The sequence below is a fragment of the Panthera leo genome, chromosome A3 (genome assembly GCF_018350215.1).
Source record: "Panthera leo isolate Ple1 chromosome A3, P.leo_Ple1_pat1.1, whole genome shotgun sequence".
Classification (NCBI taxonomy): Eukaryota; Metazoa; Chordata; class Mammalia; order Carnivora; family Felidae; genus Panthera; species Panthera leo.
Window position 1 is genome coordinate 1,416,268 of NC_056681.1, and position 68,301 is coordinate 1,484,568.

A 68,301-nucleotide genomic window follows, 5' to 3' on the forward strand; every position below is an offset into this window, starting at 1 on the left:
GTCACCGTCTCCGACTGACTTGCCTACACAGCCCGGTCACTCGAGAAAAACACGCTTCTGAGAAAATACAGTTGGAGGCTCCCAGTGCTATGTCCTCCCCAGTTCACCAGCAGCCCTGCCCTCGGCGTCCACCTGAGCCCCCGAGCAGCCCGGTCCCGGTCTCTCCGCGGGGCCCTGTCCTCCCTGGGCCTGCGGGGCGCCGTCCTCCCGGGGCCCGTCCTCTGCGACCTGGTGGCACCGGGCGGTCAGCCCCCCCCACCCCCCGCGGTCTCCCCTCAGTAAGCTAAGGGGAGTCACCCCGAGGCCAACAGTCCACCCCCTTCCTGACCCGCCCGCACACTGACAAGGAGTGTCTGACTTTGTCAGAAAACGCTAATAAGGGAATTTGGGGGAAGAGGCCAAGCCAGGGCACGAAGCGCGTTGCAGGTCAGGGAGGCCGGCGAGGGGCACCGTCCTCGCGTTTCTACACACTTAGCAGAACCACGTCTGGGGTCGAATAAAACTGTCTATTGAAGGGCAGTCCTCTCTGCCCGCTGTTGAGTCGCCGAGCCGGGAGCCGGGCGGGCGCCTCCTTTCCGCTCAGGGGTCCACGGAGGCGTCTCCTGCCTGAACGAAGGCCGTGGAAGGAGAGGTGAGCCCCGAGTAATGACGCAGAGTCACAGGGGCAGGGAGGCAGCGCAGGGGCCTCTGGGCCGCGAGCCGGGGCGCGTTTGCAGCGGACCCGCTGCCCCTGCTCCCTTCTCGTCGGGGTTCCTGCTGCTCCTGCAAAGCCTTCCCCAGGCAGAGGAGGGGACAGAGGCAGGCGGCCTGGGGGCCATTCCTGCCTTGCCCGCAGGTCGCAGCCTCTCCTGGGCTCCGTGCCACCCTGTGGGAAACGTGGGGGGAACTGATGAGATCTGGGGGCGCCGGGGAGACGCCTGGGTCCCCCCCCGAGACAGACGTGGGGCGGGAGCACACGCGGGGAGTATGGGGGCAGGACACCAGGAAGCAGGGCTGGGGGCAGACGGGGCAGGTGAGGCACACGTGACACCTGCTTTGCCCAGGGCGCCCGTGGAAACGTCCCCTGAGCCCCGCACCGGTGAGGCGTCGGCTCCACGGTCACCAGGCGGCCTTCCTTCAGCTCCACCCCTCCCTTGGCCACAGGGTCCCCCCGCCTGGCATGCACGGTGCCGTCACCTGAGCAGCGAGGGCCAGCGCGGTGGACACAGGTGTGGGGGCACCGATGTGCGGGCCACCTCTGTTTGGAACACAATAGGGGTTCCCGAGCCGGGCCAGCGTCCACTCCCCTTCATCAGCCTGAGACTTTCCAAGGTTTTCTAGGACTTTCTGGAAAGTCCTGGGGGTCTAAGACCAGCAGGAAGTCTTTGGAAAGGACTGGGCCCCATAGGAGGGGAAGGTGTGGGATGGAGACACTTCTCGAGAGTGACCGCTGAGCTCGGGTGGGGGCGGGGTCCCCTCTGCCACGTCCCCCCTCTGACCGTCTGCTGTCCACCTCAGGAGGCCCTGAGCGTCTGCCTGTCTGTCCGCGTGGCTGGTGTCCTCTGTGCCCGGGATGGCGTCTGCCCTGTTCTGGCTTCTCCACGAACCCTCCTGTGACGACGTGACAATGAAAGGAAAAGGAAGACGCCGTGTGTGCGTCCCGCCCGTCCCCACACGTCCCTTCGGGCCCCGGCTGCCCCCACACGTCCCTTCGGCAGGCGCGAGTCAAGGCCAGTCCACGGTTCCGGGAGGGAGAGGTGACGGTTGGTTCTTTGATGGCCAGGCTCTGTCCCTGCGGGAAGGGCGGGGGCCTCCAGCCTGCCCGGACTGGACCTCAAGGACTGTCTTGCAAGAGGGAAGGACAGCGGGGTCTTAATGGGAAACAAACTTCGGTGACTCTGATTTTCCAAACTCCTGGACAGGTGGGTTTCATGCTGAGATGTGTGCTCACGGGGCTTTCTCAGGAAACGATAACCCGCCTGCCCCGCCAGCCCGGCACCCGAGACGCCGGAGGCTTCTCCGCTCCGCTGGGCACTTTGGCTTGCAGGTCCTCGGGGGCATGTGGCTGAGGCCCGGCCCTGCCCCTGGGGCGTGGAGTCCGCCTAGAGAGGTTGCCCCTACCCGGGGTCCCGAGGGAGGGTCTGCCCGTGGGTCCGGGGCCGCCCCCCGCCCGCCCGCGCCCGGCTCACGGTGTGGGTGGTGGAGGGCCGCCGTCTCCAGCCGGCTGGGCCCTGGGCCGTCTCCACACACCCCCCTCCGCCCCCGCCTGCCGCCTCCTCCCCAGGTGTCGGCTCAAACTCACGTTCTGCACGGGCCCCCCGACGCCCACGGTGCCCCCCTCCGCAGCCCCCCCCTCGGTAGGCGTCAGCATGTACCCCGTGTGGCGGGGGCCTCGCTGCGTTGCCCGCGGCTCTGTGCTCAGCGGCGGCTCCGGGCCCGGGGGCGTCCGCTCACGGCACCGAGGCTCCCACGCGGCAGCCTGGCCCTCAGCCATCCTCAGGGACCTTCGGAGCACTGGGAGGCTGAGCCTGAGGCCGGGCCCAGTTAGGGGGGAGAATGAAGACTTTTGCCTTCAGAGGTTCCTAGCTCGCTTTGGGGGCTTTTCTTACAGCTGGCACCCTTTCCACCTGCCCCTCCTCTGTGGCCGCATGTACCCTGCCACCCTCTGCCCTCCCCCACGTCATCCAAATCTGCTGGTGAAATAGCCGGTACTAATTCAGACTGAAAGGTAAATGACTGCTAAGTCTTACAGTGGCCCTTTCCTTTATATCTTAGAACAGGATTTTCAGGTTTATTTATTTTTTATAATAACATTATTTTTTAATTTGAGGGGGAGGGGGAGGGGGAGAGAGAATCTTAAACAGGCTCAGCGTGCAGCCCAGCTTGGGGCTCAACCCCATGATCGTTGCCGGGATCGCGACCTGAGCCAAAATCAAGAGTCAGACGCTCAGGGGGCCTGGGGGGGCTCCGTCGGTGGAGCGTCCGGCTTCGGCTCAGGTCATGATGTTGCGGTTTACGGGTTCGAGCCCCGCGTCGGGCTCTGTGCTGACAGTTCGGGGCCTGGAGCCTGCTTCGGATTCTGCGTCTCCCTCTCTCTCTGCCCCTCCCCTGCTTATGCTCTTTCTCTGTCTGTCATAAATAAATAAAACGGTAAAAACAAAATTAAAAACGAGAAGAGCCAGACGCTCAACCGACTGAGCCACCCGTGGACTTTACGCCAAGAAATCCCGGGTCTGTGGCCGGTCCTGCCTGGGTGTTGGGAGGTGGGCCCGGGTCAGAGCTGCCTGGGGCTCAGCAGTGGGGGCCGCTCCCCAGCTGGTGGACACATCTTCCACCTCCCTCCCCACCTCCAGCCGAGATCCTCATTCTGAAGCCGTGGAACAGGACGTTCAGTCACAACTGGGGACATCAGAAGAGTGACAAACCGTGCGTCTCTCAGTCGACTGTTGTCCTTGGTAAACAGGGAGGCATCTGCCTCATTTCTCAGCTGCAAGGAGAGAAAGAGAAAAGGCTTGTTTAATCTGGTGCTTGGAGATAACGAGTGGAGAGCTATTTAGACGTCACCTGTCATCCTGAGCCCGGGAGGCTCCTCTTGGGGCTGGATTCACAGGGAGACACTCGGCATTTTCCAGAAGTAGCCCCTGTCCCCAAACACAAAGGTGGCTCTGCCAGATGCGTGTGGCCAAGATACCTGGGCATATGGCCCCGGGGGGCTCTCCGAAGCGAGGCGCCCACCCCACCCTGAAGGGCCCCGTCCCCTACGCAGCTCTGGTCTTAATTCAGTGGTTGTTGCTCACGGCGTGTGTGCTGTTGTCAGAGGTCAGAGGTGGCCAGGAAGGGGACAAGCCAGCTGCCCGCTTATGAGCCCGCAGCTGCAGCCTGGGGCAGAGGAAAGGAGCTGGGACAAAGTGGGGCAGGGGAAGGAGCGGGGGAAGAAGGGAGAAGAGGAGGAAGGGAGGGGGAGGGAGGAGGGGAGGAGGGAGGAGGAGGGAGAGGGGAAGGGGAGGGTGGGGGAGGGGTGGAGGAGAGGAAGGAGGAGGAGGAGGGGTGGAGGGGAGGGGCATCTTGGAGGAAGAAGCCCGGAGGACCCTCCTCGCCAAGATGTACCCTTCATGCGGTATTTCCTTGTGATCAGACAGGCGTCCCCCAAGCTTCATTATACAACCCTCATTTTATATACATATTTATTTAAATGTTGATTTGGGGAGAGAGAGAGAGAGACAGCGCAAGCAGGGGAGGGGCAGAGAGGGAGGGAGAGAATCCCCAGCGGGCCCCCCACCACCCGCGCAGAGCCCAACGCGGGGCTCAAATTCACAAACTGAGACCGAGACCTGAGCTGAGATCGGGAGTCAGACGTTTAACCCACTGAGCCCCCCCCCCAGCGCCCCTAACCTTCATTTTAAACGACGCCCCTGGTGTTTCTCAGGACAAGGACTCCGCCGTCCGCGGCCATGACCGGCTTTACCTGGCCCCTCCGGGCCCGGGGCGCTGCAAGAACGCGTTTATTTCCTGAGGGGCGGACCGTCCGGCCGGGCCGGGTGCTGGATGGTCAGCGAGCCGGCCGCTCGCCCTGGTGGGCCGGGTGCAGGCCCAGGCAGCGGGAACCCGCGGTCTGCCCTTGAACACGTCCTGGCCGGGGCGCCCGCCCGCCCGCCGCTCCAAGTGCGGCTTTGACACCCCCCCCCCCGCAACAGCCGCTGGCCTCCGCCGGCGGGAGCGTGTGCACAGCAGCAGCGACCCTGGACTCACGCTTGGTGTGCCGCGTGTGTTGTCGGACTCTCCCCACCAAGTGAGCTAGACGGAGGGATGCGCTAAGAAAAGAAAGAAGACAGTTCGCCCACAGGGCCGCCCTGTAAGGTCCCGCGTGCCGTGGACCCACGCGGTTCACACCCGTGTTGCTCGAGGGCGGACGGCGCCCGCAAGGTGCTCCCAGGCCCACGGCCCCTGAGTTCACGCTCTCTCCCCTTCAGACCAAACGAGAGACGCCCCACGGGTGAGGCCACCGCGGGCAGCGCAAAGGGACAGTGTGCGGAGGTGCCCCCACGAGCCGTCTCTGGGGAGCCAGGGTAGCTGAGGGGGGGGGTGGAGGGGCAGAGCGGCCGGGTCCTTCCCCCTTCCGGCCCCACCGGCTCCACCCGCCCCTCCCGTCCCTCCATCACCACCATCCGTGTTGCTAGGACAGAAGAGGGGTCCACCGGCCCGTGTGCCCTAGCTTGACCGCCCGCTGGCTCCGGACGGGGCTGCGGGGCCCGCAGTGGCTCACATGTGCTGCTCTGAGCCTCCCTGGGAAGGTGGCAAATACAGACACAGACCAGTCTTCATTACTGTGGGTGTTGTGACGATGCCAGGGCCCAGACGGGGCCAGCAGAGGACGGGACTGGGGACCTCCAGGCTCTGGATGAGTGACTTCTGGGGGCGGCGATGCCCCTCGCGTTGCTCCCGTGCACGTGAGTGACTCCTGGGGGCGAGGTCCTGGGGGGGTCCTGGGGACGGCCCCGCACGACGTGCAGTACCGATCACGCTGTGAATTAAACACAGAACGTAATTGCCGCGGGAGCAGCCCTTAGAGGACAGCGGATCATACACAGAACAGGCGTCACACGGTCATCAGATGCGCGTTTCTAACGTGCTGCCGATTAAAATAAATCTGAGCGTAAATGATCAGAGTAATTGCTCTCTACACCTCGTCTCTGTGCCCCAGGGAGCGGCCAGCACGGCCACTGGCCTCCGACCAGATCAGAAAGGGGCCACCTGGGGTCCTGGAGCCACCAGGGGTGACCGGGCATCTTTGGAGCTCCACCCAGACGGATCAGCTCTTCCTCTCCTCGCCCCGGGAGGCGGGTCCCCATCCGGGCCCCATTTGCGGATGGGAACACTGAGGCAGAGGGGCCAACATTCCTTGCTCAAGGTCAAACCACCTGTGAGTGCCAGAGCAGGGATCGGAACCCCGCCCCAGGGTCAGCACTCTAGAAGTGAACGTGTGTATGTGCGTGCAGGGGCACGGCCACGCGTGCACACGGACATGTGAGCACACGTATGCCCCAGAGTTGAGTCTACACCCTCAGGTTGCTTCCCGCCCTCCCCCAAGGGGTGGCTCTCCCCAGGCTGCACATCGGGAATTTGGGGAGGGCTGGGTGGGCGTGGTGCTCGGGACCCAGCAGCCCCCCCACTTCGGAGGGAGGTGTCCCGTGGGAGGTCCTCGCACCGGTGCTGTGGGCAGCCTGTCCCCGGCCCAGGCCTCTGGCCAATGAGGCTGACGGTGGGGCGTCCGCCGGGGATCCAGCCAGGAGGCGGCTCTCCCCGGCCACGGTGGCCCCGTTCCCCTGGGGCCTCTGTCCTGCCTTTTCTCCCTCATCCTGTGTCCACACACTTACCTCGTGTCCACACAGTTACCTCGTGTTAACCGTAGAGGTTTCCACGGGGACTCGGACGGCCCGCGTGGCAGGACACCAGGCGGCTTCCGCATTCCCAGTGCTGCGTGTGGCCGCTTCCTTCGGGGGCGTCTCGGAACCGAAACCTGATAATTGTGCCCGGCCCTCCCTGCACGGGGGCGGGGCCGTGCCCTGGACCAGGACCCCCCTCAGGGCCCAGGGCTGAAATCCTGCCAGAACGACAGACATCGCCCCCAGCTCTGGGGGCCGTGTGGCCGTCCCAGTAAGGACCCGCCTCGTTAGCAGACCTCCCTCTGGTCACGCCCTCACGTGCTGGGCAGGGTGGGGGCTCCGGGGTCCCCTCTCATGAGGACGTTAATCCCATGACGAGCCCCCCACCGCTCCACGGGGGCCAGGCCCTCAGCATGAGAACATTCGATTCATGACACTCGTCCCTGCCAGCGTGCCGCCGTGGGGCCGGTCGGATCCTCAGTCTTCCCATCTGTAAAACGGGCAGTTCCACCCCCCTGCGGATGGGGACACGCGGCTCTGGGCACAGGGGCCACCCTCCCCACCGTCCCCCCATCTTCCCTCGCCCCGTTCTTCCTCCTGCCCTTCCAGGCCTGGGTCCCAGGACTCATCTCTGCCGCACAGGACGTGCCCGCTGGGAGCTTTGAGGCCACACGGCTCCGGCAGGACGCAGTGGGGCCAGGGGACACCGTTCACGCTGTGGGGTGTGAGCGTGTGGACTCGACTGACCCCCTGACACACTCTGCCCCAACTCCTTCTTTGGGTTCTTGGTCCAGATGCCGAAGCCAGGCTGCCATCTTGGAACACTGGGGTGGGAAGGGGGTGTGAGGGGGCGGGAGGAGGTGTGAGGGGGTGGGAAGGGGTGGGAGGAGGTGGGAGGGGGTGGGAGGGGGTGGGAGGGGGTGGGAAGGGGTGGGAGAGGGTGAGAAGGGATGGGGAGGGGTGGGAGGGGGTGTGAGGGGGTGGGAGGAGGTGGGAAGGGGTGGGAGAGGGTGAGAAGGGATGGGGAGGGGTGGGAGGGGGTGTGAGGGGGTGGGAGGAGGTGGGAAGGGGTGAGAGGCGGTGGGAGGGGGTGGGAAGGGGTGGGAAGGGGTGAGAAGGGATGGGGAGGGGTGGGATGGGGTGAGTGGGGGTGGGAGGGGGTGGGAGGGGGTGAGAAGGGATGGAAGGGGTGAGAGGTGGTGGGAGGGGGTGGGAAGGGGTGGGAGGGGGTGGGAATGGATGTGGAGGGGGTGGGAGGGGGTGGGAGGGGGTGAGAAGGAATGGAAGGGGTGAGAGGTGGTGGGAGGGGGTGGGAAGGGGTGGGAGGGGGTGGGAGGGGGTGAGAAGGAATGGAAGGGGTGAGAGGTGGTGGGAGGGGGTGGGAAGGGGTGGGAGGGGGTGGGAGGGGGTGAGAAGGAATGGAAGGGGTGAGAGGTGGTGGGAGGGGGGTGGGAAGGGGTAGGAGGGGGGGGGAATGGATGTGGAGGGGGTGGGAGGGGGTGGGAGGGGGTGAGAAGGGATGGAAGGGGTGAGAGGTGGTGGGAGGGGGTGGGAAGGGGTGGGAGGGGGTGGTGGAGGGGGTGGGAGGGGGGGGGGGGGGGAGGGGGAAGGGGGGGGGGGTGGTGGGAGGGGTGGGAGGGGGTGGGAATGGATGTGGAGGGGGGGGAGGGGGTGGGAGGGGGTGGGGGGGGGGGGGAGGGAGGGGGGGGGGGTGGGAGGGGGTGGAAGGGGTGAGAGGGGGTGGGAGGGGGGGGAGGGGGTGGGAAGGGGTGGGAAGGGGTGGGAGGGGGTGGGAAGGGATGGGGGGGGTTGGAAGGGGTGAGGGGGGGGGGAGGGGGTGGGAGGGGGTGGGAAGGGGGGGGGGGAGAAGGGATGGGGAGGGGTGGGATGGGGGGTGGGGGTGGGATGGGGTGGGAGGCGGTGGGAGGGGTGGAAGGGGGTGAGAAGGGATGGGGAGGGGTCGGGGGGGGGGGGGTAAGGGGGGGGGGGAGGGGGTGAGGGGGGGGGGGTGGGAGGGGGTGGGAGGGGGTGGGAGGGGCGGGAGGGGTTGGGAGGGCTGGAAGGGGATGAGAAGGGATGGGGAGGGGTGGGAGGGGGTGGGAGGGGTGGTAGGGGGTGAGAAGGGATGGGGGGTGGGAGGGGGTGGGAAGGGGTGGGAGGGGTGAGAAGGGATGGGGAGGGGTTGGAGGAGGTGGGAAGGGGTGGGAGGGGGTGAGAAGGGATGGGAGGGGTGGGAGGCTGTGGGAAGGGGTGGGAGGGGGGGGGGATGGGAGGGGGGGGGGGGAGGGGGGGAGGGGGTGGGAAGGGGTGGGAGGGGTGACAGGGGGGGGGGGGAGGGGGGGGGGGGGGGGGGGGGGGGGACGGGAGGGGTGGGAGGGGGTGGGAAGGGGTGGGGGGGGGGGAGGGGTGGGAGGGGGGGGGGGGGGTGGGAGGGGTGGGGGTGGGAGGGGGTGGGAGGGGTGGGAGGGGGGGGGGGGTGGGGGGGGTGGGAGGGGGTGGGAGGGGTGGGAGGGGGTGGGAGAGGGGGGGGGGGGGGTGGGTGGGGGTGGGAGGGAGGATGGGAGGGGTTGGAAGGGGTGAGAGGGGGTGGGAGGAGTTGGGAGGGGGTGGGGGGGGGTGGGAGTGGGAAGGGGGGGGAGGGGGGGGGGGGGGGGGGGGGGGGGGGGGGGGTGGGAGGGGGGGTGGGGGGGTGAGAGGGGGTGGGAGGGCGTGGGAGGGGTGGGGGGGGGTGGGAGGGGGTGGGAAGGGGTGGGAGAGGGTGAGAAGGGATGGGGAGGGGTGGGAGGGGGTGTGAGGGAGTGGGAGGAGGTGGGAGGGGGTGGGAGGGGGTGGGAGGGGGTGGGAAGGGGTGAGAGGGGGTGGGAAGGGGTGAGAGGCGGTGGGAGGGGGTGGGAAGGGGTGGGAGAGGGTGAGAAGGGAGGGGTGGGGGTGGGGGGGGGTGGGGGGAGGGGGGGGGGGGGGGGGGGGGAGGGGGGGGTGGGGGGGGGGGGGGTGGGGGAGGGGTGGGAGGGGGTGGGAGGGGGGGGGGGGTGAGAGGGGGTGGGAAGGGGGGTGGGAGGGGTGGGAAGGGGTGGGGGGGGGGGGGGGGGGGGGTGGGAGGGGGGGAGGGGTGGGAGGGGTGGGTGGGGGGGGGGGGAGGGGTGGGAGGGGGTGGGGGGGGTGGGGGGGGGAGGGGGGGGAAGGGGTGGGAGGGGGTGGGAGGGGGTGAGGGGGTGGGAGGGGTGGGAGGGGTGGGAGGGGTGGAAGGGGGTGAGAAGGGATGGGGAGGGGTGGGAGGGGGTGGGAAGGGGTGGGAGGGGGTGGGAGGGGGTGAGAAGGGATGGGGAGGGGTGGGAGGGGGTGGGAGGAGGTGGGAGGGGCGGGAGGGGTTGGGAGGGCTGGAAGGGGATGAGAAGGGATGGGGAGGGGTGGGAGGGGGTGGGAGGGGTGGGAGGGGTGGAAGGGGGTGAGAAGGGATGGGGAGGGGTGGGAGGGGGTGGGAAGGGGTGGGAGGGGGTGGGAGGGGGTGAGAAGGGATGGGGAGGGGTGGGAGGGGTGGGAGTGGGGAGGGGCGGGAGGGGGTGGGGGGCGGGAGGGGTTGGGAGGGCTGGAAGGGGATGAGAAGGGATGGGGAGGGGTGGGAGGGGGTGGGAGGGGGTGGGAGGGGGTGGGAGGGGGGGTGGGAGGGGGTGGGAGGGGTGGGAGGGGTGGGAGGGGTGGGGGGGGGGGGGGGAGGGGTGGGAGGGGTGGGAGGGGGTGGGAGGGGGGGGGGGGGGGGGGGGGGGGTGGTGGGGGGGGGAGGGGGGGGTGAGAAGGGATTGGAGGGGGGGGAGGGGGGGGGGGGGGGTGAGGGGTGGGAGGGGGGGTGGGAGGGGTGGAAGGGGGTGAGAAGGGATGGGGAGGGGTGGGAGGGGGTGGGAAGGGGTGGGAGGGGGTTAGAAGGGATGGGGAGGGGTGGGATGGGGTGAGTGGGGGTGGGGGGGGGTGGGAGGCGGTGGGAGGGGTGGAAGGGGGTGAGAAGGGATGGGGAGGGGTTGGAGGGGGTGGGAAGGGGTGGGAGGGGGTGAGAAGGGATGGGAGGGGTGGGAGGCTGTGGGAAGGGGTGGGAGGGGATGAGAAGGGATGGGAGGGGTGGGAGGGGGTGTGAGGGGGTGGGAGGGTTGGGAGAGAGTGAGAAGGGATGGGGAGAGATGGGAGGGGGTGGGAAGGGGTGGGAGGGGTGACAGGGGACAGGATGGGTGGGAGGGGGTGGGAAGGGGTCAGAGGGGGTGACAGGGGATTGGAGGGGTGGGAGGGGGGTGGAAGCGGTGGGAGGGGTGGGAAGGGGTGGGAGGGGGTGAGAAGGGATGGGAGGGGTGGGAAGGGGTGAGAGGGGGTGGGAGGGGTTGGGAGGGGGTGGGAAGGGGTGGGAAGGGGTGGGGGGGGGTGGCAAGGGTTGAGAGGTGGTGGGAGGGTGTGAGAGGGGGTGAGAAAGAATAGAAAGGGTGGGAAGTGGTGAGAGGGGGTGGGAGGGCGTGGGAGGGGTGGGAGGGGGTGAGAAGGGATGGGAGGGGTTGGAAGGGGTGAGAGGGGGTGGGAGGGGTTGGGAGGGGGTGGGAAGGGGTGGGAAGGGGTGGGGGGGGTGGGCCACAAGGTCAGGCCCTGGCAGCCCCACGCCCAGGATCCCGCACATTGGAACCGTGCTCCTCTCTGATGGAAGCTGCTGTCCCTCGCGGGCGGTGAGACCTCTTCCTGGGGCTGACCCGGGACCTGCCCCTCCAGCCTCTCGTCCCCACCTCGCCACAGGCCGGACCACCGGGGGATCTCCAGTGTGACTCCGCCAGCCTCGCCTCCAGCCCGAAGGCCCATCTCCTGGTTGGTGGGAGGGGGCCTGCTCGGCCCCGGGCACTCTGCCCCCCAGACCTGCCCCTGCTAGTTGACTCCTTGACACTCCGTGTCCCCGGATGCCCTTCCCCGGCCGGCCTGGGCCAGAGGTCACCCGGGTGAGCCTGGCGGACCCCATCCTGGGGACCCCACGGGCCGGGGGCGCAGCAGGGCAGACCGGCATGGACGCGGCTGTCAGGACGTGCTTATGGGGTGCGCGTGTGCACGGAAGATGCTGTGTCCCCTCGACGGCCACAGCGCGGCTCGCGGTCAGAGCCCTGCTGGAGGACATTACCCCAATCCCAGCATTGAAGTGAGCAAAACTGTATTTCAGCCTGGAAAGGGCGGGGAGAAGCTGGGGACTTTGTTTCTTCTGTAAGGAATGTGACCGACGCAGCGGGGCCCGTCCACACGGCGGACTGTCATTCGACCTTAGACAGGATTCGGGAAACGGCCTGGACGGCACCTGGCGAGCACAGCAGGCGTGGAAGACGCCATCGGTGCGGTCCCGCCCACAGCAAATGCTCCGAGGAGGCAAACAGGGAGGAGAGTGGATTCGTGGCTGCAGGGGTGGGGAGGGGAGCTGGGGGGCGCAGGCCAAGGGGGGTCTCCGTGAGGAGAACGTTCCAGCCGGCCTTGGCGATGCTGGTCCAATCCTGTGAACAGACCAAGACCCACTGAGTTTTCCTTTATTTTTTTTACGTTTATTTATTTATTTTCAGAGAGAGGAAGAGAGGGAGGGTCAGAGACACAGAGAGAGAGAACCCCCAGCAGACTCCGTGCTCAGCGCAGAGCCCGACAAGGGGCTCGATCCCATGACCCTGGGATCGTGGCCTGAGCCGAAATCAAGAGTTGGACGCTTAACCGACTGAGCCACCCGGGCGCCCCTAGTTTACTTTAAGTGGGTGATTCGTATTTCAATAAAGCTGCTTAGAAAAAGACACGAGCTTAAGTGAGCACCACCCCAGCTTGGACCCTCTTCGAGGGCAAAGACAGGGTGGAGGGAATCCAGAGGTACCAGCGTCCGCCAGGATGAAGGGGGTTTGAGGGCCTCCTCCTCCGGGGAGAGGGCATTGGCGCACCTAAGAGGGTCCCAGCGCCCCTGCCAGGCTGTGTGTCCCCGGGCCCGCGGCCCTCCCGCCCGGCCTGGGTTTGCCGTGGGGACCTCTCAGGCAGTGTCTCCCCGTTCACCACCGCTCAGCATAGGGCCTGGCATACAGTAGGTGGCCCGTCAGTTCTCGAACGTGGTCCAGAAGGCCAGGGAGGCTGTTTCCTGCTCACCACGTAAACCTTGGCCAACGGAAGCGGCCGGGGTCAGGATTCAAGCGTGGGGAGTGGAAGGAAAGGCCCATCCGGGACGTGGGCCCACGTGGGCCGGCTGGTGAGACTGGTGTCCAGGACACCTGTGAGCTGCCCCCAGGGCCCCCCCCCCCCCCGCCGGGCCGTAGTTGTGGACTCTCTGGGCTCCACCTGGGAGGGACTGCGTCAGATCTGGATACCCAGGGAGAAAGCGCAGTGGGGGGGGGGGGGTGTCCCTTTATGTCCCCTCTCACACACACGCACACTCTTCCTGAGCTACCTGCTGAATCCGGCCGTCCCCATCTGAATCCTGGTGCTGCGGGTCACTCAGGAAAGTGGGACCCTGGGTTGAGGGCTCAGGCCCACCCAGCTGGCGCTGGGCCCCCGAGGGAGGGGACCCTTGGGGCACAACGGGGGTCACTGGCGAGGCGGGTGGCGAGAGGCCAACGGGGAGGGCGCAGGGCCGACAGGGCGCTCGTCCCGGGGCAGCCCGACACTGGCTTTGGGGCGCAAACTCACAAAAACCCACACGAAGGGGGTGTACAAACATCAAACTCTGCACCTTCGTAGAAAAGAAAACACATTGGCCAGAGAGGTTTGCTTTAAATATCAAAATATATTTATTTACACATAATTTTAACTGAGGACATCCGCAAACATCCCATGGGAGTCCCAGTTTCCTCCAGGCAGAGTTCACGAATGACCGCTGAGCCGGCCGCTATGCCCACCACACGAGCAGGTAAAAAACAAATTCTATAAATAAGGTTCTGCAAAATATTGGTCCATAAATATCTGCTTTTGCGACGCGTCCCGTCCCGCTGCAGCTCTGAGGATGGGAGGGGACAGCAGGGACCGTGCCTCTGGGGACGGCCGCCTGCCTAGCTGCCCCGCATCAGAAGAGACACAGGAAGTCAGGGCCAGGCCGGTCCCCAGATGCGCCGAATGAGGCCCGTTCAGGAGCACGGCGGTGACACGCCCCCGGCGGGGGTCAGTGCTCTGTAATTCCCACCCCGCGGTGTCGACGGTGTCACGATGAACGGGAGCAGCACGAGCCCCGTGTGCGCGCCACCGGCAGTGACGGACGCTTCTCCAGTCTCCAGGACAGAACAGTGACTTACGAACCCCCGGCGGCTGCAGCTTCACACGGCCGGCAGGTGGTTCTGGACTTTCTGTAACAGTGCAGCTCAGATCGCATAGAGAGACTGAAAATCATGGCTGTCGATGCGTCCGGGGTTTCTCGAGGGCCCCGGGCAAAATCCAGTGCCACGCGGCTCTGTCCGTTCACGGACTGTGAGAAGGGCTGGGCTGCGGGGCCTCGGTCTTCCTGAGCCGGAGGGACCGTCACACTCTCCCCCGGGGCCAGGAGGGAGGCGCGCCGCGTCCCCCATGCCTTGCGTTCTTTCTCTTCGGCGTCTCTGAGACTCGGACGTGCGGCCCCCACCAGCTTAGTACCTCAGGATCTAGGAGAGATTTTTGGAGGGTCCTCAGCCCTGGGGTATCAATAGGCAAGGGGTCAGCCCTTCTGGGGAGAAATCAGACAGCGCTTGCAGGAAGTGCCAGGCAGCTGGCTCGTGTCCCTGGGCGGACGGAGTGGGCGGGTCAGACGTCACTCTGGAGCTGGGAGGGCCGACGGGGGGGCGTCCTGGAGGTCCATGGGGGTGTCGGAGGCCGAGGACTGGCTGGGCAGAGAAGCTTCTAGGCCATTGGGAGCCTTCAACGGATGCCTGTACAGGAGGCAGGCGGCGGCAAAGAACAACAAGCCCAGCACCTGGGAGAGAGGAAGAGGCCAGGTGGCCCGGTTGCTCCCGAGGTCCCGAGGACCCTGCTTCCGGAGAGAAGACCCGTCTTTCCTGCATAACCCGCCCTGCGTGGACACCCATACTGTCAGTGAGGGAATGAAAAACCAGCATTTGACGACATACTGGCCCTGGATGGGGTGGGGGGGCTCGTCCTGGGCTGAACAGTGCCCCCCCCCAAGAGCTGCCCCGTGTCGACCCCCAGAGCCTATCGTTGGAGCGGTGTCTTGGCAGGTGTAATTAAGTTCAGAAGGTTGAGATGAAATCATCCTGGGTGTCGGGTGGGCCTGCCTGCAGTGACAGGTGTCCTCGTGGGAGCAAGGAGACAGTGGCTTTACAGAGACACCAGGGGAAGGCCACGCGACACAGGGGCAGAGACGGGGCTGGAGCAGACCCTCCGTCAGAGCCCCAGAAGGAACTGACGTGCGGATTTCGGACCTCTGGCCCCCAAAACTGAGGAATAAAGATCTTCAGGGTTTTTTGTAATTAAAAAAAAGTTTGTTTATTTGGGGGGGGGGGGAGGGCCAGAGAGAGAGGGAGACACAGGATCCGAAGCAGGCTCCAGGGTCCGAGCTGTCAGCACAGAGACCGACACAGGGCTCGAACCCACGAACCGCGAGATCATGACCTGACCCCGAGTTGGACACGTAACTGACTGAGCCCCCAGGCGCCCCTGTACACGTGTGTGTTTTTAACGTGCGGATGCTGGGTTTTAGCGTTTCTGGGAGCATCACCAGCCTGATAAGCCTGGCACCCGTGTCCACTCTGGCGCAGGGATGGGAGGGGGCGCGTTCGGAACCTGTCTGCTACTCCTGCTGAAACTAACACTGACCTGAGAAGCCACCGTAACCGCTGTGCTGACGCAGAGGGCTCATCGTCTGGGTGGACAGACGGCCCGGGTACCGGCCTGTTGCTCCGGGCACAGGGGCACAGAGGAAAAGCCGGGGGCAGCTCCCAGGAAGCCATGTCCCCCTCCGACTGACCCCTTGCCTTCCTCTGGGGTCACACAAATCCTTTCTCACACGTGGCTATTATTATGCTAATCCGTGTGGAGATAAGCCCAGGGGGCTGAGGATTCGCCATCCCCGAGATGCTTCCAGACAAACGTGAGGCAAGGGGGAGACCCCTGAGCAGCCCCCCCCCCCCCAGAAGAAAATCGAGACACTCCTACAGGCTGGCTGCAGGATTTCACTTCATTGTGAAGGTTCCGTTGTCCCTTCCTCCCATCGGGGAAAATTCAAACTATAAATACCGCGCTTCTCCCACACGACATGAAACACGTGATAAAGCAGGCAGTTTCTCTTCCCAGGGTCGGGCGGAGGGTGGGCCAGCGCCCCAGGCACCTCAAGGTTAGGAAGCGGGAATTGCTCAGGGGTCCATAAGCCCCGCCCCCACTGCCCCCAGACGCGGACAGGCCCGCCAGAATCTGCCCTCGCAGGACGGAGCGGGGTCTCATCCCTGCAAAGCCCTAGGGGACCGGAGTCTGGGGCCGGCGGCAGAGGGGAGGCCCCGGCAGGCAGGGGCTTCGTGGGGCTGGGGCCCCACAACGGGCTCTCACTTGGGAAGGAGGCCGCTTCTGGGAACCGGGGCCCCGGGGGCCCCGGGGCCCCGCCCCCCTCCAGCGCGCCCCCGCACTCACCTTGTACACCAGCCCGGCGATGAGCATGTAGCGGCTCATGGCCGAGTTCTGGTACACGAAGCAGGAGCCCTGCTGGCCACACTGGTCCTGCCAGAGCAGGCACGCCTTGTCGATCACCCAGCCAAAGGCGATGGGCCCCGGGATGCCCCCTGCAGAAAGAGGCTCACTCAGGTCCCCAACCCGCGCGGGGGGCCAGAGGGGGCGGGGGGTGGGCAGGGAGAGACCCAGAAAGGTGACGTCAGTCAGCCACTGGTGTTCGCGGGGGGTGCGAACGGGACGTAAATGTTCCTTTCTGGGGACTCGGCACCAGGGGGGGAGGTGCCGAATCACCCGCGACTCCCCTGGAGCCTCTGTGCTAATGAGGAAAAGGCAAATAAATGACCATGGGTCCCCCTAGTGGACGGTGAGGGGATGGCGTCCTTCTCCAAAGCGGGCACTAGCCGAATGCACACCCGCCGCGTGAGGAGACACAGGCGGGTGCCCTTGTGCAGCGAACGCACTACACAACTGTACGTGGCTTCCTCACAGGGCACAGTACCTAGAGTTCTAACCACAATCCACTGGATTCCCAGCGCAAACGATCTCTGCCGGTCGCAGACACACCTGAAACGTGAGACGGCCGCGTCAGCGCCCGGGGAGGTGGGGCCGTGTGCCAAGTCACCCCCCCCACGCTAGCAGCCAAGTCCTGGCCACGCCCCAGGCTGCGTGGCCACCTCCCCGGGTGGCAAGCACCTCACAGAGGCAGTTGGCTCTCTCCTGCCGCGGTGTGTGGGGGGGCCCGGCACGTACCCCGCGGGATCTGCAGAGCTCCACCGCAGTGCGCTGCAAGGGAAGGTTCTGGGCCTGAGCGAAACCCAGGCCCGGGCTTACCGTAACGTTGCCGTGAGCGCAGGAATGCTGCTGAGGAATGTAAATATGATTACAACGAATATGAAAACCAGAAGGAGGGGCTTTCTTTGACAAGTTGAGGTGCATTTCCCTGCAGTGGCATGGCCAAAACCAGAGGAAAAATTCTGAGGGACACAGCTACAGTCTCGGTACACCTGAGGGGCGCAAACAGCGCGGGTTACCGGAGGAAGGGGCAGGGGCCCTCCCGGGGCGCGGACGGCACGGGGGGCGGCGGCCACGCTCACCTTCTGGCCGCCGGGGCCGGGTTCGGCCGCCTCCGGGCAGCCCGCGTAGCAGGGCGAGAAGTACGTGAGGCCGTCGGAGCCGCACACGGGGCTGTAGAGCTCGGGCCGGCAGCCGCAGGCCGCGTTGCAGGCGGCGGCCAGCTCCAGGCGGCCCTGGGGCAGGAGGCTGCGGGCGGCAGACGAGGGGGCGGTGGGGCCGGGGCCGGGTGGGGAGCCCAGCCGGGGGCCTCCGGTTCCCGAGGTTCCCGGTGCTCCCCTCCCTGCCTCCTGCCCGTGGACCCGCTGGGCGTTCTCACGCCACGCAAACCGCGCTCCGCTCTGCTCTCCGTGTGCGCGGTGCACTTCCCCCGACTTGGTGGTTGGACGGGCAGGTGGCTCAGAGCGCACGGGGCCAAAGCCCCCCCCCCCCCCCCCCAGAGGCGCCAGCCCCTCAGGTGGCAGCTGTGCACCTGCACGGCTCAGGGGCGCGTGCACACGGTGGCCATCACGGACGCGCGGGCTTCCTTCTCTTTCCACTCAGATGGAAGACCCCGTGCCCATCCGGACCCTTCCGCCTCCCTCAGCACCCTCCCTGGGAGCTGGCCCAGGGCCCGCCTGCCTCCCTCCCGTGGCAGCACGGTCCTCGTGGGGGGACCGTGGCGGTCCTGTCGGGGGACAGTGCTCCCACGGCCACTGTGAGGTCTGCGGTCCCGACCCGCCAGCGGCACCAGGAGTCCCTGAGAGGGGCCGCCCGTCCCAGCGGCCACCGTCGCAGCCTGCTTCAGATATTAGCCTGACCGGCTGTCGCTCTCACATTCCCGTGAGTCGGTCGCACACGGGAGCCTACCCTGGGCCACCTTCCACGTCCACACGTGGAGAGCGCCTGGGTGAGCGGAGTCTCGTTTTCCAGATGGGAACCCCGGGCTTGGGGCTGGGACGGAGCCCGGGGCTTCCAAAGGGCCGATGCTGGGCTGTCTTTCAGCGACCGTTAGCCCTGACCTTCTCCAAACAGTGACCGAGTCCCCACCCCACCGCCGCCATCCCCCGGGGCCACCGGGGCCTCCGACGGGTGCGCTGGGCTCTCCCCTTCTCCCGGGCACCTCTCGGTCCTTACCCGCCGTGGTAGCTGGCGGTCACACCCGCCACGGGCACGTTGGGACAGTGCATGAAGAACACGAAGATGGCCAGCAGGCTGGTCAGGGCACAGAAAAGGCATAGCTTGATGATGCCCGCACCACGGAGCTTGAACTTGTTCACGAAGAAGCCACCCAGGAAGGTGCCGCCACCCCCGGCCGGCACCACCAGGTACCCTGCGGCAGAGGGGACGTGCTCGGTGAGGGCCTGCGGGGCCGCAGGGGCGGGGCGGGACTGGGAGGGCGAGAGGCCAATAGCCCGCTGCTGCTGCCTGCCTGACCGGGAGGCCGCCCAGGGACTGTGCTCCCCAGAAAACCACAGCTTCTGCGAGTCCAGCCGTGAGCCACCTTCGAGAAATCCATGGCCCGCGCCATTTCACGTGAAGCTGGGATTGGTTGGCGCGCGGCTCCCAGGCCGTCCCAGGGACGGGGAGGAACAGGTGTGGGGCTCGGTGGGCCTGCCTTTCCAGCAAGGACATGGACCCCTTCCAGCTCTGGGCTGCAGCCCGGGGGACCCCAGAGCAGGTGGCCGTTCTGGGACGATGTGAGCACAGGGAGGGGCCGCTTTGGGAAAGGGGAGGCGCTTGTGGATGGGGCCGAGAGGCCAGGCAAGGAGGGGTGTCTGGGGGCATTAGATAGGGGGACGGGGTCCCTAACTCAATGCCCAAGCCCCGTGCCGGAACAGAACCCCGAGGCCTGGGGGGCGGCCTGCACTGGCCCATGTGCTGCCCAGACGTCCCCACATTCCACACGGGGTGTTGACCCTCCCGGCCAGGATCCACGCCACGTCTGGCACGGCCCGGCATCGACCCCTCGTCTGGTGACGCGTCCCGCCTGGTGTGTTCTCCGTGAGGCTGCAGGTGCCCTCTGGGCAGCAGCAGAAGGGGGTCTAAGCAGGGCCCTCGTTCTCCTGGGGGGCCCCGCCTGGCTCTGGCCACAGAATGTCTCTGGCGGGCGGGTCCCGGGGCTCCGACCCCACGGTCCCGTGAAATCCTGGGACGCCGGCCCCCCGGCTCCCGGGTGCGACCGGGCCTGAGGGTCTGGGTGCCACCAGCCAAACCCTTTCTGCAACAAGCCAGGGACGCTGGAGGGGGTGAGCGGGCGTCACAGGCGACGAGCTCGCCCCGGACCCTCCCGGCCAGAGCGGGCCCCCCCAGGAGGTCAGCACGCTGCGGTCCGTGCTCCCCACCTCCCGGGAAGGACCATCGGACCCACAAAGCAACACTGCGCACGGCCCAGCACCCGCTCCGGGGGCCTCCCCGCAGGACCACGCGCCCGCGTGTCCTCGCGTGCACAGGAGCCGCGTGCGCTTGTAAAAGAGACTCCAGAGACCCCTCACTCGTCCGAGAACTCACGAAAAGTCAGAGGACCCCGAGGATTCAGCGGGTTTTCTCACCGAACAAGGTGGCAGCCTCCGAGGCGCTCAGGCCGAACTGGGACTCCAGGAACTTGGGGCCAAACGTGGACATGCCTGCGATGAGTGTGGCCTCGGTGGCTCCCGCCAGGCACAGCAAGATGAACGTGGGGTTTTTCAGTAGGAGCCAGATGGAGCTGGATGGGGAGACGCGAGAGAAGAGACAGAGGGTCAGAGCAGGCCAGAGCAGGGAGGAAGTGCCCTTCCAGAGGGGGCTGGGGAGTGGGGGGCCCTCCACGTCTCCCCCAGGGCGGTCAGGACGGGGTGTGAGGCCGGCGGAGAACCAGCTCCAGGAAAGCAAGCCGCTAAATCAACCTCCTCACCGCCTCCGCCACAGTTCAGCTCTGGCGCGGGGAGAGACCCCGAGCAACCACACCGTGGAATCACTTGGCGGTGGGGGGAGTCAGGAGCCGGGGGCTGGGGGAGGCGGCTGTCCCCAAGTCCAGGACTGGCCAGGTCCCCACGGATGGGGACCGGCACTGAAGGCTGGGATCCTTTCTCAGCCACCAGCCCTCGAGAAGGGGGCACAGGGGGCCCTCCAAGGAGCCTCTGGGTGGACCCGGCTGGTGTGTACTTCGGGGGGTGGTGTCGTAGGAATCCTGAGGAAGGACCTCGGCCCTGGCCCCTCGGACCTGACCTGCCCGTTCCCCAGTGAGGCCGGCCTTGCTTCCCTCTGGGGATCAGGACGGGAAGCCCTGCACGGCCCCGGGGCGCTCTCGGCCTCAGGTCTCACCGAGAAGCGGAGAGACCTCTGTGAGCGCCCGACGCGGGCTCTGACTGCTGCCCGCCTGCGTCCCCGCCCCGAGCGACGGGCTGGGCACCAGGCCCTGCCCCACACCGCCTGCCCTCGCGTGAGCACGTTTCTCTGAGGGCCGCTGGCTCTGGCCGGACTGCTCTGCACCTTGTCGGGCATTCGGGCCGAGCAGGGCTGGCGCCCGGGTGTGCCGACCACACACGCAGCATAGAACACAGCACACCGTCCTTACGGGGCAGTGGAGGCACGACGCTTGGAGTGGGAACGAAATTACAGCCACGGGGGGTCCGCAAGTTCAGAAGCTCAGCCTCGGGGGGCAGCCAGCCGCCCGCACTTGAGGCTCTAATGCCTGCTTTCCCGATTCCCGGAGCCGCCGGGCAGCAGGTGCCTGGACCTGGGCACCGAGGTGCCGACCGGTACGCTTCTGTCCCTGGCCCCGGGGAGTGATGTGGGCAGGGGGCAGGGTTCTCTCTGGAGCCCCGGGTCACCGCAGGGCAGCGCCTCCCTCTCCTGCACCTACGAGAAAGCAAACCCTGGAACTAAATGACTACCCTCAGCCCGCCATGGGGGCCGGCTCTGAAATGGCCCTCGGGGCTTATGCTCTCCGGGTCTGCAGCTCAGGGCTGTGCCACACGTGAAGCCCGTCCTCGTGAGCCCCGGCCCCGGAGACCCCGCTGCTGGTCGTGCTCACACCGGGAGGGAGCCCAGAGTCCCTGCTCACATCTCGGGGCACCTGCCACAGGCCGGCAATTGGATCTTGGAAAGTAGGCACGTGCGGTGCAGCCGTGACTAGGCTTTGCACCGGGACACGCGAGCAGGCGGCCGGGAGGAGGCGAAGGAAAGACGCTCCACGCGGCTCGTGGCACCTGCCCCGCCCCAGAGCGACACACATGCAAAACTGACTTTCAAGCCGGAAGACTGAAAACAATGCTTTTTGGTTAATTATTTGGGTCCCATGTCCATGAAGGGAAGAAGAGGGATGCTGGCGGGTGGGGGCTCGGGGGGGGCCCGGGGCACCGGCCCCTCCCCGGGACCTCCTCTGTTGGGGTTCGCAGGTCCTGCCTTGTGTGGGGGACGCCCTGTGTCTGGCTGGCCCCTTCCCTGGGTCTTGTTCAGATCGGCCCAGGCTTCGGGGCGCTCGGCTAGGCTTGGGGTTGGGGGGGGGGGCAGGTGACCCTCCCCAGGGTGTGCAGACTTCGTCCCAGGCTCTAGGTGGCTCTGCTAAAATCTGGTGTTGAATTTGCTCGGAGAACTAGTCGTGATGTTAACAGAGGGCACACGTTCCAGGATTTATTTTATTACCGGCAACTGGCTAGGGAACTAAGCCTGGACACAGACCTCTTCTCGGCCCTCTGTCCCCAGCACTGCTGACGTGCTGGGTCCCTAGCGCTGCGTGTGGGGCACTGGTGGCCCTGCTCCAGCTCAGAGCGCCTCCCCGTGGCTGCTGGGAGATGGGGCGACCCGGCCTTCACACAGACGCTCCTGCGCCCCTGCCCAGTGCGGCCCCTGGCGGCTTACCTGCCTTGGGGCACCCTGCTGAGCGGGCAGCTCTTGGGTGGCCCCACAGGAAGCAGGAAGCAGGAGAACAAAGCCCGAAGTGAGGCAGGCCCGTCCACCTTCCACCCCTAGCACGCCGGCCCTGCCTCCTCTCCACGGGGACAGCAGACAGCTCCGGGGCTTCCCCGGAGGCCACCTTCGGCCCCGGCGCCCCTCCACCCTCCCCACGGCGAAGGCAGGCAACGAGGGCTCATTCCTGCCACCAACAGCCCCTGGCCCTACGAGGCCAGTTAGACACGGCCGTTCCTGGGCTCCGGCTCCAGACTACCGGGGGGCAGGGGAGTACTCAGCGAGGCCGAGGAATCAGGCTGGAGGCCGTCCGGGGGCTCCTTCCCCATTCCCTCGAGAGCCCCCTGTGCGATGCCTGGTCCCGTGAAGAGGGTATGGGCAGCCAGGAGCCCACCCCCAGGGCCCCGAGTCTCCCTGAGACCAGAACAGGCCAGGGGTCCATGAAGCCCACAAAACAAGACCAGGCCACACCCAAGGGAGAGGGGACAGACCAGGTCTCACGCAAGGGAGGGGAGCACATGAGGAGTGGGGGCTGGTGCAGGGCAGTGAGGGCAGGGGGCCAGAGACAGTCCCGTCCCTTCCTGGGTCATCAGAGGCCTCAAGGCAGAGAGAGGGCGCGAGCCTGGAACCCTGGCACGTGCAGGTGACCTTAATGAAAAGGTCAGAGGACAGAGGACACAGCAGGTTGAGGACCCTCCGTCGGGACCGTCCCTCACCGGCTCTGTGTGCAGCTCTGAATCTCCCAGCCCGGATTTCGGGGCTGAGACCTCGAGTCCGTGGGGCCACAAAGGAGGTTCAGAAGCTGTGTGCTCACCACGGCCCTGGAGGGGCCACGCGGACTCTCCTAGATTGGGGTCAAGGTCCGGCATGTGTGAGCCCCCAAGGGTCTGCAGGACACATGGGCACGGGCAGGAGCCCCCACCCCCCCCCCCCCCCCCCCCCCCCCCCCGCCCACAAGGTCCTTACAGAGGCAGGTCTCTGATGGTTTTCCCGAAGTCGGGGTTGCTGGCCGCCTCGTGGCCTCTGTCCTTCAGCCGGCATGTCTCCGACGCTCTCATGACCACGTAGTGTCGGGAGCCTGGAAGGACACAGACGTCGGCGAGTGGCCGGGACCAAGGTCTCTGCCTGAGGCTCCCCCCTCCCAGGCCTGGGGGCGCCTGAGGGTCAGCTGCACGTGGCCGGGCTGGCCCTGCAGGACGGTGGCCTCGCCCCGAAGGCGAAGGGCCCGGACTCCCCAGGGGTGCCCCCCCAGGAGGACAGAGGAGCGACGCACCCACCTGGCAGCTGCCGGGGGTAGCCGAGGATGGGGATGGCGATGAGGAAGGCGGCGGCTCCCGCGCCCAGGAAGCCCACCCACCAGGCGCCGACCCACAGGGGGCTCTCGGTGGTCAGCTCCGTCCTGTGTGGGGAGACACTTGGGGTCAGCGTCCTGCCCACGTGCACTCAGGGCGCCCACGCTGGGCATCCGCACGCTGCTCCTGAAAGACCTTAGCCCAGGGGATCGGAGGGCCCCGGGGGGGTGGGTGCTGGGGTGGCGCACTGCACATCACGGAAGCCGGCACCCCCTCCCACACCTGGCCTCTCCACCTCCTCCATCTGGCGGCTCCTGGGTTGTAATCTGCTTAATAAACCGGTAATCTGGTGCGTAAAGCACATTCCTGAGGCCTGGGAGCTGTCCTAGCCTCTCACAAAACCCAAGGACGGGGCCGTGGGAACCCCGATTTGTAGCCAGGCGGGACGGAAGTCGTGGGGACCCAGTGCCTGAGGCTGGCGTCTGCAGGGGGTGGTCTCCTAAGGCTGAGCCTTCACCTGTGGGGTCTGTGCTGACCCTGGGAAGTCTGTCAGACCTGAGCTGAATTTAGGACCCCCAACGGGTGTCAGAAGAGACCTGCCTGGTGTGGAAAACCCCACACAGAAGCTCACATTGGCAGCACGAAATCTGCTCTCAGTCCCGCAAAGGGTATCAGAGAACTGGTGACCTGGTCTCGCCTGGTTCCAGGTCTCCGTCCCCAGGGCCTGCAATCAGGGACCCCCAGCCTCCAGGGCCACCAGAGCAGGGCCAGCCCCCCCAAGACCCTGGGGACCACCACCCCAGACCCCGGGGCCGCCAGAGCAGGGCCAGCCCCCCCAAGACCCTGGGGACCCCCCCCCAGACCCCGGGGCCGCCAGAGCAGGGCCAGCCCCCCCCAGACCCTGGGGATCACCCACCAGGCCCCGGGGCCACCAGAGCAGGGCCAGCCCCCCCCAGACCCCAGGGCCGCCCCCCCACCCAGACCCCAGACCCTGGGGCCGCCAGAGCAGGGCCAGCCCAGCTTCTTCCTGCTGTGTGTCCTGCTCTGAGGGAGCCACCGCCCAGGCGAGGTGCCGTCCGCGTGGGGCAGATTCAGCTGGGGCCACTCACTGTCGGCCTACTTCTGTGTAAATGTTGAGCAGGGTGCCTCCGATCAGGTAGCCAGCGGCGGGGCCGAGGATGGCCGCCGTGTAGAAGATGGCTGGGGAGAAGCAGAGAGGTTGAGGCCGGCCACGTCCACTGCCCCAGGGCTCGTGAGCCACTGACACTCAGAAGCCCACCTGCGAGGAGCCCCCCACTCCGTGTGTCTGCACCTATCTGCCCCCTTCACACGGACCCTTTGGGCCAGGGTTTACGTCGGGGCGGCCTTCACGGAGTCTGAAATCTGGCTGCTTTGAAGATTTTTCTAGGGCGCCTGGGGGCTCAGTCGGGTGGGCATCTGAGTTTGGCTCAGGTCACGATCTCATGACTCGTGAGTTCGAGCTCTGTGTCTGGCTCTCTGCTGATGGCATGGAGCCTGCTTGGGATTCTCTGTCCCTCTTTCTCTCTCTGTCCCTCCCCTGCTTGCACTCACTCTCTCTCTCTCTCAAATAAGTAAACATTTAAAAAAATTTTACAGCTTTCCTGGCCGAGCCGACCGCAGACGTTATTTGGACCCTTTCTCCCGGAAGAGCAAAGACCCTCAGAGCCCGTGTTCCAGGCCACGGCTGTCTCCACGCAGCATCACAGGCCCACCAGGGCGTCGCTGGACTAAGGAGACCCCAACGTCCCTGGGTCGGCACCGCTACGTGACTAGGGGGACAGAGTCCGAGGTGGGAACGAGCAGGCTGCGGCCAGCTGACGGGGTCAGGGCAGGCCTTGGAGCGCCAGCCGGTCCCTCGCACGCGTCCCCGAGCACCTCTCCCTGGGAAAGCCTGGCCTGGCAGGAGGGACGCGGGGACGTGGTGCCACGAGGTTGAAAACCCCGAAATCTGACGCCCCCCTCCCCGTAAACGAGGGTGTCTCAGCGGGAGCGTGAGGCTCGAGCCCAGTCCCGGGGGCAGCAGGGCAGCGCCTGGCTGACCCGGGGCACGAGCCAGCCCCCGGGCCCACTTACTCTGCGCGCGCCCCCCGGACTCCCAAGACGTGCTGGGGGCCAGGCTGAGGTTGGCCAGGACCACCGCCAGCCCCTGCGCTCGCCCGCTGCCTCGCCTGCGACCCCACTCACCGATGTAGACGGGCGAGTGGCTGGACTTGACGTTCTCGTCCAGGTAGGTGACGCCCAGCGTGTAGAGCGGCGTGGCACCCGCACCGTGCAGGAACTGGCCCAGCATGAAGACCAGGCGGTAGCCGGACAGGCCGGAGGCGCGGTCCCCACAGGCCAGGCTGCGGTTGGCCCGGCACGCGCCCAGGCCCTCGGCGCCCTCCGCCTCGTAGGCGCCCGCGGCGAAGTGGGGCAGCGCGAACACCAGCGAGCCGGCGCCCATGACCAGCACGCCCCAGCCCAGCCAGCGCGGCTTGTGGCCGGTGCCCCCAAAGTAGCTGACGAAGGTGAGACACAGGCAGGCGGCCACGTCGTAGGAGCTGGCGATGAGGCCGCTCTGGTAGCTGCGCAGGTCGTAGCGGCGCTCGATGGAGGTGATGACCGTGTTGATGAAGCCGTTCACGGTCATGCCCTGCAGGAAGGCGGCCGCACACAGGAAGAGCAGGAAGGCCCTGGGCGTGTTGAAGGCCCGCAGGCACTTGGGCGCGAAGGCCCGCCAGCCACACGCCGCGCTCTGCGGCCCCGCAGCCACGCGGCGCGTCTCGGGGGCCGCCCGGGGGTCACGCTTCCCGGCCGGCGGCTGGCACAGCGGCTGGCTGCAGGAGCCCAGGGCGTCGTGGCTGGGGGGCGAGCCGAGGGACGCCCGCCTGCTGGGGGGGCTGTGGCCGCTCCCGCCGTCCGCGGCCGAGGGCGGGCTCGGGAGGACCAGCTGTGGCACCGACGTCGGGGGCTTGTCCCCCGTCGAGCGCTGAGGCATCTCCGCCCGGGGGGCGTCCCGGGGGCGGCCACGGAAGCCGCCGAATGGTATTCCGGGGGCCGGTTCGTCCTGTGAGAAGAGTTTCCGGGTCAGAAAGCTTACATCTGCCCTCGGAGCACGGATATCGCCGGGAGCGTGTCCCCCTCCCCACCCCCCCCACCCCGTGCCCAGTCCCTCGGGGCAGCCGATGGCTCTGCTGTCCGCTACCCAGTCTGATGGGGTTTGACCTTCCCTGGCCAGCCCCCTTCTGAATCCGGGGCCGGACCTCCCAGACCCACACACGTGAGCAAGCCACAGTCGGGGAGCGGGGCTGAGGCACAGCGGGACGGAGTCAGATGGCCCGCACCATCCCCCTCCCCCCACCCCCAGCCTGTGCCCGGCCGGCGTGAGCCGTGCGCTTTGCCGCTGGGAGGGCCGCCCCGTGTGGACGCGGTCTCCGCACTGACCGTCCTGCCTCACTTTCGCAGGAGACTCACACCCCGCTCGCTTTCCGTGCCCTCAGCACGAAGGGGACATCATTGCAGTCCAGCACTTGGAGGGCGCGGCCCACGCGGGAGGGAAAAAGGGCGCCACAGCTGGCCCGGCTCGTTCTGCGGCCGCTGTGCTCGCTGCCCACGGCACGTTTCTCAGGATGTCGCCGCAAAGCACGTGTGCGGCCACGCGGACGGGTTAGGAGAAAGGCAGACACTCCTCTCCGCCGAGGCCCAGCCCAGCCCCGTTCCCTCCCGGCCCCCACACCCCCACCCCGCCCACCGTTAGAAAGAGCAGCACATCCTGCCGGGTGCACGGTGGCTTCCGGGCGTCCCCCCTGCGCGGCCGGCGCTCCCGCCAGAACTAAACCGTCAGCCCACTCGCGCTCCCTGCGGGAGAAGACACCGGACCCTCCCACTAGCCCAGCTGCTTCTGGCAAACCCCACATAGTCTCTGCTTCTCGGGGCTGACGGTGTCCTCCCCAAGGAAGGCGTGCTGCAGCCCCGACCGCCACCCCTCAGAGCGGGGGCGTGTTTGGGCCAGGGCCTTCGAAGAGGTGACTGAGGTCAGATTCGGGGGTCAGTGCGGGCCCCAGTTCACGGTGACTAGCGTTCGGACTCAGGCACACACAGAGCGAACACCGCGTGCGCACAGAACACTGTCCCGCGGCCAGGGAGAGGGGCCCCGAGCAGGTGCTCCCTCGCGGCCGCACCTCCGTCCCAGGCATCCTGCTCCCAGAACTAAGACCCTCAACACCTGCTGTGTCAGCGTCCGGTCTGCGGTCTGCCGTCCGGCAGCCCCAGGACACTGCCACTCCCTTCACCTTTGGGGCCGGGCCACTTTGTATGCAGAGTGTTTCTGAAGCCCAGCCATCCTGGGGAGCCTCACGCCGTGGGAGGCACGGGAAACATCACGGGGTTGTGCTCGGAGGCCCGGAGCCGCCTGCTGGCCTCCCCCAGGGCTGGGGCCCCGTTGCTGGTGACTCAGGACCCCGACGCGTCCTCAGACCCAGAGCATCAGGCCACAGGGATTCACTCCCACCCACGCCCCCACCAGGCGCAGAGACGAGGGTGTCCAGAGCTGCCTCCCGTCCACTTTCGCCGGCTGAGACTCCGTCAGGCACCCGGTTACGGGGCGCTGCCTCGTCGGGCCCTGCGCTGGGCGAACGGGGGTCTCCCCAAAACAGCCAGTGTCCGCCCAGACACTGAGTGCGACCTTATTTGGAAAAAGTCTTTGCAGACGTGGTTAATGGTTTGAGATGAGGTCATCTGGACTGGGGTGGGCCCCAATCCAGTGACAAGGGTCCTTAGAAGAGAAGACACAGAGAAGTCACGTGACAACGGGAGCCAAGAGCAGAGAGACGCAGTCACCAGGAGGCCAGGGGCCCCCAGGGCACGAAGACCCTCTCCTGGAGCCTCCAGACGGCGTGAGGCCCGCTGACCTCAGGCTCTGGCCCGCAGAGCTGGGAGAGGCTGAAGTCCTGCGGCTTTAAGCCCCCGGTTTGGGAAGCTTGGCGAAGGCAGCCGCCGAGGACGCCACAAGCTGTCGCGTGTGGCCCGGCACCGAGGAGGCCACAGGCCTGAGGGGGTGGGGCGGCCGAGCTTGACAGACACCCGGGAGCCGCGGGCGTGCGACACGGCCGTCCTCGCCAACACCGTGCTGAAAGAACCCCGACTGATGGTGGCGTTCGCGCACGGGGCTGGCTGCTCCCCGTGAAGGGGGCGCCGCCAGGCCATCCACGCCGAGTCCCGAGGCCGTGCAGGGACAGCGACGTCGTCCCGCGGCGGCCGCGAGTGTTCCGGGCGCCTTGCTAGTTACTTGTAGCGCCTCCCAGCCTTGCAGGCCCGGCTCCGCTGTGAGCAGAGCGGGGAGGGGGCAGCTCCTGGGGACCCTGCAGGACAGGCGGGGCGGGTGCTGCAGCTGATGGCCGCGGGGCCACCTCCAGCCCACGCAGCACAGGCGCCCGGACCACGGCAGAGCCTCGCAGAAGAGAGCAGCCAGCGCGAGCCCCGGCACGGGCGGGCCGCCGAAACAGACACACGGAGGGATACCACGAAGGCCGGACGTTCCCCGAAATGCCACGGCCCAGAGGCCAGCCTGTGCTGTCGCCGTGGCGTGCTTTCCTCTAGATGCACCAACACACGCGTGCGTGCGGGTCCACGTGTGCACACAGAGCCACCTGCACCTTTGCACGCACAATGCACACATCGTCTGGGGCAGGCCCGGAAGCAGAGGAACCTCAACCAGGTGAAGGCCAGCAGGGGCCCCGGGGAGCTCAGGGAGGCCGCCAGCAGCCCGCGTGGATGACAGGCCGGGATGGGGCCCCGGGAGTTATTCGTGGGTCGGCGTTTCCAGTAAGTGGCGGAGACACCAGCCGCGGGCAGACACCTGCTGCCCCAGCTCTGGGCTCGCCTCACACGCCCCGCCCCTGCAGGAGAGACGCCGGGCAGGTGGCCCGGAAAGATCAGGCCCACAGCAGGGTTCAGGAGGCGGCGGGACAGCCAGCTGTTGTGACGGGGGCCGGGCACAAGAAGATCGAAATCAAAAGCCACAAGCGAGCACCCACGAGCAGCCCCAAGTCAGTGGGAAAATCCCACCTGCACCAACACTGTGGACGGACCTCGGACGTGAGTGTATAAGGCTCAGGCCAAATCCTATGCATCCCACTATTTAAATTGGCAAATTGAACCGCCGCTCAGGGTGCTGGCCGGCGGCCCACTTGTGGCTGCCACCCGCACACGGGAAGAATTATCAGCAGCGTTCAGGGCCGCCGGCCCTGGCGCCTCCTCCAGGGGTTCCGCCGGGAGGCTGACTGCGGCGGGCACGGCTGCCTCTCCTTGCCGTCCGCGGCCAGGTCAGCGCCCTGTGGAAAAGCCTTTGCAACCTTACGCCTGCAGCTCCGCCCCAGGTTTCCTGTGCCTCCTGGAGGCTGGAGTTCTTTGTCCGGCTCTCACCCTTCCGGACGGACGCTCTGGATGGGGAATGAGGAGGCCGGCCCTCCCGGTGGCCCCGGCGCTCCTGGCACTGCGGCGTGAGCGAGGAGCGGGTGCTGCCTGGAACCATCCGTCCGCCGGCAGGCAGGCGGCGGGGTCCTGAGCGAGTCTAGGCTCCACGACACCTGGAATCGCACAGCCACAAGGACAGTCCGAGCATCACGGGGCTTCCAAAGGACATTTCCGAGTTCGTGCCAGGATCTCACACGGCCCTGCCTGGACACTATCGTGTGCCAAAGCCTGGGGGTGGATGCACAGACGGCCATGCCGAAGCTTGCTGTGTGTGCCCGAGGCCCGACACGTCACCGCGGAGGCCTGCTAGAGAACGGGGTCCTGCACGACAGCAGTCGGCCGCACTGGCCGAGCCCTGTGGTGCGGACGTGGAGGCGAGGGCCAGACATCACAGCTGCGCTCGGAGAAGCCTTGCTCCCGAGGCCCTGTGAGCATGTGACAGGTGCCTAATTTCTGTCCGCTGGGAACCGTTTGTACAGAACGGGTGTCGGCTTCCCACCTGCCGATCGGGCCTCACTGCATCGCTGAGCCGGGTCCAGCCGGTGCCAAGGTGCTCACTGGCGCTGGTGCAGAGGGGCCGGGCAAGGTAGCCGGACGGCGGAGGAGGGAGCGTGTGGGCGCAGGAGGCCGGCCGACGGGGAGCCGAGGGGCAGACAGACCCCACAGCGGGAGGGACGGGCCGCGAGGCCGCCCTCACCCCCCGGGGGCTCCAGGCACAGCCCGCAGGTACCCTCACCCCAAAGGACCCCAGGGCATCTCACTCCTGACGACTCCTCCCCCTCCTCCACCCAGACCACCGCTCAGAGTCTGGCCCAGAGCCACGGCCACGGCCTCAGAGCCAAGGGCAGCATGATGGTGGATTCCACCTGTCAACCTGGTGGGCCACGAGGTGTGTGGGCAGGGGTGTCTCTGGGAGAGGGTAGCGTCTGAACCGGTGGACCCAATGCAGGTGTGTGGGCCTCGCCCAGCCAGTCGAATGGCGGGATAGGGCGGCAGGGCTAACCCTTCTCTGAATTTCTCTGCCTGGCTACTTCTGAACTGGGAAATGGCTTTTTCCTGACTTTAGACTCGAACTAGCACGTTGTTCTTCTCAGGTCTCGAGCCCACCCTGCCGGCCCTCAGGCCAGAAGTGCACCTTTATGTGTCCCGGGTCTCCAGCTTGCCGACTGCACATTTAGAGAATTGCCAACCTCCACAGTTGAGCAGCCCAAGTTTCTAATAATAAATCTCTTTATATATAAATATCTCCTATTGACTGTGTTTCTCTGGAGAATTCGGGCCGCCGCGGCGGGTGGTTCTACACCGACACCTGCTGTACGTGAGGCTGTGCTGGGCAGCGGGGCTTGGGGACCCCCGGGGCACTGTCCCATCCACCAGGAGCTCACAGCCCCCCTACACCGGGAGCCATTTAAGAGGCAGCCGCAAACTGCCCGCTACCAATCACAACAGCACAGGCTGCGAGAGCCAGCAGAGGCAGGAGGCAGGCGGCCAGCAGAGGCCCCAAGAGGAGGGCTTCAGGGCAGTGGGATCTGGCAGGATGCCCGCCACTGTCGCAGGTCATGAGCATTCTGCAGCCTGGTGCCGGCTGAGGCCTCTCCCACGCACACATAACCTCTGAGATCCCCGGTCTCGGGAGGGGGGTCCTTTTACCACGGAGCCATGTGCGTTGCCCAGGATGAGGGAAAAGGCCTCCACGGGAGCCCCAGCCACGTGACCCCCAAACGGTGGCGGCAGCAGGAAGGAGCCCCCGCGACTGGAGCGGACGGGGGGGGCTCCGTCTGGTGCCCTCCCCCCCGCAGCACCTGCTCACACGCTGGGCCGTCCCTCCCTGCTGCTCTGCTGCCTTCAGCCTTGTGGAGGCGCATCTGAGGCCGCCAGATGCTCCGCAGGACGCTTGGAGGGCTCCCCAAGACCCGAGAGGAGAGACAAAGCATCCCCCTCCTCCAGCTGTGCAGGGAGGAGGCAGCTCCTTCACAGGGAGCCACTGTCCGGGGCCTCATCCCGTCCTCCAGGCCTGTCCCGGGTCCCTGGGAGCCTCCCCACTACTGCCAGAGGCCCTCCGCCTGCTCCCATAGGAGACGCGCCCTGTGGGATTAGGTGCCCAGGATTAGCGGCGAGGACAACGGGGTCCCTGGAGACTCCAGCCAGAGGCTCTGCACCTGGGGCTCCGGTGGGAGGGGCAAGGGCGTGGCGGCGCACGCACGTGTGTGTGTGTGTGTGTGTGTGTGTGTGTGTGTGTGTGTGTGAGAGAGAGCTGGCTCAGGAGGACAACGCAGATCTCTTCCACCGGCCCAGCCAACAGCCACGGCTCTCCGAGTCCGAGCCCCTCGGCTCCAAGAACTCCAGGGGCATCTCCTCCCCGCCCCGCCGGCCCCAGCGGCTGCAGCGTGAGCACCGGGGGCCCCTGTGTGGGAGGCTCGGGGTCCTGGTCTCAACCCAGGGCTGCAGCAGCCCTAGTACCCACAAGCCCCTCTGCCGGCTCAGGCCTTGTGCGCTCACCCACGCCCCACGTGGAGGCTGCCCGCAAACCCAGCGGGCGGGAAGGACGCAGGTCGCCCCCGGCGCTACTGGTCCTCGCCTGCCGGCTCAGTCTGGTTCTGGCCCAGCCAGCGCCCCAGGGGGGCCTTTCCTGTTAGGGGCCCGGGGCGCTCCCAGGCTCCATCCTGAACCCCGTTCACCGGGGACGTGGAAGCCGGGGACACACACACTGGTGTCACTTCTGCTTCCTCTCTGCGCTCCAGCCGGTAGGTCCCCTTCTCTGCACTGATGGCTCTGAGGTTGACAGCCACAGCCCACGCCACTGTGACATGGGCCACACCACATGGTGGCCTCTGCCTGAGCTCCTGCACGTGGGTCCCCTCCCTGTCCCCTCCCCTTCTCCCTCCTAAACCCCTGCATCCTGGGTCCTTCCCTGTGACCCTGGACCCTTGCCCTGTGACCCTGGACCCTCATCCCCGTGACCCTGGACCCTTGCCCCCGTGACCCTGGGCCCTCGCCCCTGTGACCCCAGACCCTCACCCCTAGGGCCCTGGGCCTTGTCCCCATGACCCTGGACCCTTGCCCCCGTGACCCTGGGCCCTCACCCCTAGGGCCCTGGGCCTTGTCCCCATGACCCTGGACCCTCGCCCCTATGACCCCAGACCCTCACCCCTAGGGCCCTGGGCCTTGTCCCCATGACCCTGGACCCTTGCCCCCGTGACCCTGGGTCCTCGCCCCTAGGGCCCTGGGCCTTGTCCCCATGACCCTGGACCCTCGCCCCTGTGACCCCAGACCCTCACCCCTAGGGCCCTGGGCCTTGTCCCTATGACCCTGGACCCTTGCCCCTGTGACCCTGGGTCCTTGCCCCTAGGGCCCTGGTGCTTGTCCCTATGACCCTGGACCCTCGCCCCTGTGACCCCAGACCCTCACCCCTAGGGCCCTGGGCCTTGTCCCCATGACCCTGGACCCTTGCCCCTGTGACCCTGGGTCCTTGCCCCTAGGGCCCTGGGGCTTGTCCCTATGACCCTGGACCCTTCCCCCTGTGGCCCTTGCCCCTGTGACCCTGGACCCTTGCTCTGTGGCCCTGGGCCCCTGCCCCTGTGACCCTGAGCCCTTGCCCCTAGGGCCCTGGGCCTTGTCCCTGTGACCCTGGGCCCTCACCCCTTGACTTGTGGGAGGTCTTCAGGCAGCTCTCTTTTCTGGTCTCCTACGTCCATCTTGGTGTCTTGTCCTCTGACTGAGGGAGAGGAGGGGACTTTCACTTGTTGTAAATGAGGCCAAAGCTATTCAGAGGGCAGACTGCGGGTGGCAGGCAGATCTGGGCTGGTCATCCCCATTTGCATCCCAGGGTGAGCAGGAAGCCAGCCACTTTGCATGGAGGTCAACGATGAAGGCCGGGAGAGAGCCAAGGACCTGTCCCTTGGGGCTGTCCTCACGGACGTCCCTGCACCCACCTTGTCCCCACCAGCGGGCAGGAGTGTGGGGAGGGCCAGATGAGCCAGAGAGAGGGGAGTCCAAGTTTACTGGTCTTTCCAGTTCCCCACGTTTGATCCCTGGAGGGATGAAGATAGGATGCGTTGCAGCCAGGCAAGCGTTCCCACCTTGGGCAGTGGTGGATTTCTCTGCCCTCTCTGTGCCTCAGTTTCTCCACTTAAACATAAGCGTGGCCTCACGGGGAGGAGGGAATGAGCCTCTTCTCAGGTGGGTCTGGGCACCACTTGGGGCTCGTGAGAAACGGAAACTGGCAGAAGGGCCCTCATAGGGTTTGGAGGTGCTGGGTGGGGCACAGGCTGGGCTCGGCCGTGTCCGGGTGGCCTCTGAGGCCTGGGGCCCCAAGTACCAGGCTGAGAGCACCTGCTGAGAGGCAGACCGCCAGGACCAAATGCACGGACTCCACACCAGCCCAATGGGCACCACCCTCGGCTCAGCTGGTCCCAAGCCCTAAAGGGCACTGAGCCGAGGGACGTGGCCTCGGGTACCCCCAAGGCTTCCTGGATAAAAAGCCAATGAGGAAAGGGGGCCCCCGTGGGAGGAGAGGACGTGTTCAAAGTTCCCCAGCCCAGGAGCCTATGACTCTCTGGGCGGCCACGAGCAGAACGGCCAGGCCCTGGAGAACAAGCCCCACCCTGTGCCTGGTCTTCTGTGGGCCACACCTGGCCATGCTGTGAGCGCCGTCTGCAAAAGGCATGAGGTTGTGCAAAGTGTCCACCAGCCCCAAGAAATGTGGTTCAAGAGGCTAATTCTGTGTAATGCTGGTGGGAGGGGGTGCACCGTGGCCACAAAGGGGAAATGAGGGGTATCTGAGAACAGCAGGCTGAGGGCCTACAGCAGGAAGAGTCCCCATGACCAGCCGAGGAGGGGATACGACCCGGGGCCCAGAAGGCCGGTTTCCTCCCCTGCTAGCAGGCCCCGGGCTCCACGGACACACATGAGCTCTGGTCCCCAGAGACCTGAGCTGGTGCCTCCTTCCCACCCACGGGCAGGGGCCTGGTGGGCCTGTCGATTACCTGCCGTGGTGGAGCCCCGGGCCTGCCCTGAAGTGGGCTCACCACGACCAGGCCCAGGCCAGACAAGCAGCTCAATGTTCCAGAACAAAAGCAGCTGGGTTTCTGAGGATTATTGTCTATCCCCTTCCAAAAGCAGACAATGGGCTCTTTGCCATGCCTGAGAACAGGAGGCCACGTGGCTCAGGAGGGAATATTTTCGTGGTTTCTGTCCACAACAGAGGAAGCAGAAATGGGGCCGGGCGGGTCTTCTGGGTTCGCGCCGGGCCAGCTGTCGAGCCCCCTCCCGACCGCGAGCACCGGGCACCGCTCTGCTACCCGCCGGAAACCCGGGGAGGCCTCCCGGACCAAAACCACCCCAGCGAGCTTCAGCACTGACACCGGCTCAGCAGTGCTGGCCCAGGAAATGGATCACCGCTCGCGGAGACTTGTACATCGTTTAGAAGCCGGACGTGGACCCAGAGCCCAGACTGCAGCAGCGGTTTGTCAAGGCGAGGGTCCACTGCAGACTGGGGAGAGCCAGACTCTCTGAGCCGAATCCCTCAGAATCAGGTGTTCAGCAGACAGAACATCAGCCCCGAGACTTCCATTCGCTGGGCCACCATCAAGCCCCGCCTCCAGGCCCCGGCCACCTCACCATGGTGTCGGGACCCGCCCAGGCACCTGCCTGAGGGGCCACACCCAGGGCGGATTAGGTCACAGCCACCCAGGAGGTAAGCAGCCCCATAAAAACTTTCCAGGTAGTGTCCACCAGGCCTGTCCAGCAGGAAGGCAGTACTGAGGCAGGGCAGCCCGGAGTACGGGGGTCCAGCCAGAGGGGCCCTTCCCTCCTCTCCCTGCATCCGTGGGCATTGGCCATCCCTGCCGGATGCTCCAGTCCCCTTAGCCACGGGCCCACCTTTTGGGACACTGCTCTGTGTCAGGCCGGGTCACCCGGGTTGCCTTCTCCCCACCAGCACGTGAGAGCTGTGAGAGCTCCGGAGGCACCCAAGTCTGGATGAAAACCTCTCCATCACATGCTAGCGGTGTGACCGTGCTCGAGTCACCTAACTCCTCAGTGCCTTGGTTTATTCATCTGTGAAATGGGAGTGGTAGTACCTACTCCACAGGGTTGTTGTGGGGCTTACATGAGATAACGCTCAAAGCACTTAGCACCGGGCCTGGCACGTTCGACTGCTCAGCAAACAGCTTCTCCCCCGTGAGCATTACTGATATTGTCAGATTCCAACACACAGCGGCTCAAACCAGACACTTTCTCTCCTCTGAAGGCCACGACCCGGGCCGCACAGGGAATGAGATCTTCCCCGGTGGCGGGGTCCCAGCCCGGCTCCCCAGAGCCAGGGTCTCGGCTGACGGCAGGAACCCAGGTTCCAAACAGCACAGCGGGAAGCGGCGACTGAGAAGCTGGTTCCTTCAGGTGGAAAACTACTGCGCTCCCCCGCGGCCGCGGAGAGGAACAGGCCCCTCCACCCAGTCCGCCGCCCACGAGGGAGCGCACGCACGCGGCCGGTCTCTACCCTCGTGGCGCTGACCCCGCGGAGCCCCGCTCGGGTCCGCACGGCCGGCCGGCTCGTCCCGCCTCGGTCTCCAGGTCCGGGGCCAACGGTGCCCCGCGGCGCCTCAGGCGGGTCCGCACCCTCGTTTCCATCCCCCCTCCCCGCCCTCTGCTGGCACCCGGGCGCCCGGGGGCTCCCCGCCGCGCCCCGCGCCTCGCGCCGGGGTACCCGCGCCTGGCGTGGTGGGGCGGGAGAGGGGCCGGCCGGCGACGCCCGGGCTGGGGACCAGCCCCGCGTGCCGGCCCCAAAGCCCAGCGCTCCGCCCGCGCCCCCGCCGCGGGGTGTCTTTAGCGCAGCCGGCGCGCGAACAAAGCCCGGCCGGCCGCGAGAAACTTCTGCGCCTGGCGATTTCCTCCCGGACCCGGCCCGCCGCCACTCTGCACCCCGGGGAGGCGCGTCCGTCCCCGAGCTGACCCGCGGGGCCCGCGCCCGCGAGCGCGCCCAGCCACCTGCCCGGCCACCAGCCCGGCCGCTCCCGCCCTGCCCTCCCCTGCCCGTCGCCCTCCCCCCGCCCCCCCCAAGGCTTCCCGCCCGGGCTGCCGGCGGCGACCGGGGTGCATTTGCCTCGGATTTCCCAGAGGCGGCCGGGCCGCCGGGCGCGCCGCCGGTGCCCTGCGTCCCGCCCCGCCCGCGCCGGCGCCACCTCGAGCCCGCCGGCCCCAGCCCGGCGTCAGCGGGCACCTGCCGCGCTCCTGACGTCAGCAGGCCGGGGCCGGCGCGCCCGGGCGGCGCCCCACGAAGGCGCCCCGAGCCCCGCGCCCGCGCCCGCCGGAGCGCTCACCGTCCCGAGGTCCGGCCGCCGCGCCGCGCTCCGCGCTCTGGCGGCCGCTCGCAGCCGCCTCCCGCTCCATTCATCGCGTCCGCGCCCCCGCCCGGCCGCCCGGCGCTGGCCCCACCTACCCGGGCCAATGGCCGCGCCGCGCCCCGGGCCCGCCCCTGCGGTGGGGAGCGGCGGGGCGGGGCGGGGCGTGCCTCTCCGGCCCCCGGGTCTCAGTCGCCCCCGGCCGCTCACCGACCCCTCCCCAACCGCGACAGCCCGGCCTCCGCCGCCGCGGGTCGGAAACCTGGAGCCCAGCGGTGAAGTCCCCAGGCCGGGCGTGTGTGACTCAGAACTGAACCCGCGCGTGTGGGACCCGGGCGGTGGTGGAGGCCGTGGTGGAGGAAGTGAAGTTTCCCGCCCAACCCTTCGGAAAGGCCGCGGGGGGCCGAGGGAGTTGGGGGGGGGGTGTCGCTCGGGGGGGCTCGCCCCGGCGGCGCATGGTGAGGCCAGCACCCTTGCCCGGCGAATCCAGCGTTCCCTGCCTGCAGCCTGCTCGGTAAAATGACCCTTCCTTAGATGGCAGCCCTTGGGGGTGGGGGGGTGACGGGCACCAGACACATCCCCGTGGAAAGGAGGTTCCGTTTGAATCCCTGCCCCAGCTCTCCTCGGCCTGCCCTTGAACACGAGGCTTAATCTCTCCGAGCCTCCGCCTTGGTGGTGATGGGGGGGGGGGGGGGTGATGACAACAGCTCCTCAAAGGTCCCTGAAAACCCTGAGCAGGATGAAAGGGAAGCGCCCTGGGGGTTGCCAAACTCCTAGAGTAACAGCACATCACGACCACAAGACTTTTTGCTTTCTGGTTGCCACAAAATGAATTTATTTTAACAGAAATCTACAAAAGTCAACCGTGTGTGTTTAAATCCTGAGGTAGGTTGGGGTAAGGGAGAAATGACCAAAGCATGACCTTAGGCCGGTGAGGGGGTGCACCCAGAGCTCGAGGTGGGTGCAACCACCCCGGAGGGAGGGAGGCTGGCCTCTTCCTGTGTGTGCAGGGGGAGGGGAGGAGAGCCGCAGCGGAGCGGGGTGGTTGCTGGGCCTTACGGTCATGTCCACATTTGCTCGTTATTTATGAAATGCTCTGCCTTCAGAGGGCCGCCCCCAGGGTCCCCGGTTTTGCCCTTGTCCCCACGCCTGCAAGCTGGGGCAAAGTCTCGCTGCTCCGGGAGCATTGGCCTCCACTGCCCGCACTGCCCTTTAAGAGGAAAACCCAGCACCTGTGCTCCCAGCTGGAGACCGTCTCTCTGAGAGTGTGAGGCAACCTCGCTGGCCTGCCTGGAAGAGGAGGCTGTTGGGAGAACGTGGGAGCACGGTCTCTGCCAAGATCCCCGCCCGAGGAAAGGACGGTGAGCTGGTCTGCAGACCCGGCCTCCGTGCGGAGCCTGCTGGGAGCTGACCGGAGATGCCTTTGGGAGCTCGTGAGCTCCCCATCCTGGGAGTGTGTGAACAGGGCTGGCCGAGGCTCTGAGGGTGATGCCGTGAACGCACCTCAGGTGGCAGAAGCAGCACGGGACTTACTGTTTCCAAGTCCATTTTGGATTCTACTCCTTGAAACTGTTATATACACATGATCTTCCTTTGGACGACTCGTGTGTTTCACTGAAAGAGTGAGTTTCCTTTTAAAAAGGCCAATCCGTACCTTTATCGTAGAGCACGGACGCAGATAAAAGAACACGGAAAGTGGGGTTACGTTCTAGACAGATACTACCGTCTGCTGAGCGCTCCGGCCACAGACCCTCTTGCCTGAAAAGGGGCTGGTGTCAGACAGGTGTCCGGAAGGGCTGTCGCTGACGAGGGGAGCCCGTCTCCTGGACGTGTTGGATCGGCGGGTGGGACAAGGGAGGGGAGAGAAGCCGGCTCCCGCCGTGACTCACTGTCGTCCCCGTGCTTGTTCAGGCACTGTCTCCATTGCCCACCCCAGGGAAACACTGTCCCCGAGGCCCCCGGGGAGCCTGGGCTCCTGGCCCTCCGCGTGGGCCCCACCAAACCCAGGGTCACATTGGACAGTCTCCTCACCGGGGACCCTCCGCCAGGACTCATCCACAGGTGCAATTTGAAAGGTAAATCAGGAAGGAACGTTTCAGGCACATTAATGCAAAACTGGGGCCTTTGGTTCTCCAACGTTAGGCCGGTGCCTTGGTACCTCGGGGGGCCCCTGGGAGCACCTGTGTGCCCGAGACCACGCCCTATGTGGCCTGCCCAAGGGGGCAGCCAGGTGCCTCGGGGCAGGTGTCACAGGGCCGAAAGTGCTGGCCCACGCTCCGGGCCACTGGTGCTGTGGGACTGGGCGGCGGCCTGCTCTCCAGAAGCCACCCCTGTCCTTCAGCGTGTGGGGGACGGATTAGGAGAGCAGGGACGAGGCCTTCGAGAGGTCACTCACAGAGCACAGCAGCCTTTGAGAATAAGCCAGCCTGATAAAGTGCCCTGGAACATTCTGAACTCAGTTCTATTCTGGGGGGGGGGGGGGGGGGGGTGGCAGGGAGGTTTGTCCGGAGAGGAAGTAATTAGAAGGAAAAGAAAAAAAGTACCCAAGTTGCACCGGCCCCCCTGTGGTCCCACGGAGGCCGTGCCACCGCCTGTCAGAGCCTCTCTAGGAGACTCGCAACAGGCGTGTTACATTTTTACGGCCGATCGCCACCGTCTGGTGTCACCTTTGGAGGCACCCCAGGAAACCGAGATGTGTAAGCTCCTGCCGACCGGCACACCCTCTCTCCGTGTTCGCCCGCTGGGTTTACGCACATCTCACATCTCCTCGTACGATCGGAAGCAAAGAGAGAGGGAGAAACGTTCCCCGCGTCCCAAGACAAGTTAATGGTCAAACCAGAAGTGCCCCTGACGCTCCACAGGCAGCAGATGGGGCGTCGTGTTCTTTTTAGGAGCCGCTCCTAACTGAACAGGTCACTGCTCAGAGAAGCTGCTGTTACACTTTGGTTTCTGGTGGAGAAAGAAGGAGTCCGGGCTTTCCTGCCCGACTAGACGGCCGTGTGATCTGAGGACGTCACTTGAGGACACCCAGGGCACCAAAGTTCCAGGAAAGTCCGACTCAGCAGAGACGGGGGGAGGCCCCTCTCTCTGTAGCTCCACGGCACAGGTACTCTGGGACCCGCCGAATGGCAGGTGCCAGGCTCCCGCGACCCGTGGGGTCCAGCCCTTGTCGAGACCCAGGGCCTCGGCCGCCCGGCACTTCCCTGGAAGGATCACTTGACTTTCATTGCGATCCACTTGTGCGGTCCTTCTCCGTTCCCTTCCACAGAGGCAAATGTCTGCCAGCGGCAGGGCTTCTGGAACTGCCCAGGCCTGCCCGGCGCCTGCCCTGTCGGACTGGGGTGGAGGTGGGGTCAGAAGGTCTGTTTGGCAGAGACCTCACATTCCAGAATGACCTCATGGTAGGTGAGTTGTTATTTCGGCCTCACCGACCCGCACGCGGGGCCTCCCGACGAGGCCTTGGGGAGTCCAGCCTTCCCGCTCGCTGTCGTGCCCACCCAGGTAACGCGCGTCATTTGTGAATCCTGTTAATTGGCCTGACTAGGAAGGTGGTATTGCATCGAGGGTGTTTTTGTGTCGGAAACACTTAAAGCAAATATTCAAATTATCAACAATTATTTGTAGGCCTGCTTGGGCATTTCTTCACGTTTGATTTTGTTGGAAACCTCAGCAAATGGAGTGGGTGGGACCTTTCCCGCCACCGAGGCACTGCCCGGGGCATCTCTGCCCCTACGGCCACGGGAGGGGACAACACAGGATGCAGGGGGCCGGGGCCTCTGCTTCTCCGTGGGGCTGGGTGGTCTGCCCCGTGCCCTTCCGGCCCCAGCCCTCCCTTGTCCAGTGTCCTTGTCCTGTCTCCCACCCGCCTGGGCCGCAGCTCACACCCCACAGCCCAGGCCGACCCGCCACCTGCCCTCTCCAGCCAGGACCCTCCTGCACCACAAACACCTCATGGGTCGTCCCGTCTCCGTGCCTTACACTTGCAGCGTTCTTGTTTCTGGAAGTTTCCTTCCTTGCTGACTATGGACACCTCTATCCCACCTCCTCCAGGTCCTCAAGGACCATGTCTCTCTCCCCACTCCTGGAAGCCAGATCTCCGGGCTCTGTAGGTCTTTGTTCGTGGGTGTAGGCCTCACCCTGGTACCTGCCAGGCTGCATGCTCCCTGCAGAACCTTTCAGAAATCTGGCCATCCAGCATCGACACCCAGGCTGCCAGTGAGGCACTGATGGTGTGAGGAAGGGGGACACATGTTCATGAGACATGATCGCAAGGGGGCTGCCTCAGTTTCCCCAGCTGTGGGAGGCATCCTGGACATCCACAGCCTAGTGCCGGCCCCAGGGTCCCCTCTGCTAGGCATGGCTTCATCATGGTCCCAGAACCGCTACCTGGGCTGACCCCTTCCAGCCCGGTGGTTCTGTTCACTGAGTCTGGCTGAGCCACCTTCCTCCCCTACCCTGACCTTCTCAACCTCCATCCAGGACAACATGGCTCCTTCCCAGCAGACAAGCTGCAGGGCCTGAGAGCCCCCTTCCCCGGAGTCAGCTGCCAGACCTCCCCCCTACCACCCCCCCGTCCTGGAAATAAGGGACAAATTCCCAACTGAGAAACAGACCTCCAGGGGCTCCTAGCTTAGTGATGGGACAGAAACAAGGTGGAGACCAGCTGCACGGCAGTTCTCAGTAAGTGCTGGGGGGCTGCTAGGAGGGAGAGGCCCCGTCGGGAGGCCTACCGGCCAGTGTGAAACGGCTCTGGGGCGGCTGGGGAGGGCAAAGCCGGCAGGTGCAGCAGGAGAGCCAGGCTGTCCGCAGGCAGCTGACCTCGGGCACTGTGCACTGGCATCGGGTGGGCCTGGTGCGGAAGGACAGACGGCTGCAGTCACAGAGGAGGGGCCGAGATGTGCAAGGAGACAGGACGCTGAGTCTGGAGCCTGCCGGGCACGAGTCAGGTGGAGCCGTCGCTGCAGGCAGGGAGACCGCCCTGAGGGGGGTCCTGGAGCCCAGGGAGACCCTCGTGGGAGGACTGAGACCTTGGGACTTCGCCTGAGGGGGGTATGTCCCTGCAGAGCCTGGCTTGGGGGGGCCAAGGGACCAGGCCCTCTCCAGGCTCCCCGGCTGTGAGCAGAGAGCTGCCCGCAGAGGCCCCTGGAAGGACCACTGGTGGGGAGGCCAGGAGGGAGCCCTCTGATCCCCCAGCTTCCTTCTCCGGAGCCCTGGTGGCCACCAGGACCATGACAGCTTGCCGACCCGCCCTGCCCCGGGACGGGGGACCAGGGGGCTGGGTGAGCTCAGGTGAGTTCTCCCAACACCCGAGCCTGCTCAATGGTGAGATCTTTCCCAAAGTCTCCACGGTTCGGTGGCCTGTGGCCAGCATCCTGAAGGACTGGTGGGCACCTTCCCCATCCCGGGGTTGAAATGCGATTCTCCCACTCGCCCAGAGGCCTGAATGTTCTATCAACCTCAGGAACACGGAGACCCAGAGGGGATTTGGAGAGCTGGCTTAATTTCCGGATCCCAGATGGCTTGACCCGTCACAGGAAGTGGGTGGCTCGGCAAGGCCCTCCGAGGCCCCCTGCCTCCCTCACCCCGCCCCTCCCCTGGTGGTGCCTCCCCCCTCCTGCCTCCAGGCCTGCGGGACCCCTCCCTGCGGTTACACCTGAGGCTTCCCAGAAATGCTTCCTGAAAACCCTCCCACAGGCTCCTGGTTGGGCCGGTGGACCTGCTGAGGTCACCTCTGAACCCGGCCCCACATCCTCCCGTGCAGACCCCGCCCCCGCCTCCTAAGACGACCTCAGCGCCCACTCCTCACTTCTCCCCCTCGCTGATCACTGCCCCTCCCGGGAACGCATCCCCCCTGCCCGCCAAGGCCTTACACGCCTGACGTCCTTCTCTGCTCCCTCTGTCCCCTCACTCGTGAGGCAGGCTCGCGGTGGCCCAGGCCCCAAACCTGTGCCCGCAGCCGGCGTCCTCTGAGCTCTGCCTTCCAAGACCCATGACTGGCCTCCCCCGTGTCCCCCCGGGAGGTGTCCGCGTGGGCCTCTCCAGCTGACCCCCGACCACAGGCATGGCCCAGGGCCTCCTCCTTGGGCCTCGACTGGCTCCCTCCCGGTGTCCTCGTCTTGCCCAGGGACCTGTCCAGACCGGTCGGGTTCTCCAGTCTCCCATCACTGCTGCTTGCCACTGTCCCTGCCAGCCCCCCGGTGGATCATCGCGTATTCGCAAAACGCCAGCCTCCCTGCCGTCATTCCGGGGGCCGTGCTGGGCTCCAGTGCAGACAGCCCCCCGCACACCTCAGCGTTTCAGTCACCTTGTCCCCACCTTGTTCATGGTCACATCCGTGCCCCTCCCCAGGGTCCCACCTCCAGGGCTCCCGGAGACCCCAGAGCCCTCGGCCAGGACGTCCCACACCCTCCGTTGGGCCCCAGTTATCCCACCCGGGTTTGCTTCCCTTCCTCCCTGCCAGGCTTTCTTCTCCCCACCCTCCATGACTCGCTCTCCACCTCTGTCTCTGCGTCTCTGTCTCTGCATCTCTGTCTCTGCATCTCTGTCTCCATCTCTGTGTCACTGTCTCTCTCTGTGTCTCTGTCTTTCTGTCTCTGCCTGTGTCTCCATCTATGCGTCTCTCTGTCTCCGTCTCTGTCACTGTCTCTCTCTGTCTCTCCGTCTCTGTCCCTGTGTCTCTGTCTCATTTGTGTCTATCTCTCTGCCTCCTCCTTTGTCTCAGGAATTTATTTATTGCCAAAGCGACGTTGCCACAGTGTCACAGGGAACGCCTAAAGGAAAGAAGTTTGCTCCCGGCCCTGGGACGTGAGCACAGTGGCCGGTCTTCCCTATTTTTCTCGTTTTCTCTTGGCCTCGGCCAGCGACGTGGTGGGTGAGGTACAGCTCCAGAGGCAGCCTCTCCTCAACACTGCGTCCACGCGGACACGTCCCCTGACCGGTGTCGGCACCATCCTCCTGCCGATGGCCACGTGCCTGTGTGGACGTGTGGCCCGGGGGACGTCGGCACGGGTGGTGGGTCCCCCCACGGCCTTCGGGGAACAGCCCGGCAGAGCCTCCTCGCTGGGGCCTGGAAGGCACGGAACCCGCACCCAGAGATGCCGGGGACCTCCCCCTGCAGCCACCACGCGGGAGCCAGGCTGGGGTCGCCGGAGGCGGGTCCGCACTACGCTCGTGCGCGGTGGGTCCCTCCAGCGCGCACCTGTTTCAGCGGAAGGTGGGGAAGGGTGACCGCTGTCAGCACTGGGGCCGCAGGCGGGGGGAGGGGGGCAGCGTGACTTCTCCTGGACGCCCCGGCTGGGTCCGTGGAGCTCATGTTCCCTTGTCTTAAGAAACACACGGGGGCCCAGGCACCGCAGAGGCCAGATGCCCCCAGTGTGGCCCCCTGGGAGCAGCCGGGGGAAGGGAACTCGGTGAACGGCCGGGCCCGGGACGCCGTGCTCCTGAGGATGGGCTCCGTCCTCCACCTTGGCGCCAGCTCCCTGGGTGGCCTCCCGCACGGGGCAATTACCACCTCAGTCACCTCCCACGCGTCTCCGTCCAGAGCCAGGCCAGCCACGGTCCTCCTCGGGCAAGACGCGCCCACGCGGGCGGGGGGCCGGCTCCCTCCTCCTGGCCCCCTCCTCGAACCCTCCCTCCTCCCTTCTCCCTCCCCCTCCCTCCTGTCTCCTCCACCCCTCCCCCTCCCCCTCCTCTCCCTCCTCCCTCCGTCCTCCTCTCTCCCTCCCTCCACCTGGCTCCTCACCCAGGTCACCTGGGCTCTGCCCCTCCCACCCCACCTTCGTGTCCTAGGCTGTCCTCCTCATCTATGAGCACAGCCTCCAACACGGTCCTGCCATCTCCGCTCCGACACGGGCCGCCATCTGTCCCCGTCCGCACCCACAGGAGGGTGCTCCCTCCTCCCCGGACCCCAGGCCGAGGACCCCCAGAGAAGGTGCCCACTCTACCCCACGCTCCACGGGGGGCCCCCGGCAGCTTCTGGTTGGGTAGAGGCCCCAGTCCCGGGAGAGGGGCCACCCCAGGTGGGCAAGCGAACCCACTTGGCACGGAGCGTGCCTTCAGGTAGGAAATCGGCTGATGTGCCGGGAGCCACAGCTTTCGTGCGGAGACGGCGGAGGCGCAGGTGCCCGCCCACCAGGCGCCCCGGGCCCGGCTCTCGGCGGGCAAGCCCCCTTCTCCCCGCTGCTCCCCGTGGGCCCGAAGTCAGCCCCTGGCCGGAAGCCCCTCCCCACCACGGTGGACTCCCGGTTTACGCCTCGGCTCGGCGCGTGTGGGATGCTCTCTCCATGTCGGCAGGTGACGCGGAGCCTGGCGCCCGCGGGGGCCAGAGCTGCCTCTGGGCTGCCTTGGCCCAGACGTGGTTTCTCAGGCCATGTGGCGGCATCTCTCAGGAGCACACCCACCGCTCCTCTCCTTCCGGGGGCTTCTGAAAAACACACCGGCCAAGCACCGTTGGCGAGGATGGGACGTGGTGTAGCTGCCGGGGAAAATGGGTTCCTCGGAAAATTCGGAACGGAATTGGCGTGCGAGCTGGCAACCCCACCTCTCGGCGTATCCCCCCGAAAGCAGGGACTCGGGGGGATCTGTGCGCACCCACGTTCACAGCAGCCTTATTCGCAACAGCCGACAGGTGGAAGCGACCCGAATGTCGGTCAACGGAGGAGCAGACGAACAGGCTGTGTGTCCATACAGTGGGCTTAAAGGGGCCGACGTGGGGCGGTTGCACGGGGTGGGGTTCCAGATGGCAGGCTTCACAGTTGGCTGAGTGAGGCTGGGGCTGCCAGGCCTGCTGAACTCACAGCCAGTTCCCTTAGATCAGGGAGCTGGAAAAAACCCAAGAATGTGAATAAGTATTTTCCTTACAACCTTCATTAACTATGTCTCTACATGGCCCGGGAGATGTTAATTTCCTTCTGTCCAGGTCTCACTCATAGTGACAGAAACACTGTCTGGGGGTGTCTCTGCCTCCTGGGTCCCCCGTGTAGGGAGAGGCTCCCTCCCTTTCTAGGCAAACTAGGAAAATGATGATGGTGATGGTGAGAGTGGAGATAACGGTGATGGTGGTGATGGTGGGTCAGCAGCTGGGCATACAGCTCTGGGTTTTGAGAACAGTCAGGCTGGAGGGCAAAAATGGGATGTTGTCTGTGACACTTACGTGGTATTTATCTCAGACCAAGGCCAGGGCCCTCTGTGTGGGCTTTGCAGGGAGGAGACTGGGAAGGACGGGCGTCTGGGACACGGAGAGTGGAGGCACCTGCCTTTCTAGTCTCTTCCGACATCCCACCTCACGATCATGTGTCCCGAGCCCGGGTGGCCCTTGGCCGCACGCATGCCTGGGGACGGCAGGGTGGCCGGCCTCCTCCTTCCTCGGCACCGCTCCCCGTCCCGACCACACCCTCGGCAGGACCAGCCCCACGAGGAAGTGCATTCCGGCAGCTTTCGTCCTGGGCGCTGCGGCTGGGTGGGCGGGAAGGTGGCCCGCCCAGGACCGTGTGCTTTTCTGTCTTCGTTTAGGGCAACACGAAGCAACATTAAGCTCTAAACCAGAGCCTCAGAACCGCAGGATTCCATCGTGCCCGGTGGAGCAGAGAATGATCACTGGGCCCAGACAGTGACCGGCCCGCCGTCCCTCGCTGGGCCCAGACGGTGGCCTGGCTGCACTCCGCACGTGGACCATGCTGTGCGCGGCTAACGCACCCGCTCTGTGTTTCTGTTCTGCACCACAGGCGGTTACCTGGAAATGGGAGGATGGTTCATGACGAAAACTGAGCTCATAAGGTGGGGATTTGCATGAAGTGTTCTTTGACCTCGTTTCTGGGGAGGAAGTAAGAGCTGGGCGTCTACGTGGGTGACTCCAAACTGCTGGCCTGTGTGTGCCCCGTGCAATGCTGTGTAACTCTCGGTGGCTGGGAGGGACGCAGGGACGAGGGGCTGTGGGGCCAGAGTCTGACCTGTCCCGGCAGGCGGGGGCGGGGGGGGGGGCTCGCCATGCCCTTGGGGGCACCGGCTGCAGCACAGTCTGCTCTTTCTGGAGACACCGGAAGGAGTGTGGTGTGGACGGCGTTTCCCTTTTTTGATAGTCACACACTTGGATAATAATAAAGAACTGCCCTTAAAAATATCCAAATGCAGAGTTGCCGGGAGGTTTTGTAGAAGACGAGGCTCGCTCAGGGGCGCGTGGGGGCAGCATCCGCTTCTGGGGGGGGCGGTCGGCACGGGCCCACACCAACAGGTCCCCGGGCCTGGGCTTCGGCCCCGGGAGCCCCTCTGGGTGCCGTGCAGCCAGGGCAGGGGAGGAGGAGCTGGGGAGCCGCACACGAGTCCTGAGGTCTCCCGTCCAAACTGCAGACTGCCACATCCTGCCACTCTCCACGTGGGCCCCGGGCGGGCGGAGGTGACCTCCTGCCTCGTGCCTGAAGCTGGAGAAGGGCCCCTCGCTTGGTGCGGCGTCGTTTGGGTCCGGTTCAAGGTTCCTTCTGGGGGAAGGGGGGCAGAGCTCGGCCACGGAGCCCCTGCCGCCTGCCCGCGGTGGGTGGGAGTCCTGAGACCTCGGGGCTGAGAAGGGTGGCAGCATCTGATACCCGTTTCCTTGCACTCTCCCGCCAGTGGGAGCTGGGAAGGAGTCACGTCTTGCTGGCCTCTCTCCCGCCTGCGGCCAGGGTCCTGAGTCCTTGGCCACCTGGGCCTGCCCCCCCGGAATGTTCTGTACCTGGGAAGTGATGCTCATGTGTGGCCAGAGATGCACGTGGTCTGAAGGTGGCAGGGGGGCGGGGGGGGGGGGGGGACAGTCAGACCTCCCAGCGCCCCACCTGCCATGGCTCTGGATGCGTCCTGGGATGGCACCCCGCCCCCACAGCCGGCGGCCCCGCCTCCCACCAAGAGCTGCCTCTGCCCCTGCTCTGCCGACTTCCCTTATGCTGCTGAGTCACGTCCCGGATCCCACTCTGGGCAGTTGTGACTTCTGGCTGGGTTGTCAGCAGCTGAATGTCCTTCCTGCCCCTTGACAGGAAAGTTGCAGCTCTGGAAAATTACCAGGCCAGGAAGCAAGGGAAGTTTCTGCCCTGGGGAGGCCGACAGAGGAATTTCCCAGGTTGGTCCCAGCCTGCGAGGAGAAATACTGGCTCCCGGCAACCTTTACAATTTTTTTTTCTTTAATTTAAGTAGGCTCAACGCCCAGCGTGGGGCTTGAACTCACGACCTCGATATCAAAAGTGGCATGCTCCACCGACTGAGCCAGCCAGGAGCCCCACCCGGTAGCCTTTATTAGAACCAATTTCCTGATTCTCGGGCAGCCGGGAAGGCTGTGTCCCAGACCGCGCTCGTGGACCCAAGCCAGTTTGTTCAAGAGAAACTCGGTCCTTTGTGAGAGGTGGAGACCCTAAGCGGACTCCTTCCAGAAAGCACGGGAACCCCCCGTGACGGCCTGAAGTGACTAAAACACGGCCAGGAGGCACATCCCTGCCCCAGGCCTCCCTAGGCAAACTTCGTGTTCAACGCACCTGAGAGTCAGGTAAATACCGACAGCAGGTTAAACACGAGTTGAACCATTAGAACAGAAAATACAGCTGGTGAGCAGCCCAGAGAGGCTGCGGGCAGGCCCAGCACCGACCGAGCTCGCCGCCCGGCACAGGTCGTTCGTGTCTGTAGGAACCACTGATCTGGACACCCGCCTCCCCCTCTGTCTCTCTGCCGCTGGCCCGCGTGTTTGTCGCGCCCACGTGGGTGTCGCGTGGCGCACAGTTCCGGGGGAGGCTCCTGAACGCTCCTGAGGAGAAGCCACCGACGAGTTATGCACAGCTCAGCCCCGGACGCAGCACGCGAACCTGATGAGCGGAGCTGTGGACAACCCCAGCAACCTGACGGGGGGCCCCGAGCAAGGGGCTTCGAGGCCAAGTTTGATACTGAAAGAGAAAGCCCGCTGACAGAGGCACACGAGGATGCCTGCAGGGTGACATCCACCCGTCTGAGCTGCTCTGCCGTCCAGCACCCACCAGGAGGGCCAGTACACAGGCAGGCGTCAGTTTGCCCATCTGTAAGATGGGACCCAGCCGCGCTGCAGGGAGAGCAAAGGAGGCTGTGCCACCAGGGGCAGGGGCCGCGTGAGCCGTCCGCAAGGGTCCTGGGGCCACCCTCCCAGCAGGTGCTCACAGTTAAGAAACACAGACTTAGACTGTATCTCTTCCTGCTTCAAACCTTCCACGCTCCCGGGAACCTCCCCGCGCTCAGCACCCACACTCCTTCCCTCAAAGGCCACGTGAGCCTCCTGTTGCTGCTGTGACAAATCACCTCGAGCCCAGGGCTGAAAACGACACATGGTCCCAGGGCCGAAGTCCAACCCGGCCTCACCGGGCTGCAGGTGTCCACAGGACGGAACTCCTTCCGGAGGCTCCGGGAGAGAATCCGGGTCCTTGTCTGTTCCGGCTCCTGGGGGCAGAGGCCTGGGGTGGGGGGCATGGAGTCCCCACAGAAGCACGGTAAATAGAGAAGAGTCGAGCTCTGGGCTCCTGGGGCCCTCGCTGTAGGACTTGTCGGGTCCTCCGCTCCCCATCAGAGTGGGTCTCCGAGAGCGGCCGGGTCGGCCTGGTGTGCCAGCTCACGCGGCCTTGGAGTCCTTGCTCATCCCTCAGAACACCGAGCGTCACCTTATGGCCGTTAACCCAGGTGGGCTGCCTGCAGGCGGGGGGCTGGCAACATGGGTTCTGAAACCCCAGTCCCGTTCGGCAACCACAGAGTGCTTTAATCTGACTTTAATTAGGTCAGATTTAAAAATTTTAATGACAGGGGGTGCCTGGGGGGCTCAGTTGGTTAAGCATCGACTTTGGCTCAGGTCATGATCTCATGGTTCGGGCTGTGCTGACAGCTCGGAGCCTGGAGCCTGGGTTGGATTCTGGGTCCTCTCTCTCTCTGCACCTCCCCTGCTCCTGCTCTGTCTCTGCCTCTCTCTCAAAAGTGAATAAACATTAATAAAAAAAAATTTTTTTTTAGGTTTTAATAACAGTTCAGTTACTGAAAACTATGTATGTTTGGAACAACTTAAGTAGATGAATGTCCTTTTTGGACTATAAATCTTATGAAATTTAAGTACAATCAATCATATCTGATAACAAGTTTAGCGAGTGAATTGAAAAGTGCTGTAAGTGTAACAAAGACACTGGCCTTTGAGGACTTATAGAAAAAAAGGAAAGTATCCCGCCAATAATTCCTTATATTGATCACATGCGTAAGTGGTAAGTTTTGGCTCTATTGGATTAAATAAGATATTCTTTCTCTTTTCCCTTAAGACAGATCTTGCTCAGCCCAGGTAAATAAAACGTATTATTACAGTTAACTTCGCCCATTTCGTGTAAAATTACCCACGTGGCTCCATTATATTTTTATTGGACTGTTTTATTCCAGATGCGCAAAGTGTAAAAAACCCAAGCAAACCCCGCCGGTTTTGCGGCGCCACCTAGTGGAACCGCGGAGAGAGTGCGTTCTCTGGGGAGCCGGCGCGTGGGTGCGGGAGTGCGACCCCCGGGGGCGACGGGGGGTGGGGGTGGGGTGGGGTGAGCAGGGCTCCGTCCCCGCGCCCGAGCGGGAGTCCGGCCACCGTCGCCGCAGGGGCCGGAGGCCTTTCCTCCAAACCCCGAAGACAACTTCAAAGCAAGGCTGGCGCAGTGGGGACCAGCCGCGTGCAGTGGCCTGGGCCTCAGCGCGCCGGGGACGCGGGCACCAGGTCCGGCACCAGAACCTTCCAGCGGCCCCGCTGCCCTCCGCGTCCTGTTGCAGCCTGTGGGCTCGGAGCCTGTTCCGAGCCGGGGGCCCCGGGCACCGCGCCTCAGTCTCCCCACCCGCCCCCGGCCACCCGGGGGGGCACCTCGTGCCAGCCGACCCCACCTGTGCCGCCCCAGGCCCCCCACCCCCAGCCCACCGAGCGGGAGGCCAGTGCCTGCGTGGAGCTTGGGCAGGAGGCCATCCCCCTGCGGGGCTCAAAGCCCTGCGTCGGGGGGTGGGGGGTGCGGTTCCCGCCCCCTCGGGGAAGGTCCCGGCTCGGCTTCGTCACCTTCCCATCAAGGCCACTTCCAGGCGCACCGTGACCCCGCATGACTCAGCCCAGGCCTCCGCGCTCAGGAAACGGCAGGTGACGCAAGGTCACAGTGAAACCACCGTGACTGTGACCCAGAGCTGGAGTGGAAACGTTTGAGGAGCCGTAAATCCTTCCTGGGAAACTCCCCGGGCTTCGCGGGCGGCCGAGCCGCCCGACTCCGGCCTGTGCCGCGTTCGCGTGCGGCCCCGCGTGGCCAGGGGCGGGCGGGGAAACCGAGGTGCCGCGCCCGCGGTCCGGAAACGGGCTCCGAGCCCGCGGGCTGCAACGGGACGGGCGTCCAGCGGGGCCGAGGAGCCCCTGGAAAGTTCCGGCGTCCCGGGTGCGCCGAGGCGCCGCGCCCTCCTCTGCCCCCTGGAGGCCGGCGAGCCTGGGGACGTCCCCGGGAGGCACCGGCAGCCTCACGCCGCGGACGCCAGGCAGCTAGCTGGCTTTCCCCGCGCCTCCCTCCCGGATCGCGGGCAGGGACCCCGGGGGACGGCAGCCTGGCTGCACGCTGGCGGGGGTTTCGGTCACCGGTGGTTCCCTACGCGTGGCTTCCACCGCCCACACCGCAAGATCGCTGCGCGCAGGAGGCGGGGCGGGCCCTTCTGGAATCCCGCGCCCGCCCTTCTCTGGGGAGAACACACAGCAAAGCAGGGGGGAAAGCAGGTGCTCCAGCTGACCCCACCGACCCCAGGCGCAGACACTCCCGGACCCCACAGTCCCTACAGGAAAGGCAGCACAAATGCCTCAGTCTTGCCTTAAAAACCAAACCAAACCAAACATTTTTCAAAAAGAAAGCCTGGGCTGTGCTGTTTTTATCACCATCTCGAAGGTGTGGGTCTCGACACAGCGGCCAGACGGGTGTGGACAATGGCTGCCATCACCCTTCCCGGTGCCCAGTCGGGCCTTTCCGAGGGCTTGCCACCACCCGGCCCTGCGGAGTTGCCATCCTGGCTCGGGGAGGCGTGGCATCGAGGTCTGGCCCCGGGCCCCGTGGGGCCTGCAGGCCCTTCTTCTGGCACCTTCCGGCCCCTCCCGGGGCGGACCCCCTCTCTGCTGGCCCTCACAGGCTGTGCGTGCAACTTGGGCATGGTTAGGGGTCTTCTCTACATATAAACGCTACCTTTCTGACAGTTTGAGAAAGAGTAGAAGGGAAGGCAAATAAATGCTCAGCCGGGTCCCCCCAGCGCCGGGCTCTCTCCAGGCACATGATGCACACGCCTGGCGCCCAGAGGGAGGGGCCCCGCTCATTCGCTTTGCTGTAGGCCATTGTCCAAACACGCACAGTTTACCCATTGAGTTGTTCGCGGGCACTTGGGCTCCTACCACTCTGGGGCTGTTCCGAACGGCACCGCCACGCCTGCGGGAGCGGCCACACTGCTGCGCCCGCGTGTGCATTTCTGATGGAAGCAGGTGCCGCGGCGTTGTGGCTCCAGGATACGCACGTGCCTCACCTGGATCTGTGTAATCCGTGCCAAGCAACGTTCCCTTGGAAAGAGGCTGTGTTCTTCTCGAATAAATACAGCAGCAATACCCGGGTTAGCCGTAGCATGGGTATTTATCAAGTCCTTCCAAAGCGGATCCCAACTCTGTGAGGTGCATCGAGGGGGCAGACACGATCACTTCTGTGGTGTCACAGATGAGGATAAAGTGAGAAGTCGGTGGCTCGCCCGGAGTCCATCGCTAGTGAGCGCGGAGCCTGAATCCCACCCGCTGGGCGCTGGTGCTGAGGTGAACGGTCTTCGTTCCCATCATTTACCTCTCCATCACTCGCATTGCCTTGTAAAAAATCGGTTTTAATTGCAAGGGGACTATGGTAATGGTTGTCCCGCCGCACCCCGGCTCTTTCCTCCTCTGTTATGACGATAACCCGCTTGCTAAGCGGATGCCCGTCTTCCCTGTGTTTGCAGCCCCATTCGGGTGCGTGCCTCCTTGCACTACGATCCTGAATAACTCCGTTGGAAGTGATTTATAGAACAAAGTCAGTGGGAACAGATAGAGGAGTCATCAGCAGGACACTGACCGGCTTGTCTTGTAATTTCTTCTGATTTGCCTCGAGTAAGTTCAGGAAGGCCCGCTGCTCACCCCGGGCACGGGTGGGGACGGCCCTGGGCCCTTGGCCGCCTGCCTTGTCCGACTCTTACAGAACTGCGTGCGCATCTGCCCACTGTTTCTGGAACTCTCTTCACCCCACTCGGCCGTGCTCGGGGTCACATTCTTCGTCAGTGAGCGTTCTTTTACAGCATTTCAGTGGCTGCGTACGATTCTCCCACAACGTGCTTATGCTCGGAGACCGTTTCCAGCTTCAGGTGCTACGTGGAGTGACGGTGCTGGATGCAAGTCTTCCCGCGGGAATGCATTTTTTATGGACATATTTCTATGAATTTTATTAGGATTTCGGTTCATTGTATCTAAATGCGCCCCATTGCCTTCCCCCCACCCCAGCCTCCATGCCGCAGGGCATGAGCGGTCTTTTCTCTGTTCTTTGGCCAGAATTGGTTTTATGATTTAAAACGCTGTTTGCCAGAAGATAAATTGAACGCCATCGATGCTTTTGTGGCATTTCTCTGACTCCAGCGAAGTGAAGCATTGGTCATGAGCTCAACCGGCCGCAGTGCAGTTTGTGAAATGCCCGTTCAAGTCTTTTGCCCATTTCTTGTGGGTGCACTTGTCCTTTAAAAATGTAGTGCTTTAAGGGCGCCTGGGTGGCTCAGTCGGTTAGGCGTCTGACTTCCGCTCAGGTCACGATCTCGCAGTTCGTGAGTTGAAGTCCCTCGTCTGGCTCTGGTCTGATAGCTCAGAGCCTGGAGCCTGCTTTGGAGTCTGTGTCTCCCTCTCTCTCTGCTCCTCCCCTGCTCACACTCTCTCTCTCTCTCTCAAAAAGAAACATTTAAAAAAATTTTTAAAATGTATGGCTTTATAAGATCACTACTAACCATTTGTGATATATATTGAAACACTTTCTCCTGGTTTGCCATTTGCTTCTAATTTTGGTTTATGGTAACTTGAACCATTCAGGTGTTTTACGTTTTTATGTGGTCAAATATATGAGTCTTTCCTTTTGTGGTGCTTGGAAAGGACTCACCATCCCAGAGCAATAAAATGACTCACTGTGTCCCTGTTATTTTATCTGTCCGGCGGATTTGGGTATACGGGGACGTGAGGCTTCTGAACTCTGGTTCCGACTGCACATTTAAATAATTAGCTGAGGGTCTGGCACTGGTGACCCACGATTGCAGATGGTGTGTGATTATACGGTTTGAAAGGCATAGAGGCTAATGTTTTCTAGAGATCTTCATCGACAGCCCTGAATAAACTCATTTGTCCGTGTCCGTGGGGTCGGAGACAATGATTTTCCCCCAACCGGAGGTCTTTCAGCTACTGGGCAGTGACCCCTGAGGTCGGGGTCTGTCTCGGGGCCACTGCCGCCCCCCACATACACACACAAGGTCGCAGACGGAAGGGAAAGAGCCCGAAGCAGCGTCCTTGCACACACTCCGGGTGTGAGTGTGGCCTGGGCTGCGTGGCTGCGTCTGGAGATCAGTCCCCAGGGGCCAGGCGGGCACCCAGGAGGGTGTGGGCCGGAGTGAAGGCCACCTCGCACCGGGCGGAGCCGCCTGGGAGGACGCCCCTGCTCGCGACGCCGGGCTGCCTGGAAAAGACCTGACTTGTGGGATTTCATAAATCAAGATGATTTTCGTGTCGAGGGTTGAAAATTGATTACAATCCGAGCTGTCACGTGTCGTATGGATCCGGGAGGCCGGTCTCCCTCAAGCTGTCTCTGCCAGAGTCCCGGGTATCAGCAGCTTTCCCGGAAAGCAATCTCTCCACGTTTAGCGTCGGTGCAGTTACTGTGATTCCGTGGTGGCCGCGGGCCTGGCAGGCGGGGGCTCGGTGACTGGGGTTCGCACAGCTCCCGGCACTGCTCCGCTCCTGAGAACCTTGGCCGGGGGGACCCGTAGGGCAAAAGCTGAGGCGTGTTGGCCGGATGCCTCAGGACCTCCCTGCCACGGGGGCGGGGGCTCCCACTGACGTCAGATCGCTGGGCCGGGTTTGCGCTGGGGCGGGGGCCTCAAAATAGCTGACCGGTCGCTCTACCCTTGTGCCAGGCTCCCTTCTGCCCCTGATGGAGGTCGTGCGGCGTCATCACCCGCTTCCGTGAGCAGGGGCCTCGAGGGGGGCCCCCGCGTCCACCAGCCCGCGGAGTTTTGGTGACCGTGAAGCCACGGCCCGGACTGAGTGTGGGCGTCTGGCCCGTGTGCTCGTGCTTGGCCGTCACCTGACGAGGACGGGCCCTGGGCTCCCGCCAGTCCCAGAAGACTAAGGGGGACGGGAACGGGAAGGAGATGCTCCTTCCCACCCGCCACGGGGACGCTTGTTACCCGGCACCGGGTGACTGACACGCTGCCCGGCTTGGCCGGCAGGTTCCTGGTGCCTGCCTGTTGATTCGGCTCCTAAAGGCTTTGGTGTCCGTGGACTTCTCTCGTTCCCCACCCCCTTCCTTTGTCTGAGACGCGACCCGAGTGGCAGGGAGCCCCTCCGGGTCCGAGGAGCAGACCCCACAGCGACTGGCGAGCTGCCCTCTGCACTCCGGCACCAGGCCGCCCCCTGCCCTCGACCCGCATCCCGCCTGCCCTCCGCTCCCAGCCGAAGGGCTGCGGGGGAACGGCTGGGCCGTGGGCCCCGGTCGCGGGGCCGGGGCTCGGGTGCCTGCACGTGTGCAGCGGAAGCCAGAGGGGCTGCCGGGGTCTTCCATCAGGCGGGGCCCCCGACGGAGGCCACGGTCCTCACGGCCCCTCATGCCGCACTCCTGCCGACCCCGCGGATCCTCCGGTGTCCTGAGCGAGGCGGGCAGCCCACACCGGCCAGCTGCCACCCGGTCCTCACCCACACGGGCCCGTCCCCACAGCCGCTCGGGGACACCGAGCCAGGACCCGCATGCCGGCCCGGAGAAGCCACCGGAAGCCTGCCGGCCCCAGGCGGGGCGGGGGTGCCTTCTCAGGTGGCTTCTCCTGCCCCAGCCCGGCGTCGGTGGGGGTCCCGACCTCACCCACCTCCTGTCCCTGGCTGTTCACCGTACAACAGCCGTCAATGTAAACCGTCATCCTTTTCGTGGCCGAGGGCTCTCAAGCCCGACTGCGTGTCTGCCCACACAACCCCTGCCCGTTCATCCTCGGGCGGCCCGGGAACCTGTATTTTTCTCGCTGTGGGATTTTTTTTTTCTTTTTCAACGTTTTTTTTTTTTTTTTTTTTTTTTTTTTTTTTATTTTTGGGACAGAGAGAGACACAGCATGAGCGGGGGAGGGGCAGAGAGAGAGGGAGACACAGAATCGGAAACAGGCTCCAGGCTCCGAGCCATCAGCCCAGAGCCTGACGCGGGGCTCGAACTCACGGACTCAGGGACCGCAAGATCGTGACCTGGCTGAAGTCGGACGCTTAACCGACTGCGCCACCCAGGCGCCCCTCTCGCTGTGGGATTTTGTGGCTGCGTGGACTGCTTGCACACCTAACAAAGTTCCAGACCCACGCGGGGCAGCCGCACGCCTCCCAGCCCCTCCCTTCTTCTAGAGCTGAAATGTGTAACATCAAACCGAAGGCTCACTGGTGTCTGCGAAACCGTATCTCCTCAGTAAATTTTCAAGTTGTGATTTATTTTTCTCCTTCCTGTTTTAAACACACATGGAAAATTTTAGAAGGGTTTCAATTTACAGAAATGCTGCAAAGAGAGGGTGGCGAGTCCCCATGTGCCCCCAGCCAGATGCCCTGCCGCTCCCGTCTTGGGTCACGATGGTACGTTTGTCACAGGGAAGGAGCGTGTGAACCCGTGATGGGAAATGGGCTTTGCTAATGTCCCACTGTCCTCCTTCTGTGCCAGGACCACATGACCCTTGGTCACCACGTCTCCTCGGGCCCCTCTCGGCTGGGACACTCTTGGACTTTCCTTGTTTTTGGCGACCTTGGCAGCTGTAAGGAGGATTGGACCGGTGTTTTGTAGAATGTCCCTCAACTTGGATTTGTCAGAGGCTTTTCTCACGATGGGGTCATGGCATCTTCTCCGCTGCCTGGCGTGGGCCCAGCGAGCCCACGCCGCCCCATCCTGCCCCTTCAGCTTGAACACAGGCTGGCCAGCCTCCCTCGGTTGCAGGTGGCGGAAAACACAACCCGGAAGGTCAGGGCAGGCTGATTTCAGGTACGGCTTGATCAAGGGTTTAGAAGGTGTGGTGCCTGGGTGGCTCAGTCGGTTGAGCGTCCGACTTCATCTCAGGTCATGATCTCCCTGCTTGTGGGCTCGAGCCCCGAGTCGGGCTCTGTGCTGACAGCTCGGAGCCTGGAGCCTGTTTGGATTCTGTGTCTCCCTCTCTCTGTGCCCCTCCCCTGCTCATGCTCTGTCTCTCTCTCAAAAATAAACATTTTATTTAAAAAGGATTTAAAATGTATTGCTAAGATGAGATTTCTCCTCTCTCTGTCCCACCCACATCGGCTCTGTCCTCAAGAACCCACTTCACTGACATGGATGCAGTCCCCGAATCACCCCCCCCCCCCCGGGTCACGTGCCCACCCTGGATGGCAGCCAGGCAGCCGAGCCTGTAATACGTGGCTGGAAGAGCAGCGGTGGACCCCCAAGGCAAAACCAGTCCACCACCGTAAGAGGGGGGGCCCCTCCACTAAGGTCTTCTGCAGAGGGGAAGGGATCCCCAGCAGCCCCCGGCCCCGCTGGGCCTGCAGCCCAGAACTCTGCTGAGGAGGCCACGAGGAGGCAAGGGTAGGACACGCGCCCTCAGCCCCGGCCCAGACCGTTACACAGCGTGAGACGCAGCGTTCGCGCCCCCACGATAATTCTCCAGGCGAGTGACGCAGAGCGAGCGGATGTTCGAACGCGGCCGTGGCTGGCCCTGCATTTGGGGCCGAGGGACACGGGGCACGGGCAGGATGGACGAGGCCCGTGTAACCCATCAGGAACCCTTCGGGGAGGTGACTGTTGCTAGTTCCCTTGAATGGTATTTAAGGAGGAAACGAATTTGTAAAATTACCTAAACGTGAGGCCCAGGATGGACACACAGCGGCCCTCCCGGTCTTCAGCGGGAAATGACCTGGGACTTGGCCGGAGCAGGGCCCAGAGAGTCTGCCCCGATGGCGGGATGGCAGACGGTGTCTCGCGCTTGCATTAAGGCCAAACAATGAGTGGTCACGTTTAGAAGAGGGTGTCACCCGAAAGTGCTCTGTTCCTCACTCGAGATCGTGGCAGTGAGGCTCGAGCCTCCACGAGTGTCTTAGAAGGCTGCTACCACAGGTGTGGGGAAGAACCTTCTGGAAGAGGGTGCTTTCGCTGCACTTCCCCAAAGTGGAAAAGTGTGAATTTCCCTGGGATGCCGGCCTATTAGGAGGCCACAGCGTGACCTCGGAGAAGCGCGGACGGTAAATACGAGAAACGTCATTCAGAAGGGCCACTGTGGGCTCCCCGGTCGCCCGCTGGGCTCCCTGACCGCTCACCCCTGCGGCCCGCCGGATATGGAGCTGGGCCTGTATGTCCCTGCCCCGCGAGGACAAGGACCGGCCTGCGGGGCAACCTGGCCCAGAGCCCGGGCGAGTGCCAACCCCAGGAGTGGACGACAGGCCATCTCCGAGAGATGCTGAAGCGCAGGGGTGGCTGGGGAGGGACATCGGACCCCAACAGGGTCCCAGGTGGGGGTGTGACGGGAGCTGGCAGGTGTCCGGGGCCGAAGGGTCCCGTCAGTTCCATCTTCCCTCTCAGGGCCCGCCCACTCCACCTCTGTCCGTCCCACCCTGCCTCTCCCCTGCCCGCCCCTGAGCCTCTCCCGGAACTTACCCTCTGCAGACAGGGTAGTGCGTCGGTGCCTGGAGCTGGCTACACTGGGGTTGCTCTGGACAGTGAGCACTGTCGGTGCAGGAGACTGGCCCTGGGGACCGTCCAGGACAGGAGGGGGTGCTGAGCATAGAGCCTGCTGCGGGGGGAGGAGTGAGGGGCTCGGAGCATTGCCTGGCACTGAAAGGAAACCAGGGGGTGCGGCTGGTGGGGCAGGAGCGCCCTGGAGGCCCCGCCACCCTGCAGTCCCGAGTCCTAAACCGCTTCAGGGCCTGTGCCTCCAGGATCAAGGCCAGCAGGGCTTTCCCCCTAGCCCCCCCACCCCGCCCCGCCTCCCCCCACCCCGCGCTCTCCGCTGCCCTGCCCTCCGACTCCAGCCTGGGCTGAGACCCTGCCCTCCTTCCGCCTCCCTCACTGCTGGGCCAGGATGGGCAGCGTGTGACCTGCCGTGACCTACAGGTCGGCCCGGGCTGGTGGGGCAGGGGCGCTTACCTGGGACACCCGGCGGGGGGCTGCGGGAGAGTCTGACCTGTGTTGGCTCAGCCTGCTGTGCGCACACTTCCCGCGTCCAGGCTCTGAGCCGGGGGTCCCCGGTCCCAATCTGGTCCTGGGCCAACCTTGGGGGGGGGCACATGTTCCTACAGGTGTCCCCTTGGGTGTCCCCCCAACCCCCAGGGTACATGGTTGAAGAATCACGCTCCTGCTGAGCACAGACCTGAAGTGGAAGGAACAGAGAGCCCAGGCAGTTGGTGGGACCGTGGCGGAACTTGGGCCCCTTTAGTGGCTCAGCGCCCACCCCCACCCAGGAAGGAGGTCCCTGTGTGGCTTGTCCGAGCCCTGGCCCACAGACTCTGAGAGCAACACACGAGGTCATCTTACAACCTGAGGCTCGGTGCTTGTGATGTGGTAGTCATGGGAACAACGTTTGAGGTCTGGGGGCAGGCCCTGGGACATCTGGGGGCTGATCCCGTGGGCTGTCAGGGGAGGCCCTGGGGGTCTTACGGTGGCATTTGCTAGACAAGCATCTCCTGCAGCAGCCTAGCTGACATCCTTTGGTTGAAGCAAATATTGGCCTTGGGGGCTCACCTCCCTCCAACCTCGCCCACACGTGCTCTGGGTACATGGTGCGTCTCCTGCCACAGGGCCTTTGCACACGTAGGTCTGGCCTTGGGGAAAGCTCCCCTCACCCCGCATGGGTGAGGGCCTCCATTACCCCTGCCCCTGTACCCCAAAACTCTTCCTGTTCCCATCAGGTCTGTGCCTACTGTTTCCTGCTGGGGACATTATCTGGCACATAATAGGACCTTACTGTGTATTTGTGAATAAAAAGTGAATGGGGTGACATTCATGCGGCCCGAGCGCCCAGTCCCTCCGTGTCTGTGGTTGAACGTGGGCCCCGCCCTCCCCCGCCCTCCCACCTGGCCTCCGGAGCTCACGGCCCAGAGGAGCTGGCCCCCCCAGGCTCTCCGCTGCCAGGATGTGACCTCCCCCCACCACGCTGTGAGTCCTCAGTCCGCGGTTGACCTCTTCGTTGAGATCCTGAACCTGAGAATTCTCAAGACACTGCCTTCTCCCCTCTCCCCTAAGACAGCGAACCCCTGGGACGAGAGCTTCCTGCCAAAATCCCAAAGAGCCCGTTTTATAGGCTTCTCTTATTTGGAAGCACTCTCTGGAAAGCTGACCTTTAGGACGCACTTCCCCCTCTACCGTTCAAAGTTTCAAGTCGGCACACATGGGTCGCTGAAGGGAATGTGGTTTGCCACACTGGATCAAGACAGGGGCCCCCTCGGGCTGTGTGACCCCAGCAGGTGTGCCGAGGGCTCTGTGGGGGAGTTCCCTGGTCACCGGTCACCGCAAAGGTGAGAACGTAACTACCCGTGAGCAGACCCACACCGTGCAGCCGGCCCGGCCCAGGGTCCCCAGAGAGGAGACAGGGGGGCTGAGGCACGGGATTCTCGGGGGCTGCAGAGGGGAGCTCGGGGGTGGCGTGGGGAGGGGGCCCAGACGCACTGGCGGGGCCCCGGGGCAGCCGGTGATCTCATCAGAGCAGATCAGAGGGTTCCACCCAGATGCGGGGTGGGGTGCTGTGTGTCCATGACAAGGGGGGAGGGAAGGGGGGCAGGGCTGCCTGGGGGTGCTCTCGCCCGCAGGAGACCCAGGCAGGGGAGCCCCGACGGGGGGTGCAGGAGCTGGCAGAGTGGGCTGGGACACGGGTTGAGGGGCGCCCCTGAGATCGCTAGTGGACGGGCCAGCGGGAGCCGGACGCTCAGGCCTTGAGTTCGGAGGCAAGAGCAAGGGTGACAACTGGAGGACAGATGCCGGCTGGTGCTGATGGGGGCTGACGGGGCTGCAGCTGTGGAGAAGGACGGCCCTGGCCCCAAGGGAACGCTGCCCGGGGGACGTGGCCTTATTCTAGACTCGGGGGGGGGGGGTGCCCAGGTCCTTCCTGACCTCACTATTCTCCCCTAAAAGGGACAGCAGATCTGGAGGGACTGTAGTGTGTGGGTGGCCCAGGCTGCAGCATCCAGATGGCCGGTGTGTGGTTTGGGGCCACGGGCCCTCGCTGTCCCCTCTTCCCGGCTCCTGCTGGTGGGGGGCAGGGAGGGGCCCGCGGGGGAGGTGGGCGTCGTAGTGAGCAGGCAGGGAGGGGCCAGGTTCATCCCCATCCGGATGTGCCCTCCGTCCCGGCCTGCCCACCGTCCCTCGGAGGCTGGGCAGGTCCTACGGGGGGGCACGGCCCGCACGTGTGTGCGCACTGTGGCTGCCACACCGTCCCCGCCCGGTCGCCGCGTGACGGGGATTGTCGTCCGCGTCCGCACAGAGCCTCGCCCGCGCTGGCACACTCAGGGGACGCTTTAGCCAAAGGCCATTAAGCTGTCACGCTCCATATGTCTCACGTCCTTCTTCCTGCCCCGTGTGCGTGCGACGCCTCTGCCTCCCGTCTCCTCCTCTGCACTGAGTCACCGCGGTCCGGCCAGACCGCTCCCAGCTCTGAGCTCACCGGCCCCGCCATCAGCGAGCCGCCCCGGAGCGGCGGCGTGGGGCCGAAGAGACCGGGTCCTTCCTGCAAGGACTCAGCCGGCCCAAGCGGCTGGAGGAGCTCAGAGAACGCGGGGCCGGGGCAGTGCCTCCGTGTGACGACGGGGCGGGGACGAGGTCCGGAGGCCCCAGCTCAGGTTCCGAGTCCGGCCCTGCGCCTCCCGTCCCCACGGCCGTGGGTGTGCCGCTCCGGGCTGCCCGCGTCTGAGGATGCCGGTCCGACGTGTCGACACGAGGGGGCCGATCCCCACCCCACCTGACCCGGCCTCTGGCCGCAGCCTCCCCGCCAGTTGCGGGTCAGCTCCGGCCAACTGCCAGGAGAAGAGTCCTCACCACCTGCCTGAGCTGCCAGCACCGCCCGGGGGGGGGGGGGGGGGCCGCACCCAGCGGGGGCCCACGCTCGCTCGCCCTCAGGCCTCAGAAAGATCCTCCTGCAAGGTCACGGGCAGGAAACCCTCGAAGGAGCACAGAGGTGGCGTCTCCCACGCGGCCAAGGTGCGGATTGGGCTACAGCCCATCCCTCCACTAATCACAACGGAAATCCACGCAAAATGCAAACGAAAACTTCTGCCGAGGACGCGGTGACGTGCGCAGAACTTCTGGGTTTTCCCGGCGGCTCTGCCCAGGAGGCGAGGCCGGGCCTCGGGTCAGCGCGGCCACGCGAGAGGCTCTGATGGTGATAGAAACCCCCCCCTTTCCAGGGAGAGAAACAGGGAGAGGGGCTCCTGCGGGCCGGGGGGTGGGGGCGAGGACCCGGGGAGGGAGGGAGCCGACAAGAGGGTCCCCTAGTTCCGGTTCTGGCCCCCCACCCACCTCAGAACAGCCCCGGAGGGTGCACGCGTGAGGCCCACAGAAGGCGAGGTGAACCCGCCTCCACGCCACCAATGCCAGCATCTCCAGAGGATTGAAACAGGACCCGGCATCTATGCAGCACGGCATTCCAGTGCTCACGATGTGAAACAAAATCGCTCGACAGAAACCGGGAAAATGGGGGCCCCCGGGTGACTCGGTCGGTTAAGCGTCTGACTCTTGATTTCGGCTCAGGTCGTGATCTCACGGTTCTTAAGATCGAGCCCCGTGTCGGGCTCTGTGCTGACAGCATGCTGGCTGCTTGGGATTCTCTCTCGCTCCCTGTCTCTCTGCCCCTCCCCTCTCCTCTCTCTCAAAATAAATAAATAAACGTTAAAAAAAAAAAAAACCAGGAAAAAGATCAATCCTCAGGAGGAGGGACGATGGATGGCCAGATGCCAGCCCTGGGTATGACCAGGTACTTACAGCTGGCGTCCTGTGTTTTGTGAGACCTCTGTCTCTCTCTCTCTCACACACACACACACACACACACACACACACACTGTATGATAAGAAATTAATAAGAATTCTCAGCAGAGAGGTAGGAAACATAAAAAACAAATGAGTATTTTCGAATCCAAAAATGCAGTATCTGAAACCTCCTGATGGAGTTGAGAGCAGAACAGGGATGAAAGAGAAAGCCGGTGAACTTGAAGATAAACAGAAAAGACCCAATCCGAAGAAGAGAGACAGGAAGTGACAGCTGAGTGGAGGCTCAGGGGCCAGCGGGCACGACCTCAGAAAGTCCAGGCGGAGGGAAGAAAGGTGGGGAAGGGATTCAAAGGAATAGTGGCGGGAAACATCCGCAATTTGGTGAGAGAAACGCGTCAAAACGTCTAAGAAGCTCAGAGAATCCCAAAGAGGACGAACTTAAAGAAAACCACACCGAGAAACATAATAATCCCTGAAAACCAAAGAAAACGTCTTGAGGCAGCTGGAGAGAAACGACACGTTGCAGTCACCGTCCGGTGATTCAGACGCCGCACGTCGCGGAGACGGGGCGCAGGGAAGCGGCGCCTGGAATGCGGAAAGAAAAGCGCTTTGGCCGAGTTTCATTTCCGGTGACTACCTCTTTCAGGAATGAAGGTACGTGAAGATAATCCCAGGTGAAAGAAGACCGAGAGAATCCCCCACCGCAGACCGTCTGCTCCCGAAATGGCGCGGGGGCTCCCCGGGCTGGTGGGGAGCAGCGCCGGGGAGGGGTGGGGTGGGGGGAGCCGCCTTCACAACAGAAATGTGGTTCCCTGAGTAAACACAGGAGTCTGCTTCCCCTCCCCTTTGAAAAAATGGTCGCACTGCGGTGAGATTGTCAGCCCTCGTCGAGGACACACGGGCGACAACCGCGAAGGCCAGCGGGGCCGGGGCAGGGGGTGGGGGGACGCGCCGGGATCCGCAAGCCCGCTCTATTTTACGGGAGGGGGTAAAGACGCAGGGTACTGACAGTGAAAATGACAGAAGAAGAGGCAGCCGAAACGCCGGCGAAGGCCTGACCATGCCATACTAAGCAAAATATTCGTTACAACAAATAAACGAACCCAGAGGAGAGAGGCAGAAAACAGAAGACGACAGACCTAAACTCAGCCACGTGGATAATCACATCAAGGGTTAATGGGTTAAACATTCCCATTAAAAGGCAGAGACCGGGGGCACCTGGTGGCTCAGCCGGTTAAGGGTCCGACTCGTGGTTTCGGCTCAGGTCGTGATCTCATGGTTGGTGAGTCTGAGCCCCGGGTTGGGGGCTCAAATCCCTGCTTGGGATTCTCTCTCTCCCTCTCTCTCTGCCCCTCCCCCACTCACACTTTCCCTCTCAAAATAAATAAAACAAGGTTAAAAAAAAAAAAAGGAAAGGAAACAGATCCATTACCTGAAACCCCCTTGAACTAATTTACGATTAATCCCCTTTCTTCCCGGGGCCCGGCATCCACTGATTTCTTGTCCGTCCCTGCGGTTCTGTCTCTTCCAAAATGTCGTGTAAGAGGACCTGCGCTGGACGGGATCGTGGGTCTGGCCTCTTCCAGCGAGCATGAGGCTTCTGTGATTCATCGCCATGATCACACCCGTCGGTGGCCTGCTCCCTCCTGGTGGGTCAGTAGGTCGCCGCGTGGTCGCATGGCCGCCTGCTCACCCAATCACTCTCAGGACGCTGGGGTCCTTTACAGCCCGGGGTGATTCGAAATAGGTCCCCTGCAAACACCCACCTGTGAGTATGTGGGTGGCATGCCTTCACTACTCGAGTCACGAGGAGCGGGGCTGTCGCGTGCAGCGCGGCACGCGTGGGCCCGGCCGGGTAAGAAGCCGAACTATTTTCCAAAGGGGCTGTTCCCACCAGGGATGCCCGCGTCTCCCGTGTTCTGCATGCCTGCCAGCCGCGGGAGCCGAGCCTGCTTGGGATTCTCTCTCTCTCCCTCTCTCACTCACCGCCCCTTCCGCGCATGCCCTCTCTCTCTCTCTCTTTCTCTCTCTCAAAATAAATAAATAAACTTAAAAAAACTAAAAACCAAAATAAAACGAAAACGAAGTTAGCCTTCCCACGTGTGCTGGCATCTCCACTATGGCGTTAATGTGCGTTTGTCTGATAATTAAGGATCCTGAACACATTTTCAGGTGCTCACTTGCCGCCCATATACCTTCTTGGAGGAAGCGTCTGCTCAAATCTTTTGCTCATTTTAAAAGCTGGGCTGTTTATGACCGAGTTTTGAGACCCCTTCATACATTCGGAATTCCAGTTTCTTATCGGGTAATGGGAAGGGCAAATGTCTTCTCCCCGTCAGCTCCTCGTTCCTTGTCTCAACTGCCACAGAAAAAGCTGAAGTTCTTAATTTTTATTAAGTTCAACTTACAAATTTGCTTTTTTATGGATCACTGCTCTTAAGTGTCATATCTAAAATCTTTGCCTAACCCAAGGTCACGAGAATTCCCTTTTCCGTCTTCCAGGAGTTTTACGGTTGCAGATTTTCTGTTTAGGTCAATGAACCAATTTGAATTAATTTTTGTGTGCACTGCAGTGTGTCGGTCTAGATTCTTTTCTTTTCTTTCTTTCTTTTTTTTTTTCCGTACGAATATCTGATTGTTCCAGCCCCATTTGTTAAAAAGACTATCTTTTCTCTGCTGTATTGTCTTCGAATCTTCACTGAAATCAATTGACCACGTGTCTGTGGGTCCACGTGTCTATCGTATCATAAATACCACAGGCTCGTAATGACTGTAGCCTGACAGTAAGACTTGAAATCAGGTTAGAACCTGCCAGCTTTGTTCTTCCTTTTCAAACCCTTCTTTCGGCGATTGTAGCTCCTTTCCCTTTCCCTGTAAGTTTTAAAATTGGGTTTCCAGCTTCCACATAAAAACATTCTGTGCTTTCGCTTTTATTTATTTTTGTTTTTGGCCTTCCGTTGGATCTATAGGCCAGTTTGGGGGAAACGAACATGGTAACGATCCATGAACATGGTTCATCTCTCCATTTATGTGCATTTTAGCTGACCTCGATAATAGTGTTTTGTGGCCCTCAACTCACAAAATTTACACTCATTTCATTAGACTTATTAAGTCTAAGTATTTCATATGTGTTTGGTGCCGTTGTCAATGGTACTATTTTTATTAAAAAATTTCTTTAATGTTTATTTTGAGAGAGAGAGCATGAGCAGGGGAGGGGCAGAGAAAGAGGGAGACATGGAATCTGAAGCAGGCTCCAGGCTCTGAGCTGTCAGCACAGAGCCCGACGGGGGGCTCGAACCCACAAACCATGAGATCGTGACCTGAGCCGAAGTCGGACGCTTAACCGACTGAGCCACCCAGACGTCCCTGTTTTTAAGTTTCAGTTTGCAATTGCTCGTTGCTGGTGTACAGACATAGGACTGATTTTTGTATAGAGACTTTGTATCTGGGGACCTTGCAAAGCTCACTTATTAGTTCTCCTAGCTTTTTGTCGGTTCTTGGGGACTTTCGATACGGATTCACGTCACCCGTGGGAAGAGTCAGGTGTGTGTCTTTTCTCCGGCCAATGTGGCGTCCCCCCGGCTTGTCATTGCCTCATTACACTGTCTAAGCCTTCCACCATTAAAAGCGATGTTAGCTACCGGGGCGCCCGGGGGGCTCAGTCGGTTAAATCCTGACTCCTGATTTCAGCTCAGGTCGTGATCTCATGGTTCAGGGGATCGAGCCGGGTCGGGCTCCACGCCGACAGTATGGAGCCTGCTTGGGATTCTGTCCCTCTCCCTCTCTCTCAAAATAAATAAATAAGCATTTAATAAAGTGACGTTAGATACATACGGTTTCTTGTCTACTATTATTAATTTTTGTAGATGCCTTTAATCAGGTTGGGGGCTTCCTTCTTTTCCGAGCGTGCTGAGGGTTTTCATCGCGAAGAGAAGTTAAATATTCTTACGGCACCTACTGAGACGTTCTCATGGGTTTTCTTCTTTGGTCTGTTGGTAGGGTGACTGCAGTCTTGAGTACGGAACCAGCCACACACTATAGGGACAACTCCACTTGGTTAGGTTGGTTTATTTTTATTTTTGCTGGATTCATGGCCTAGTATTCGTTGAAGATTTTTGAATCTGTTATGGGCCGAATGTTTATCTCCCCACCCTCCTGCCCCCGGCCAAGTTCCCTCAAAGTGCCTATGTTGAAACCCCAACTCCACTGTGATGGTATTCGGAGGTGGGGCTTTCAGGAGGTGTTTAGGGGCAGACGAGGTCGTGAGGACAGGCCCTCCCAGTGGGATTCGTGCCCCGTAGGATGGGTCACTCTATCCGCATGCACACCAAGGAGGGGCCATCTGAGGACACAGGGAGCGGAACGCAGTCTCAAGCCAGGAAGAGGCGTCACCAAGAACCAGATGGCAGGGGCACCGTGGTCTCAGACTTCCAGCCTCTGGAAGCGTGAGGGGAGGGGTTTCTGTCGTTTAAGCTGCAAGTTATGGCCTTCTGAGCTGGTCGAGAGAGCCCTGACGTGCATGCGGCCTGGCCTTCCCGCCAGCACACCACAGCTGAACGCAACTCTTTCTCCGGGACCCACGCCCAACCAGAGCAAGGATGTGGGGGCGGGCGGGCAGAGGGGTCCCACCAGCCCCGTTTCCCCTCCTGGCTGTTGAAGGGCCACTGTCACTGCTCGTCTGCACCAGATGTGAGTGCTGGGAGCGGGCCCCGGGCAGGGCTCCTGTCCTGATGTGCGCTGCACCCGGAGGACAAGGGGCGAGACCGCTGTCCTCATGCTACGTGTCCTTGCCTCCACCTGGCTGGGGCCGTCCGGCCTGCGGGAGCCCCCGTCTCCTCGTGTGACGACGGGCCCGCCCCGTGGTCACAGTGAGGGCGGCACAGGACAGACGCCCACGGGAGGCCCTCTCTTGCCCCACCACCGGCATTGGCGGGGACCTGGCACCTACCTGCCCCGAGGGACCTCTCCGTGGGTGACCTGGTGGCCGTGGGCAGGTGAGGGCAGGGTGCGAGGGGCCCGGTGCCCCCCCGGGTTCTCGTCTCTCTGCGGCCCACTGGCCACCCCTCAC

General features: G+C 64.1%; 2 protein-coding genes across 2 annotated transcripts; both read right to left on the minus strand.

The window, feature by feature from the left end:
- Window positions 1-579: 579 nt before the first annotated feature.
- LOC122214812 (basic proline-rich protein-like) lies at window positions 580-10,319 on the minus strand (the record flags this gene model as incomplete). The annotated part of the gene is made up of 10 exons (XM_042930058.1): window positions 580-771; window positions 1,177-1,344; window positions 2,282-2,507; window positions 3,405-3,466; window positions 7,887-7,989; window positions 8,022-8,267; window positions 8,326-8,390; window positions 8,586-9,052; window positions 9,282-9,701; window positions 9,971-10,319. Coding segments are annotated over 10 exons (2,298 nt in total), but the record flags the coding sequence as incomplete, so codon positions are not given.
- Window positions 10,320-13,099: 2,780 nt separating this feature from the next.
- Window positions 13,100-37,047, minus strand: SLCO4A1 (solute carrier organic anion transporter family member 4A1). The gene is made up of 12 exons (XM_042930464.1): window positions 37,003-37,047; window positions 25,415-26,276; window positions 24,319-24,409; window positions 23,195-23,316; window positions 22,884-22,995; window positions 19,580-19,734; window positions 18,165-18,360; window positions 17,072-17,237; window positions 16,809-16,981; window positions 16,477-16,541; window positions 15,939-16,087; window positions 13,100-14,271 (listed from the first exon to the last, which is right to left on the minus strand). The coding sequence occupies exons 2-12, from the start codon at window positions 26,205-26,207 to the stop codon at window positions 14,110-14,112; spliced, it is 2,184 nt and encodes a 727-aa protein (XP_042786398.1). The 5' UTR covers window positions 26,208-26,276; window positions 37,003-37,047; the 3' UTR covers window positions 13,100-14,109.
- Between the last annotated feature and the right edge of the window lie 31,254 nt (window positions 37,048-68,301).

Coding starts and splice junctions, on each gene's coding strand:
- SLCO4A1 (XM_042930464.1), bottom strand. CDS start 26,207: ATGCCTCAGCGCTCGACGGGGGACAAGCCCCCGACGTCGGTGCCACAG. Junction 22,996..23,194: donor CTACCCCCGGCAGCTGCCAG/GTGGGTGCGTCG, acceptor GTGTCCTTCCAG/GCTCCCGACACTACGTGGTC. Junction 16,982..17,071: donor CCGGCCCCGGCGGCCAGAAG/GTGAGCGTGGCC, acceptor TGCGCCCCTCAG/GTGTACCGAGACTGTAGCTG.